This window comes from Hyperolius riggenbachi, chromosome 12 (genome assembly GCF_040937935.1).
Source record: "Hyperolius riggenbachi isolate aHypRig1 chromosome 12, aHypRig1.pri, whole genome shotgun sequence".
NCBI classification, from domain to species: domain Eukaryota; kingdom Metazoa; phylum Chordata; class Amphibia; order Anura; family Hyperoliidae; genus Hyperolius; species Hyperolius riggenbachi.
In genome coordinates this window covers 64,364,612-64,436,700 of record NC_090657.1, presented here as the reverse complement: position 1 = coordinate 64,436,700, position 72,089 = coordinate 64,364,612, and the positions used below count along the sequence as shown (strand labels likewise).

The window sequence follows — 72,089 nt, the reverse complement described above, 5'->3', positions numbered from 1 at the left end:
CCAGATCTCCGCAATCGCCATGGCTGGATTTGAGGCATGGCCACAAATGCCTAGCGCACCAGGTAGCAAGGGGCATGCAGCGGGCTGGTACACTTAAGTCAGTTAAACTGCCAAACATGTAAACCGCAGCAGTCACAAACCTAGTTCACAACCGCCCTGCTACCACAGGGGCGAGCAGTGGAACACTGGTCGTGTGCTCCCCCTATCCTGTGCTATGCTTTCCCCAAGCACAGCAGCATAGAATGGGGAAGCACAAGATGAGAGCACAGGACCAGGGAACAAACTGGACAGGGGGTGAGCACACAGGATGGGCCAGTTGGGGGGCAGGGTTGGCGACAGTGTGTCTTAGGTGGTAAAATGTTCAAATCTGGCAATCGCAGTAGCATGCGACTAGCTCAGTCAGCCAGCTTACGGAGGGGCACCGCTGCTGAACAGAGCGGTGTGGAATGACTGCAACATACCAGAAGGACTTCAGGGGGCTTAAAGAAGCCACAGGTAAGTAAAGGTGCGCTTAGCGGATTGTTCAGAAACAGCCTTATCAGTCCGCCGACAGCGCATTCACACGCGCTACTGTCGGCTGAACGTCCGCCCAGTGGGAGGGTCTGACGTACCCGTCGTTGGGGATGTAGTGCGTGTGTATGCACCTTCAAACTAGGCAACTTTCTTTCACTTTAGGTACCCTTTAAATATAGGATCAGATTACACATATGCTGGCATGTCTGTTGCAGTGATGGAACACAAAGACAATCGTCTTGCTTAATAAATAGCATTGGGGCATGGTGACATAGGCGAGTGGGTACCAAGTAGGCTTGACCATTATTATAGAAATTTCTGATGGTGGTTGCAGCTGCTTAAAGAGGAACTTCAGCCTAAACAAACACACTGTCATTAAGTTACATTAATTATGTTAATTAAAATAGATAATAGGTAATATAATCTCTTACCCACCCTGTTTTAAAAGAATAAACATACATATATCCAGGCACATCGCCTCTAGTTAGGACATTAAATAAATTATTAGGGAAAGGGAGGTGCTGAAGGGGGTGTGGCTAGAAACAGCAAAAATCAATTAACCCTTCGCACACTCACATGCAAATGTTCAAACAAATGCATTCACAGATTTACTCATCCAGTCACAACGGTTATCCCTACAGCTAAATTAAAAGCCAGGGTTTTAGTTCACAGAAGAATGCATTCTTATGCTTAGTCACCTATACTGCGTAGAAGTACCCAGGTAAACATAGGTGTCCTAACTCTGGCCCTGTAACATGCATAGTGCAGACATGCAAACACATTCATTGCATCAAACCTATCAATGGATTAGGAGCACACATCCTAACTTCCTCTCCTGGGAAAGACAGTGCATCTTACCAATCGCACAAGGGAGCTAATGTTATGTGTCCATGTGCACCATGCGCATACACCAGCATAAGCTGTCTGCATGCTGACAAACATACAGGGGAAGGGGGGAGTGCACCGAATTGGACCCTAGCCACAGGGGTCAATGATAAGAATAAACATACATATATCCAGGCACATCGCCTCTAGTTAGGACATTAAATAAATTATTAGGGAAAGGGAGGTGCTGAAGGGGGTGTGGCTAGAAACAGCAAAAATCAATTAACCCTTCGCACACTCACATGCAAATGTTCAAACAAATGCATTCACAGATTTACTCATCCAGGCACAACGGTTATCCCTACAGCTAAATTAAAAGCCAGGGTTGATAGGTTTGATGCAATGAATGTGTTTGCATGTCTGCACTATGCATGTTACAGGGCCAGAGTTAGGACACCTATGTTTACCTGGGTACTTCTACGCAGTATAGGTGACTAAGCATAAGAATGCATTCTTCTGTGAACTAAAACCCTGGCTTTTAATTTAGCTGTAGGGATAACCGTTGTGCCTGGATGAGTAAATCTGTGAATGCATTTGTTTGAACATTTGCATGTGAGTGTGCAAAGGGTTAATTGATTTTTGCTGTTTTAAAAGAACAGACAAATGTTTGTGAGTTCATGGAGGCAGCCATCTTTTTGGTTGAAAAAAGGTGACAGGAGTATGAGGCACAGTTCCAACTGTCCTGTGTCCTGATAACCCGTCCCAACTGCACGCGCTAGGCAACGAGAACATCATCAGAAATCCCATCATGCTTTGCACAGCATCAGGGGGAAAATGCCTAAGCAGTTTTCTTTGATGGGGTGGAGCTTAGCTAAAAATGCAGCTAAAAATTATGCTTTGGTAAGAAAAACAAAGTTCTGATGCTGTGAAACTGTTAAAGAAACACCAAGCCTTTTCAGTGCTGCTGAGTAGATTTTTAGTCTGGAGGTTCACTTTAAGCCCCACCTCTGACAGATAAACAGAGATTTGAGAGGTAAGTCACCCTCTCACTCTCTCCTCCATCAATCAGCCCTCTCTGTACTCCCTGCTCTGTGCTCTTCCTATCCTCTCTCTGTGTCTCCCCTGACCCTCAATAGTTTTCAGTCTTTCCCCCCGACTCTTAATAAATCTACTCTCCCCACCTAGCACCCTCCATGGTAACACTCCCTCCTCTCTCTTTTCTCTCCAGCCCAGGAGTGTCTTAGTAAATGATACCTCCTAGATAGTCACACAAGCCCGTATCTTTCATCGACTAGGTGGTAAGTACCCTGAAATAGCGGTAGGAGTAAATAACTGAACAGTTTAGAGCACAGGTGTCAAACTCAAGGTATGAGGGCTGAATGCGGCCCTCCTTAACATTTTATGTGGCCCTTGACAACTTCAAACATGCATAATTTTAAGCAGTAATGCAGACCTCAAACCAACAAAGGTTGATTCGGGTAATACCTTTAAAGAGACACTGAAGCAAAAAAAAAAATTATGATATTATGATTTGTATGTGTAGTACAGCTAAGAAATAAAACATTAAGATCAGATACATCAGTCTAATTGTTTCCAGTACAGAAAGAGTTGAGAAACTCCAGTTGTTATCTATGCAAACAAGCCATTAAGCTCTCCGACTAAGTTAGTCGTGGAGAGGGCTGTTATCTGACTTTTATTATCTCAACTGTAAGTGAACTGTTTACTTTTACTCTGCTAGAGGAGAGGTCATTACTTCACAGACTGCTCTGAAAGACTCATTTTGAATGATGAGTGTTGTGTAATCTGCACATATTATAGAATGTTGCAATGTTAGAAAAAACCATATACCTGAAAATAAAAGTATGAGAATATTTTCTTTGCTGCTAATCTTCTAGTAATTATTCATAGTACACAACCAATTCACTATATCATATATTTTTTTTCCGCTTCAGTGTCTCTTTAATGACTAACTGTACATGTTAACCCATTCAGGTTCCGTGGTTTTCACGAGAGAAATGTTCACCTCCCATTCATTAGCCTATAACTTTATCACTACTTATCACAATGAACTGATCTATATCTTGTTTTTTCCGCCACCAATTAGGCTTTCTTTGGGGGGTACATTTTGCTAAGAGCCACTTTACTGTAAACGCATTTTAACAGGAAGAATAAGAAAAAAAATGGAAAAATTCATTATTTCTCAGTTTTCAGCCATTACAGTTTTCAAATAATACATGCCTCCATAATTAAAACTCACGTGTTGTATTTGCCCATATGTCCCGGTTATTACACCGTTAAAATTATGTCCCTATCACAATGTATGGCGACAATATTTTATTTGGAAATAAAGGTGCATTTTTTCCATTTTGCATCTATCACTATTAACAAGTTTAAAATAAAAAAAATATAGAAATTTCATCTTTACATTGATATTTAAAAAGTTTAGACCCTTAGGTAAATATTTACATGTTTTGTTTTTTTTATTGTATTGGTTTTTTTTTTTTTATACTAAACATTTTATTTGGGTAGATTTGGGAGGGTGGGGGGTAAACAATAGATTTATAATGTAAATGTGTGTTCATTTTAATTTATTTTTATTTTCAGTTGTAGTATTACTTTTCGGCCACAAGATGGCGGCCATGAGTTTGTTTACATGTTGTCACTCTAAGCGTAACACACGCTTAGAGTGGCGCATCGGGGAGGGAACGGCCAGAAAAGGCGCAGCTTCCGAGAGAAGCTGTCGCTTTTTCAGCGGGGGAGAGGAATCAGTGATCGGGCACCATAGCCTGATACATTGATTCCCTGGCTAACGAATCCGCGGCCGGGAGTGCGCGTGCACGCGCACGATTGGCCACGGGGGCGCGTGGTAGCGCACATGGTTCCTGGACGTAGTTTCTACGTCCAGGAACCAAAATAGGTTAATCTGCAAACTTTAGAACCGGTTCTGATCCAGTTCTGTATGATGCCTGAAGGAGAAACTTAACATTTCAAAAGCTTGCAATTAAAGCGGACCTGAACTCAGGATTCCTCTCTGCTCTAAAACATAAGCAGCAGCATAATAACCACCTTTAAAGAAAAACATTTTTGTTCCATCTGATATAAATCCTGCAATAAATATGCAGTGGGTCTGCTCTGTCCAGATTCCTGTGCTTACACAGCCGAGAGATCAAATTACAGTTGTGATTAGTCACAGATGAGAGGGAATTAGACATGCTAAACTCTCTAAATACATACAGGGTGGATTACTGGTTTCCTTCTGCCCTGTGCAAGAGTTCAGGTCCACTTCAACCATGTAGTTTGTCATTAAAGGTACCTGAATCAAGTTTTTTTGTTTGTTTATTTTTGTTGTCTGCATTTCTGCTCCCCGATTTAGGCCTCTTTCACAGTAGGATGATGCATTTTTTTACGCAAATTACAATGCAACGCCCCCAAAAAGTCGCAACGCAATTTAATGCCCAGTTATCGTTGCATACAGTAGAGCATACAGGCAATGAAAAGGTATGCTTTCAAGTCATTACTGGGCATGTGCAAACAGTCTAACGCAGCTAATACCGTGTATAATGCACAGCATGCAGTACTTTCACTTAATGCAGCGTTAGTCACCAACGCAACGTGTGCACTGTGAACAGGGCATTGATTTTTCATTGCAGTGAATTATTCTGCGTTAAATGTTGTTGTAACTTGCGACTTTAACGTCGCACTGTGAAAGAGGCCTAACACTGGACCCTACTTCACTTGTAAGCAGGAGAAGACAGCACACCAGTAACAGTGCTTCTAGATGAAACATTGTCCGCTTGACTTGTGTTGCAGTAATAACCCACAGATGCCCTCCTGGGTTCCAAACACATTTTAATATTTATCTGCCCTATTGCTACGTTGAGCCTCCTCTGTTCTTCCTAGCAGCTGCATGCTCTGTGCGGCCTGGTGCACACCAAAAACCGCTAGCAGATCCGCAAAATGCTAGCAGATTTTGAAACGCTTTTTCTTCTTTTTCTGTAGCGTTTCACCTAGCATTTTGCGGTTTTGGGAAGCGTTTTTGGTGTAGTAGATTTCATGTATTGTTACAGTAAAGCTGTTACTGAACAGCTACTGTAACAAAAAACGCCTGGCAAACCGCTCTGAAGTGCCGTTTTTCAGAGCGGTTTGCATTTTTCCTATACTTAACATTGAGGCAGAAACGCATCCGCAATCCAAAATCTGCAGCAGCCTGGGAGTATGCGTTTCTGCAAAACGCCTCCCGCTCTGGTGTGCACCAGCCCATTGAAATACATTACCCAAGCGGATCCGCACCCGCAAGCGGATCGCAAACCGCAGCCGAAACGCTCTGGTGTGCACTAGGCCTGCTTCCATACTTCCAGCTTCTGATCACGTGACATACATTCTGAACCAGAGGTATGCAGCATGGAGCATGTGGCTGTCAGAAACTGGAAGCAGTACTGGGGCAGGTAAATATCAAACTGCTCCACTGCCCTACTCTGCAGAAGGGGTAGGAGCGCCCCCACCCGTCACTGTAGTTACACTACTTAGTATAAGGACAATAAATGTTAAATCTTAAAGTGTACCTGAGACGACGAACCTTAAGTGTTATTCATACCTGGGGCTTCCTCCAGTCCAATCCGCACAGATCGCTCCCACGCCACTGTCCTCAGTCTTCGTTAACTGGTCCTGTATGTTCTGCTAGTCTGAGCAAGCGCAGTGCGCTCCCTCCGTCTCTCTTCAGCAGGAGCGCACTGTGATTGCGCAGACTGGCTGCGACTAGCCAAAGTTACGGGACCCGTTAACGAAGACTGAGGACGTCAGCGTGGGAGCGATCCGTGCAGATGGGGCCGGAGGAAGCCCCAGGTATGTATAAAACGCTTAAGATTCGTCGTCTCTGCTTTACTTAAACAATTTGCTCCGCACCTTACAATGAGTTTTAGATTTTGTCCGCGTCTGTTACATGTGCTGCAATCTAGTGTATCGGGGTCTGTCCTGGTTTACAAGAGCTTATATGACGGATTTCCATGGGACTTGACTTCCTGTGAGTGTTGCATTCACAGCAGCCTCTACTTGTACACTGAGAAGGTCTCAATCACTGCTTGTGACGCTAAAAATACTTTTGAACACCGGGAGTTTATTTCTATCAAGAATTCAATTATTGTTTCTATGCTTAGGTTATTATTACACTCATTTTATATAATTATAGTGCCATCTAGTGTCTGTAAACGGTTGATTCATTGTCATTAGCACTTTGCTATGATTACAGCGTAGATTTATCCCAACCAGTTGCAATGGAAATTTGAACAGAACTGGTGCAGAAATAGAGCAGCTCATGTCTGTATAAAGGATTACGATTGGTCGCTCTTATCTACACGCACACTATTTGAAAGCTAAACATTTAATTTTTGCACATAAAATGGTCACACTTAAACAGAGATACTTTGCCCAGTGGAAGAACTATGCTCTGAAAGTTTGGCAGCAGAGGTATTGCTAGTTTCCCAGGATATCCTGAGTACCTTGGAAAACCAAAAACATTGCAGATGTGTGATTCACGTGCCGTGGTTCAAATCCCAGCCAGGGCACTATATGCATGGAGTTTGTATATTCTCCATATGTCTGTGTTGGTTTCATCTGGGCACTCTGGTTTCCTCCCCATCCCAAAAACATACAAGTTGATTGGATTTCCCCTAAAAATGGCCTTAGACTACGATATATACACTACATGGCGTACAAGAGGATTCACGGCTGGGAGAGTTGGGAGCAGGACACAGCCGGTATATGGCTTATCCTGCTGCTGCACAAGTTCCCGGTGATGTTAATTACTATTCCCCCTCCAGGTCGGCGTGGATGGTAGGGAATGATGTAATTCGGTTTCCAGCTATTGCTGGAGGCCGAATTGCAGTGTTTTAAAAGTAACTTCAGCTCCGTCTTCTGACTGCGCCAAAGTTACTCACTGTGTGCGGCTATAGCTGTAATTCCTATTACGGCCTATGGTGGCGCCAGCTGTGCCCAAGTCTCCTGCGCTGGATTGCCAGTGTTCGCACTACATGAGGGACAGCTAAGTGACAGGACAAAATACTCTGTACAGCGCTGCGGAAGACGTCAGCACTATATAAATAATAATAAGAAACCGTGAATCTTAACTGCATGCTGTAGACATTATATTTATACTGTATTAAAGTACAATTGTAGTCAACAAGACATGGAGGCTGACGTATTTTTTTTTTTTAAATAATGCACATTGCTTGGCTGTCCTGCTGATCCTCTACCTCGAATACTTTTATCCATAGACCTTAAACAAGCATGCAGCAGATCAGATGCATCTAATTGATATCTGACTGGGTTAGCTGCATGTTTGTTTCAGGTGTGATTCAGACACTATTGCATCCAAATAAATCAGCAGGACAGCCAGGAAACTAGTATTGTTTAACCATTTTAGCCGCATGAATGTGTGCCTCACGTCCATGGCTGCTGCTGCTGCTACACGTGCGATCGTGTGGGTGGGGGAAGTCCGCGTTCGTGATGGTCCCGGAGATGGGGACAGAAGTCCCCTGAGCCAATCCGTTCTTGTACAGCGAGACTGATCACTGTTTTTATTCCGTGCTCCCTCCCGCCTCTAATCATTACATAAATGAATAGGAACTTTGTTTCCCTCTAGGTCCTCGAGATCGCCGGTATCAATGAGACACCTTCGTCACTTCCCAAGTAACACAGCCATGCATTACTTCCTATTTGCGTACTTATAGTACGCTAATAGAAAATAATGCGCGAGGGCATCTTGTGGCCAAATAGTAAAATTACACCTACATACATTAGGGACTACGGTTTTTTTTTTTATGTACGTCCAGAGGGTATATTAATATTCAATTATGTGCTTGCAGTTAGTGATGGATCTAAAATTGAAAAAAATGCACCTTTTCCAAATACAATATTGTCACCATAAATTGTACTAGGGATATAATTTAAATGTTACAATAACTGGGACAAACGGGCAAATACAATGTGTGGCTTTTATCCACGGTAGAGAGTTTTATTTTAAAACTATAATGGACGAAAACTGAGAAATAATGCATTTTTTTTTCAAATTTTTTCCTATAAAATTGCATTTAGGATTCAATAATTATTCGCAAAAAAGTACCACCCAAAGAAAGTCTAGTTGGAGAAAAACAAGGTATAGATCATTTTGCTGTGAGAAGTAGTGATAAAATTAATGGGGGAATGAAAGTGAGAAGCACTGAAATGTGGAACTTCCTGTCGTCCATAAGGTGAAAACAACCTGCGGGCTGAAGTGGTTTAAAGGAAATAAATATGGCAGCCTCCATACTCCTCTCACTTCAGGTGTGCTTTTATGAGCCACAATTCCTTTACCATGTTTACATTACTGAGTCATATATATCATGGTCTCACATCTGGATGTAGACTTATAAAAATATAAAGTGGAACATGATGGGCAAATTCCTGTGATGTGCAGGTAATGGCAATAAATGGGCAGAGATCAATGCCATCCAAATATAATCATGCATAAGCAGTCAGAGCATCTTTCTTACATGTCCCAATCCCGTGCCGGCTCCATGCTTCCCATCCCAGCCGCTGCTACTCTTAACTTGGACCTGAACTCTTGCACAGGACAGAAAGAAACCATAGAAAAATGCACCCTGTATGTATTTAGAGAGCTTAGCCTGTCTAATTGCCCCTGATCCGTGACTAAGCACAACTGTAATTTGATCTCCCAGTTGTGACAGCTCAGGAATCTCCTCTGCAAAGCAGCTATATTTGTAAACACAGAATGCTAACCGTATGTCTGCTTCCATGAAAGCGGGAAGTAGATATATTGCAGTATTTGTATCAGCTGTAACAAAGAAATGTTTTTTTCTTTAAAGGTCATTATGCTGTTGCCTTTCTTTTAGAGCAGAGAGGTTCTGAGTTTTGGTCTACTTTAAAGGGAACTTGATGTAAGAGGAATACAGAGGCTGCCATCTTCATTCCCTTATAAAGAATGCCAGTTGCCAAACTTCTGTGCTGATGCTATGCCTCTAATCATTTAATTATCACCCTAATTGAGAGGGATATGGAGGCTGACATATTTACAGTATTTCTGTTAAACCATGTAACTTGCCTGGCTGTCCCACTGATCCTCTGTCTCTGCAAATCTTCCAGGCAATTGATTTTGTTTAACAGGAAATAAATATGGCAGCCACTATATACTCTTCACCTCAGTTTCTCTTTAAAGGACCACTATCGCGAAAATCATAAAATTTGAAAAAAAAAATAACATTTCTTATTTGTATGCGTTTACAAGTATTTTAGAGTAATACATTACTTTTCTCCTATGTTGCTGTCACTTACAGTAGGTGGTAGAAATCTGACAGAACCGACAGGTTTTGGGCTAGCCCATCTCTTCATGGGGGATTCTCGGCAAGGCTTTTATTCTTTATAAAGACATTCCATGAAAATGATTTATACAACGATGCTGTTTAGCCTCCCTGCTCGCTGCACACTTTTTTTGATAGTTTTGATAGTTGAACTACCATTCACTAAGTGCTTTTGAAAATAAGCAAAACCCTGAGAAACCCCCCCCCCCTTGAGGAGATAGACTAGTCCAAAACCTGTTGGTAATGTCAGATTTCTACTACCTACTGTGATACTGTGGGCCAGATTTATCAAGAGTGTCTGAGACAAAATATTGGTAGGTTTTTAGAAATCCATGCAGAACTGTCTCAGGCATCTTAAAGAAAACCTGAACTGAAAATTAAAAGTCAAAATAAGCATACACATGTCATACTTACCTTCCATGTAGTCTACTCCTCAGTGTCTTTCTCCTATCCCGCATCCTGTTTGTTCACTGTGATCAAGGGAATTTTCCGTCCTCCATTTTGAAAATGGCCATTACCCGTAACAGCTTTCTGGTCAGCACACAGTTAAACTGTAACATCGCCCACTTGAGCCATAGGGAAATATGGACATTACCGTATTTTTCGGAATATAAGACGCACTTTTTCTTCCCCAAAAATAGGAAGAAAAAGTGCCTGCGTCTTATATTCCAAAGGCAGGGAATCCCCGACTTCAGAACCGCCTGCCGATGCCAACCGCCGATCCGCCGCATTGTCGGGGACTCCCTGCCTTGTCCCCCTGTGTGGTCTGCCGGTCCGCTCCCCCGGTAACAATTACTGCAGAGCAACTCACCTTTCTATGGATTCCAGCGCTGTGTGGTCTGCTGTGTGGTCCTCTGCTTCCAGCATGTCAGCTACACCTGTAAATGAAAAGTTAGCGCAGAGACGCTCACCTACACGGCGGCAGCCGCGGCGGTGGCAGCCCGATCTGCAGACATCTCGTCCCGGGAGGCTTCCCCTAGTGACGGCTCCTGCTAATGACTCATTGAATCATGGGGGAATGACTCATTGAATCATTAACAGGAGCCGTCACTAGGGGGAGCCGCGCAGCTTCCCCTAGAGACGGCTCCTGTGAATGATTCAATGAGTCATTCCCCATGGCTCAATGAGTCATTAGCAGGAGCTGTCACTAGGGGAAGCCTCCTGGGACCGAGATGTCTGCAGATCGTGCCGCCGCCGCTGAGTAGGTGAGTGTCTCTGTGCTAACTTTTCATTTACAGGTGTAGCTGACATGCTGATAGCAGAGGACCACACAGCAGACTACACAGCGCTGGAATCCATAGAAAGGTGAGTTGCTCTGCAGTTATTGTTACTGGGGGAGAGCTCGACATGGGGAAGGGGGGGAGGGCAGAGGACAGGATGGGGACTGGGGGGGGGGGGCACACACATGGACATGCACAGGAGGGGGTACACACAGGAGGACAGGAGGGGGACACAGGGACTGGAGGACCACACGGGGGGTGAAGGGGACACAGGGACTGGAGGACCACACAGGGGAGGTGAAGGGGACTCAGAAACACACACAAGGGGGGCAGGAGGGGACACAGGCACACACAGGGGGACAGGAGTGGACACAAGGGGCCTGGAGGACCACAGAGGGGGGCTGGAGGAGACACACAGGACATGAGGGGACACATGGGGCAAGAGGATCACACAAGGTGGCAGGAAGGGATGCCACACACAGGGGGACAGAAAGGGACACATAGTGGACACAAGAGGACAATGGGGAGAACATGTACTGTACAATACGCTCCTGGAATATGGACGCACCAGGTTTAGTATATACTGTATACATTTTTTTCCCAGATTTTTGCCCTCTAAACCTAAGTGCGTCTTATATTCCAGAGCGTCTTATATTCCGAAAAATACGGTACCTGGTACATCTGTTTTCCTCTCAGATATAACTGACAGCAACTGATATATTTCAGATCTGACAAAATATTGTCAGAACTGGAAGGGATAATTGTCAGAAGAAAATGGTGAGCTTCTGAGAGGAACTGATGGCAAGGTAACTATGTAATGTTCATTTGAAGTTACCTCATGTGTTTATTTTAAATATTTTTACTCAGTACAGGTTCTCTTTAAGAAATCATTACATAGTGCAGATTCCTTCTAAAACTGTTGTAGAATAGGAGGAGCTAGGAAGGTCTCTCAGACAGTGCAGTGTGTGTGGGGATTTGCTGTTGCTGAGGTAACCAATACATCTGCTGTATTGATAGCAGCAGGCTCTGAGGAGGAATTCAGCAGGGGGAGGAGCACATCACAAATCATGTCTAGCCTGCACTCTGCAATCATGTCTAACCTGCTCAAGCACTTCTTAATCTGCGCCAGTTTCGGGATAGATTTGCACTTTTCTTAACTGTAGCAGCTCTAGAAATTCATGCTAAATTGCCACTATTACCTAGGATTTAAGAAGGTTCTTATCATGCAGAACTGTTCTCCCTGCTGGTTAGCAGATTAAGAAGAAAATGCGCTGATAAATCTCTCCTGTGACCTAAGTGATAGCAACATAGGAGAAAAGTAATTTCTGGCTCATTTTACTCAGGAAGAAACAGACTTCTTCTTTGCATGTGTTTACAAGTATTTTGAATGTTACGATTTTCGCAATAGAGGTCCTTTAAGTCGCTGGCCCAGTAGAAGCATTGCAGGTGAGATGCTTTGACTCTGGTCTGACTCCAGTGACTACAAGCTTGTTGCAGGTGTGTGACTCAAAAATAAAGCTCTAATCTCATCATGACATCCAGGCAACTGGCATTGTTTTTAAGGAAATGAAGATGGCAGCCTCCATATCCCTCTCGCTTCAGATTCCCCTCCTTGCTCCCAAGTAATGAATCCAGCCGCTTGGGTGAGGGGAGCGTGCTGCAGCAGCAGGGCCATCCCTATTGAGCTCCCTTCTACCTTACTTAACTACCTAAAGACCGCCTAATGCCAATGGGCGTGATCAAGGCGGCAGCCCCAGGACTGCCTAACGCCAATTTTATAGCCGTCTTTTATAGTCGTACAGCGCTGCAATCCATGGCAGCACTGTACTGGGGACAGCAGTGTGACACAGCTGTCCCCCTGGAAGACATGACAATTATCGGCTGTCATAGGCTGAAGCCTATGACAGCCGATCACGCTGATTGGCTGTCAGGGGAGGGAGGGGGGAATAAAAAAAAAATGGGGAGGTGGGAATAAATTTTTTTTTAAAAAAAACAGGGACATAAATAAATAAACATTGGGGAAGCGATCAGACCCCACTAACAGAGAGCTCTGTTGGTGGGGAGAATCACTTGTGTGCTGAGTTGTGCAGCCCTGCAGCGAGGAATTGAAGCTGCAGTGGCCCATTTTGTAAAAAATGGCCTGGACTTTAGGGGGTTTAAGCCCATGGTCCTCAAGTGGTTAAAGGGATAGCAGTAGAATATTGTACAGTGTTAGTCATCAGTAAAAGCAAGAAGTCTTGAATCAGGATGATACCATTTATTAACCAACTTAAAAGTATATATAAAAGAGTAAGCTTTCAGCCTTTGGGCCTTCCTCATATTGAATCCTGTATGTTTACTCTGACACTATTTTGGATGTTTTGTTTCAATGAAGGCAGCCTAAAGATGTGTATTTGTTTCCTAAAAAAATCCATGTATCTCCTTTGATGTTGCATGTATAAAGCTGTATTGTAAGCATACAGGATTCAGTCTGACAAAGGCCCTAGGGCTGAAAGCGTACTCTTTTATATATACTTTTAAGTTACCGTAGCCAATGAATGGTATCATCCTGATTCAAATCTTCTAGCTTAAAGAGGATACATCCCAGGAGACTGGAAGAGTGGACTTCAATCTGTGCTTGAAAATAGGCTTGATATTAAACTCAACTGAAAACAGGCCACACCATAAGGCCCAACTGTCCTGATTTTGGCGAGACCATACCGGATTCTGCCCCTTTGTCACGTTTTCCGCCATCTCCTTACGAAATCCCGTTGTATAAAACTTCTGCTGCAGCTGCTGTTCATTTACATACAGAGTTAGTGAGGGCTGGTGCACACCTAGGGCTTGCTTCACTAAACCATGATAAGTGATATCACGGTCACGCTATCGGTTTGCACGTGTTGTAACGCGCGTAATGTTTTTCGTGCAGAGTCGCGAATTTTCGTGCGAAAATGTGTTATAATGCGCGCAAAACGCTAGTGCGACCGTCATATCAGTTAGTGAATCAAGCCCCTACAGCGCTTCTGAGCGCTTATTAAAACGCTTTGAAAGCGCTTGGATAATTTATTTGAATGGGATGGATCATACCAGAGCGATGTGATTTTTCCCTAAACGCATACGCAGCTCCTGCAAAATTTCCGAGGCGATTTAGCCTCAATGTTAAGTATTGGTAAGTGGAAAATCACTCCCCCCAAAAAAAGCGCTAAAACAGAGTGATTTTACAAGCTTCTTTTTTTTTTTTTTTTCCTTTTTACAAAAGCTGTACACTTGCAGCTCTACTGTATAAAAAAAAAAAATGCTACACCAAAATGCTTAAAAAAAATCGGTAGGCATAACTAGGAAATTGCTAGGCACATGGCTAGAATCGCTTAGAAAAATCACTTCTAGAAACGCTGAGCGTTTGTGATTATGCTAGCGCTTTTAGGTGTGCACAGGCCCTGAGGGTCGGTCCACACTAGACCCGGTTGCAGAACGCAAGTTGCGGTCCGGGCTCCCGTTTTCAGAAACCAGAATGCAAACGGATCTGTGCTGCCCTTTTGCAGCACACGTTTTTGATCCGTTTGCATTTTTTTTTTTTACGGATGGCTGAGGGGGCAGCAGCCAGGCCGGGGGGGAAGCTCACTCACTTATTTTACTTTTGCTGCACATAGCTGGAGGGGCAGTGGGGATGTGCGGACCCAGGCGAGGGAGGGGGGTGGGGCGACCCCCTCCCCGCCGCTGTGCCCACTGCCCCCTGTCCTGGCTGCTACCCACTCAGGCTACCTGGAGGAACACCTATAGGGGGAGGGAGCAGGCAGTAGGCAGTGCGGATTTCCCTCCATTTTGTGTGCAAAGTTCTCTGTGTAGAGGGAGATCAGTTTTCGCATTGCCTGTCACTACCCCTCCGTGTATCAGGGATCGATCTGGGTCTGTGAGGTCCCGATAAGTCGGGACCCTTCATTCAGTTTTTGTATCCAGATCCCAAGGATCCGTTTTAGAAGTGAATGAAGACTGTTGCTATTTTTAACATTGGTATCCGTGTCCCCGTTTTTGATCTGGGCCCAGAAACGGGGACACGGATACGTTTTTAAAACACGTGTGAACCAGCCCTCACTCTGCGGGCAGCAGGAGAGAGCCGAGTCTGCAGCCACTTTCACCGCTGTCTGTGTCCCTGGGCTCTATACAATAGAGCTGTGCTTTCAAGCAGCCAATCCAGAGGCTGGATTGCTCTCCAGCTGCACACACTGTTAAGCTACATACAATTGTCCCCCGTTGCATGCGCACACGCGAACAGGGAGCGACAGCTGTCCACACGTCTCGCCAGAGAGGCAGAGACGCGGCGGAAGCTGTTTGTGAATGGAGCATCCCCCGGCCGGATGCTCTATTTACTCGCGTAGGTCTCCGGACGCTAGCCCACGTACTCACGTGGGACTAGCGACAGTTCAGGCGAAGTTGTGGCGACAGCTGTAGCCGGCGATTGAACATGTCAATCGCCTGGCGACAGCTCCGACGGGCGACGGTTTGGGGCGCGTGCGTCATACACACGGGCGACCTGTTGCCGCAACACGCGCGTGCCATGTTGGTTGCGGCGACGCCCGTACTCCGTGTGTATGGGCCTTTACAATTCAGTAAAATATTGCAGTATGCAAGCCAGAGAGGGTTTAATGATATTCACTTCCCCAGACAGCTGTTAATTTACATATATGGTGGGTGCAGTAACATTACAATATAAATGTTGGCATCTGTAGAATCAATTTGTAAAGTATTTTTAAACAGTTCTGTTGGTGGGCTCTGATTGCTGCTGCAACGTTTTTTTTGTATTCATTTATACATTTTTTTTTTTTTAATAAAACGTGTTCTTTTGTTTTATATTTTTAATTCCCCCCCCCCCCCAAGATCCAATCAGGGTGATCCCTCTCATAGCCTATGAGAGGGATCACTTTGTGTGCCTCCCCTGGGCAGAGCCGGATTAAGGCTAAATGGGGCCCTAAGCAAAGTAACTGATTTGGGCCCCCCCATCATGTCATAATAGAATCAGAAGATGCAGCTGCACAGCAACATGCCACACACACCGGGGCAGCCGAGCTACTGGTTGCAGAGTGAGAGATGAATGGCTGGGACATTTGCACTCAGGGGCTGGGGCACCCCTGTGAAGAGGGCGCCAGATATCACAGCAGCAGCACTTTCTTCCTGCATCTCCAGCCTGGCAATAGCAGAAAGCTCTGGACACCGCCAAACCGGAAGCCGTTCCCCAGACAGAATTACATAACCACCCCCACCACCGAACAACCGATTTCCTCCCAAAATAGACAGCCACCATGCAGCCTTCATCCCAGTAAATACGATAGTCCAGCAGAGAAGGCAGCCGCAGCGGGGGAGAATGACAGCACCAGATGACTCACATTCACCTATTGCGATCCAAGCAATAGAGGTCCCTTCATCCGGAGCCCATCTGTCTCCTCTAGATTGCTGCCGCTCTGTTACTACTACTATTGCTACTTCCTACTTCCTGTCTGATCTGAGAATCAAGAAGTTCAGAGCGAGTGGCTGCACTGTAGAAGAGACAGATGGGTTTCAGATGACGGGATCTCTATCGCTTGGATCATGGATAGGTTAGTGAGCGTTTGCCATCTGCTGCTATCATTCTTGCTGCAGCTGTGGTTCTCTGTGGGAAGGGAGGGAGGAGTGGGCAGCGGCAGAGCGCACAGTAGCAGGAGGGGGACCTAGGAGGAGAGCCTGGCTCTGAAGACAATCAGCAGCGCACGGCATCATTTGACAAGACAAGACAAATAACATTTATATCGTGCTTTTCTCCTGGCGGACTCAAAGCGCCAGAGCTGCAACCACTAGGACTTGCCCTATAGGCAGTAGCAGTGTTAGAGAGACTTGCCTAAGGTCTCCTACTGAATAGGTGCTGGCTTACTGAACAGGCAGAGCCGAGATTCGAACCCTGGTCTCGTGTGTCAGAGGCAGAGCCCTTAAAGGGACTTCGAGCAGTGCCTGTGGGTATGCCTTTAAGAATACCCACAACTAATCAATTACATCCTCACACCTACCAGCATGATGTTTGTAATTATATCCCCCTGGGTTCCTTATATTTCATTGCATTGTGCTAAATCGAGCTGCCGACTTTGGAGAAAAGTCGTCCTGTGGCCGCGATTTCGATCGCGAAAATATCAAAAACTTAAAGTCATAGGGTGGCCGTTTATATATCATTGGAAAGAGGAGAAAGAGAGCTTTAAAATGATATTCATCTTTCCATAGTTAATGCACTGCTCAGAGTCCCCTAACCATTATACCATCCAGCCACCGCTGACAGGATGGCGAGGGCTGGTTTATGTGCTGATGGGGCCCCTTTGACTCTGAATGGGGCCCCAAGTGACTGCTTTTGTTGCCTGGTCGGTAATCCGGCCCTGCCCCTGGGGACAGCTCAGTGACAGAGCTGTAGTACAGCGCTGCAGTAGATCGCACCAAGTGATTATGGGCTGTTTTTTTTTTTTCTCAACCTGCCAGCTGCAAGAGCAGGCTCCGTAACTAAGGCAGGGATGGGCGCGCATCAGAACGCACGATCTCCGCCCAGCGCTCTTGATGCCTTTCGGCACTAGGCGATCCTGGGGCTGCCACCTTTATAATGCCTATTGGCGTTAGGCGGTCGGGAAGGTTAAAGTAAACCTGTAACATTAATGGGAGATGAATTCAGATCGTTACCTTGGTAGAAGGAAGCCTCTGGATCCACCATGTCCTTCGCCCGACCACTGCTGTATGCTGTGACCCTCCGGAAGTTCACACCCGTTCTACTATGCCCCTGCTGACGGCACCCTCTCCCCTCCCCATAAGACTGGAGATACTGCTCAGCAGGGAAGCCAGCAAGCATGTCTGTACAGTGATCATTAGTAAACCATCACCAACATCAATAACAAAGAATTGTTTAGAGCAACAAATGTCCACCACGTACACCTAGCTTATAATGGATCTACACTGTCCCCCCTCCGCCACACTCGCACCCCACGTGCACACTTGATAGCAAGGCTGCACCTAAAGTGACCCTGAATAGACCTAAAAAGCCCCCCATAGCCCGCAAGGTCCCTCTGGGTCCTTTCCGTTGGCAGCTTAGTTAGGACTTGGCACAACTGCTGGCTCGATCACACGACCATTGCCTCGACTGTTCTGAATGATCACAGCGTGGAGCGTGTGATTGAGCCAGATGCACGGACAAACTATGCATGTGCAGTTGCGCACGACTCCCGACCAAATCATGCAGCTAAGGCAGCCACCAATGGGAGATCGGAGAGGACCTCGCGGGCTACGGGTGGATGGAGGAAGCCCCAGGTAAGTTCAGTACTGCATTTTTTAGGTCTGTTCATGGTCAGGCTGCTATATTTCTTTCCTTCTAAACAATGCCAGTCGCCTGGCAGCACTGTTGGTCTTCTGGCGTAAGTAGTGTCTGAGTCAAAACCCTGGAACAAGCATATGGCTAATCCAGTAAAACCTGAGTCAGAGTACCTGATCTGCTGCATGCTTGTTCAGGGTCTATGGATAAAAGTATTAGAGACGCAGGATCAGGAGGACTGACAGGCACCTAGCATTGTTTACAAGGAAATACATATGGCAGCCTCTATATTCCTCTCACCTCAGGTGTCCTTTAATCGTATATAAAATCGGAATCACATGTAGTAGTTTAAAAGAATTAAAAAAAACTTGTTTTGGTGTTGAATAGGTGAAAACTATGACGATGAAAAAAATACCAAATTTTCACCTCATTTATGCCAAGAGCAAGAACGTAGCAAAGACAAACCGCTTTTATTAAACTATAGCTCCAATTCACAACCATAGAGGCATAGATTGTACTAATCCTACTGCAAAAGTTGTACATAGGTGTGTTATCTTTTGTTACCCTCTAGCACAAGTCCACCAATATTGCAGGATGCTTTAATTTATCGCTCTTTCACTTCCTCATGCAATTAAATGTTTTTTTATCACTTGGGCTGGTGAGGCATTTCTCAATTTGGCCTTGAAGTGCATGAAAAATACTTAGGTCTTGGTTTTTACTAGTTAAGAAATGCTGGACTACATCACAAGCTTGTCTGAGCTCCTTAACATCAACGTATTGACTTGAGTCTTCTGTTATGACCACGGTGGTGAAGTCTTCTTTCACATCTTTCAATTCTAGGTGTGTCTCTAGACCCCTTAGCTTACTATTCCCTCCACAAGATAAGTCAGCTTTTACTTTTTGGTTTGGAAATGGTTGACTGGCACATGTGGTTTCATACTGAGGATATTCATGTCCATCATCATTTTCCTCTTTTATTGTGACTTCCCTATAGGATTCCTGACCCGCAGTTAATAACGGAGATAACACAGCGTTGCTTTCTTCTGAAATTGGAGAGGACTTGATCTTCTGAAGCCTTGTTTCTGGTGGGGGTTTAATGGTGGCTGAACAGAGAATTCGGATAACTTCTTGTTTCTGAAAACTGGAGTTTATGGTATAAGGCGATACCCTCAGCCATGCTTTATTCATGGTGTAGCTAGCTTCTACAAGTGACATCTCGCCCATTTTTTGGAGTAAGGATGTCTCCATTCTCCCACCAGCGCTGGAGTCTTCTTTCAGTCTCTCGAGAAGAAGTTGCCTGTAGAATAAATTGAACTCATTAACCAGCTCTTGTCCAAACTGATGGTTCGAGGTAGGGATGTCTTTTGGGAATATACATAATGAGATGTTTCGAAGTTTCACCTTCAGACCAGCATTATGGGCAGTGAAGGCCAACAATATTTTCCTATCCTGTCTGCCTAATTTGGCATCCCAGTTGAAAAGCCATTCAGTAAGTAATGTGTCGCTCAAAAAGCCATTCTCGTTGGCTTTCAAGGAAACTGGTGAAAGGTAGTGAGTTCCTAGAGATTTTTGTGGAAGATTGTGCGTGACTAGCAGTTTTAGTTTTTCTGTACCGCTCATGTTGCAACAGAACCAGATGTAGACCGTATCTTTCAGTCCGGTGGTCATCCCTTGCCTTGACAAGACTCTGAAATGAAAAGTTGACCCCACTGCGCAAAAGATATCTTCCAAATGGTAATCTTTAGCGATTTGTGCAAGGAAGACTGATTTATTTACTGAAAGTCCTTGTGGAAATGTATGACGTTCTGAAGGCATGTGGACATTCCGTTCTCCATTGTTCAAATAATAACAACTGGACAATCTTTCATCCGCAATGCTGTTGGACTCAATTCTGAACATTGGTATTGCTTTGGGAAGTATTTTAACAAATTTGTTTTGGCTCATATCATCATGTTCTTTCTGTTCCGATGGAGAGTCCCCTCTGTAGAAAAGTCTATATCTCTCTTTCCACCTCCACAGCCATCCATTGGAGGCTTTAAACTGTGGGTAGCCAATCTCCCTGGCAATGGCTTCTGCCTGTCTCATGAGTATAGGTCCAGATATGGGCAGGTTGTTGGCCTTGGCGAAGAGAAGCCACTCCAGCAATGCCTCATCCACCTTGGCATGTTTAATAGGTCTGTTCCGTTTACGGCTTGGGTTCTCATTCTGGTTCCAACGTTCTAAAATCTCCTCCCTTCTTTTCATCACTCTGCTTATGGTAGACTGGGACAAGCCCATGTTTCTAGCCACAGAGGACTGTGAGGCTTTGGGTTGCTGTAGAAGCTCCAGAATTTTCACCTTTTCTGCCAAAGTAGAGTCCCGTCTCTTTTTGTAGGTTGGTACTGGACTGTAGGTATCCATCCCTAAAATAATAATCATAAAAGAGTTAAAGATACTGCATTATGATACAGTCCCATCATATTAAAATGTGAAATTTTAATGTGAAAAAAAAAAAAAACCTTGGAAAAGAACGTCAGAAAGGAAAATATTTCATTCAAAGTGACTTGATTATTTTTACTTATTATTATTGTGTCCCAATTATTATTATTTACAGTATGTGGTGCTATATCTCTCTTTTGTACCTCACAGAGTATTAGTATTTAATATATTGCTGACTTAATCTGAAGTGTTGTATAGAGTGTGTAGTATTGTCCCTCAGAGGGGCTCAGTCTAATCCCTACCATGGTCTTATGTCCATCATAGCCTAAGGCCAATTTTGGGAAAGCCAATTCATCTATCTGTATTTTTGCGGGATGTAGGAGGAAACTGGAGTGTCCAGAAGAAACTCATGCACTCATACATATCACACAGACAAAAACATACATACATACATACATACAGGGCTGTGGAGTCGGTCCAAAAATCCACCGACTCCGACTCCTCAGTTTAGGATTCCACCGACTCCGACTCCACGACTCCGACTCCTCTAATTTGCATATTACAATTTTGTTGATTAAAAGTATGTAACATGAAATTCGTCTCTTAACTGCCAACGCTTAGGAATTTTACAAGACAACTGAAGTGAGAAGGATATGTAGACTACTATATTTATTCCCTTTAGACTAAAACTAGTCCTTGGTAAGAGTACTTGTAAAAGGTACAAACCGGAACAAAGAACATCTATCAGGCCCTAGGCAATGTAAGTGTGGGTACATGTAAGAATGATGTGCAGGTACTCTGCAGGGGAATGAGGAGATTGTAAACAGACAACACCTCTGTGTTCAATGTGCACAGCATTCTCAGTGGATTCCCTGCAGCTATGTGGGGAGTGCATATGTAGAGTATAGTACTACTGTGTAACAAAGTAAACCTGAGACAGATGAAATTAAAGTTTTATACATACCTGGGGCTTCCTCCAGCTGCCTTCAGGATAATCAGTCACTCGTTGTCCTCCTCCACCACCTGGATCTTCTGCTATGAGTCCAGGTACTTGAGCCAGTCAGGCGTAGTGCGCATGCACACACTCCGCCGCCAGGAGCATACTACACCTGTGCTGCACTATTGCGCAGGTGCAGAATGTTCCTGGCTGTGGGAGCGGCATGCGGCCGGACAGCGCTGACTGGCTGAATTACCAGGACTCATAGCAGAAGATCCGGGTGGTGGAAGACAGTGAGGGACTGATTAGCCTGAAGGGGGCTGGAGGAAGCCCCAGGTATGTATAAAACTTTACTTTTCATCCGTCTCAGTTTCCCTTTAATTTGTAGTCACCAAACCAAATTTTAATAACATATCAAATTATTTGATTTCATCAGCAAAGGGAGTGCATACATTTGCATAAATCAGCATCAATGCAGAATTATTTCCATCTCACTGACCATCTCTATTAGTGACACGGCTACACATCAGGCTTTATACTTACAGCATAGATGTTATTTAGTGTATAAAAGAGATTCCTGTGTACACTTCATATATACAGTCACAATCAGATATGTATATCTGACTTTAAAAATACGGGGACTGCTTTATTGAAGCAGCACAAGTAACTAATTTTGATTGGTTTATTTCATTTTTGTAGACTAAGCACAGCTATTACTGTATATATACTGTATATATACATTATTTTTAATGACTTTTATCTGAGAAATAGAACATTTTATCATATTTTCTATTTTAATTACAGTTACAAATTCATTAGGAGTCGGAGTCGGTGCATTTTTCCCCGACTCCGACTCCAGGCACCCAAAATTGCCCGACTCCACGACTCCGACTCCACAGCCCTGCATACATACATACATACATACATACTTTGTGCATAGCACAATAGAAGCGCCCAAAGGCACAAGTACATAGGTACATGCATACAGTGTTTCCTTGAAAATAAGACTTATATACATTTTTGCTCCAAAAGATGTGCTAGGGCTTATTTTCAGGGGCTGTCTCCTATTTCTATCAGGAAGTGTCTCTCAGCAGAACATTTCCTGTTCCTTTGTACTGTGCTGTTCCTGGATTTGAAGGAATGCTACTGTACTGATCAGGACCAGCGATGCGTAATATGTTGGTGCTTTATAAATACAATAAAATAAATCAGGACTTGTCCCCATTCGGCACTGCACCACTGTGTCCCCGCTTGCTGGCCGCCTCTTCCTCCTGTACAGTATACTGATCAGGCAACTGCCCTGTCATGCATTCATGCAGCTGATAACCTTGCTGTGTGCTGGGATACCTGGACCGGTGTCTGATTAGCACTGCACCGCTGTGTCCTCGCTTGCTGGCCGCCTCTTCCTTCTCTTTAACTTCCGCTAGGGCTTATTTTTAGGGTAGGACTTATATTTCAAACATGCTCAAAACTCCAACCAGGTCTTATTTTCAGGGTAGGGCTTATTTTCTGGGAAACACAGTAGTGTAGGGATGGTCAGAGAGATGCAAATAATTTAATAAATTTAAATAATAATAAGTGGATACAGCGTTATGTAAATTTATGCAGCTTGAAAATGAACCAATCAAATTCTGCTGAGGTGAAATTTGATTGGCCCTTTTTTAAGCTGCAAAAATTTGCGTACAAAAGTTGCAGAATGCTGTATCAACTTCGAATGATTTGCCTCTGATTGATCTTTCCTAAACCATAGTGCATTTATGATGCAATAAGAACATGGACAAATACAAGCACAGTACAGCAAGGAAGAGAAACAACAATAGGGAGGTCTCCGCCCAGATGAGCTTACAATCCAGAGGAGGAAGGAAGTGCTAGAAAGTCTAAAAAAAAGAAGTAAAACCATAGAAGAGCAAGCATTGGGTGCAGAACGAGGCAGATGTGGAATTGTCTGGAGGGTGACTAACAGCTTATATGGTTGTCTGAAATCATACGATTTAAAGTGGAACTGTAGTCAAAATTTCCTCTGCTCCACTAGGTAAGCCACAACGTAAAGATGCATGCACACACACGACTTGCTTCCTGGGATTGGGACTTCACCACTCGATAGTTTGGAGGCCGAGTGCTCTACAGACCCACAGCAGGGCTATAGCCTTGCAACACGTTCTGTTACTATGTTTGTCTAAACCATCGATCAGTTAGGAGTTAGCAGATAATTGGTCTCATGCAATTACATTTGATCCTATCGCACTTATCACACACAGCTTATCAAATAATTCTATTAGTAAATCGTGTGCCCAACAGTCGCAAGAGCTCGATCAGGTGTGCAGTGATAATGGAGCTCGATCTCTCGACGAATGATGGACCCTTGGCCAGTGTTCCCTCAAGTGTATATGTCACCCCTGTGCCAGTGGTGAATGTTGAAGGCTCACCTGTCAATGGTGTGACTCCTGCCCTCCGTGTCACTACATGCGCCAGTGTCATGTGGTACAGATGCTTGTTGTGATGCTAGACACAGGAGGAAGCCAGGAGTCACTCCAGCATACAGTCGATCCTTTAACGCTCACCACAAGCATGGGGGGGAGTTGGAGAGAAGCCAGTAGGTGGTGGCGCTAGGACCATTTCCAAGAGATGCTGAAATTTATTAGAGATTTGTCTGTAGTATGTGGGCTGGCAATAGATCCCTCTCTGACAACTGAGGCGTCAGAAAAGTGTTTTTAGGCATATTACTGGACAATTCCTATGGCATTTGCTTAGCTGGCTGCAACACCACAAGAAATCACGATTATATTAATATTTTTTTTAACCCTCATTCTATATACTTTTTTTTTCTTAAATGATTACACCCCCCCCCCCCCCCCCCCATATTGCCCATTCAGACATCTAAGTCTGAGGCTTCATCCCAATCGTTTGCTGATACCTCCTTTTACATGAAAAATCTATTCCTTTTCAAAAACGGATTATCAGGGGGCTCTGTATGGCTGATATTGCGGTGAAACCCCACCTACAGTGTGATGTCAGGACCATGGTCCTGGCAGTTTCCTGTCTGTGAACCCCGTTGAAACTGCCAAAAAAGCAAGAGCGGCTACTTCCAGTGCCATCACCTGCCAGCAGTAAAAATGTCACCATGTGATGAAATGTAAGAATGTAAATGAGGGAGAGGAAAGATTTTACAATGGGCAAACACTGACTAAATCCTTTATACATAATAATTGTAAAATTGAAGCACTTTTTTTTATTACATTATTTTCACTGGAGCACCTCTTTAAGTGCCTTAAATGGACCCCCGACATACCGCCTAATCCTAACAACCCCCCCATAACTGCCCCGCCTAATGTCTACGGTGCAGTGTGACTGTCCTGCGGCAGCAGAGCCTGGGGCAGGACGATTGCACTGCACTATTCAACCGTGCACATTACCCTGCGGCAGAGTGCACCGACGGTAATAGGCATAGCGCTTCCCCCCACTCCGTAACAGGCTAAACAGTAAAGGCCCATACACACAGGGTACGGCCGTCGCCGCAACCACGTGGCACGCGCGTGTTGCGGCGCCAGGTCGCCCATGTGTATGACGCGCGCGCCCCACACCGTCGCCCGTCGGAGCTGTCGCCAGGCGATTGACATGTTCAATCGCCGGCTACAGCTGTCGCCGCAACTTCGCCGGAACTGTCGCTAGTCCCGCTTGAGTGCGCGGGCTAGTGACAGGTGACCTACGCGAGTGAATGGAGCATCCGGCCGGGGGATGCTCCATTCACAAACAGCTTCCGCTGCGTCTCTGCCTTTCTGGCGAGACGTGTGGACAGCTGTCGCCGGCAGGGAGCTGTCGCTCCTTCGCATGTGTGCATGCAACGGGGGACAATTGTCCCCCGTGAGTATGTAGCTTAACAGTCACTAAAGTTAAGTCACTCTGCGCCTGCGCCCCGCGTCACTACTACAATCAGAAATCTCCACTTACTGCATCGCCATAGACTTGAATTGCTGCATGATCCGTGCATTAAGCACTTATCATGCGGCAACTCAGTACAGTTTGCGGCATCCTTGCGTCAATTTCCCTACTTCTGTCCCACAGCGTCGCCAGTGTGGGAAAGTCCCCATAGATTTACATTGTCCTTGCAACGAGCTGTGGAGGAGTAGGTGTGAAAGCAGCCATAGGGTACATTTACACATTGCTGGTAGCAGAGATGCATTTCTATGCAATATTGGACAAAAAGGTCTCTTTCAGTTATGAGTTGTAACCACATTATAAATCAGTGGACCACTTGGGGTTCATTTATTAAATGCAACTCTAATAAACTTAACCCCTTAAAAAACAATTGAATAAGGCACAAACTGTACTGACCAGCTAGATCTATCAAATCCTGGCTGATGTTATTGCTTAACTCCAAGGGGTTGGGATCCATCGATCCTATAAATAATGTAGCACTGATCTTTGCACTACGATACTCTACAGCCTCTCCATAAAATAATAATACTGGCACATTTTCACTCCTGTGCTTACCTGGCACACATTGAACACAATATCTGGTGCAGACAGACACACAGGAACCGCTCACACCTACCTGTCTGGTCTGAGGACATGATGCTGTGCCCTCCAAAAGGAAAATCCCTCTCTGAGGCTCTTTTCAACATCCTCTTCCAGAGCTGCTTAATCTGGAGTTGAATGAACCTTCCCAAGACTGTATCCGGAAGAGATTCCTGTGCAAAGGGTTATGGGAGAATTAAATGATGGTTTGAGTGCTGTGGTCGCTTTTCAGGCGGTCACTGGCGAATCAGAGAGAGAAAACTGGAAACCCCCTTAAATTACCCCCTCTAACTCCTCCCTTTGCTTCATTCCGCTGTGCCTTACATACTGGAAACCTGATTATATATATATTTATATCTGAGGGAAATTATAAAAAGCACGGAGTATTTCCAGCGGGGACAGAGTGCCACACTTATAAATGTGTCATGAAGAAAGATCAGTTTTTCTCCATAGAAATAATAGCCAATAAAAAGACATACACACAGCTTATGTATAAAATAGACAGCAGTAGCGTGTGGGTCAACACTGTGTGCTGGATATCAGGGCAGACACCGATTAGCCTAGTATCCCAAAATCTGAAGCTGAGGGTTTTCGTGCTGAGTTATTTGGATGACACGGCCCAAAGCACAGATGTCAGCAGTATCCATGGCAATGAGAACGTATAGAGATTTGGGGGAATAAGTGAGGTCAGGACTCTTTCTGGCCATGTTGTATGCCCTATCACCCCACCCCCATACCGTTAGGACACTGCGCTAGTGCCTTAACACCATTATCAATATCATGCTATTTGAAGGGAACCTGAGGTGAGAGTGATATGATGGCTGCCATATTTATTTCCTTTTAAACAATACTAGTTGCCTGGCAGTCCCCCTGATCCTGTGTCTAATACTTTTAGCCATAGACCCTGAAAAGGCATATGCAGATCAGGTACTTGGACTCAGGTTTTACTGGATTAGCTATATGCTTGTTCCAGGGTTTTGAATCAGACACTATATTGTGCAGGAAGATCAACAGGACTGCCAGGCAACTAGCATTGTTTACAAGGAAATAAATATCGCAGCCTCACCTCAGGTTCCCTTTACAGCACTCCGCAGTGAGAGGGAAATGGAGGATGACATATTTATTCCCTATTAAACAATGCAGATTGACTGGCTGTCCAACTGATCTTCCGCATCTAATGCTTTTAGCCATAGACAATGAACAAGTATGCAGATTGGGTGCTCTGACTGAAGCCTGACTGGATTAGCTGCATGCTTGTTTCGGCTGTCAATATTCTTGGACTGGTGGGGGGAGGTTGGCTGTAGAAAGTGCTAACAAATGAATCCGGCTGGATAAGTATTATAGTACACCCTATGATCTGTTTAGTGCAAGAAAATACACCATAGTGACATATCATTCTTTCCATCATGTAACCTGCAGCTTTGTATGACAATTCAATAAGTGATTGTGTTCTTGGTATGGTTCTATAGTGCCCCTTTTAGCAAGTGGTGCCCTAGGCAGCTACCTAGTGTTCTATGCCTTAAAGGACAACTGTAATGAGAGGGATATGGATGCTGCCATATTTTTTTTTCCGTTTAAGTAATGCTAGTTTCCTGGCTGATCCTCTGCCCCTAATACTTTTAGCCAATTGACACTGAACAAGCATGCAGTAGATCAGGTGTTTCTGACATTATTGTCAGATCTGGCAAGATTAGCTGCATGCTTGTTTTTGGGCCAAATAGATCAGCAGGTCTTCCAGGTAACTAGTATTGTTTAATGGGAAATAAATATGACGGTCTCTATATACCTTTCACTACAGTTGTCCTTTAAAATGGTCCTGGGAGGGCGATCTCATCTCTTTGGGGTAGGTTAGAGCTAGGCTAAGTTGACATATCCTTGGTGCTGAAGGAGGAGAGAGTCATATCCTATGTGCAGGAGGAGGAGAGAGGTCATATCCTTGGTGCTGAAGGAGGAGAGAGTCATATCCTATGTGCAGGAGGAGGAGAGAGGTCATATCCTAGGTGCTGGAGGAGGAAAGAGGTCATACCCTTGGTGCTGGAGGGAGAGGACATACCCTCAGTGCAGGAAGAGGAAGACAAGACAAGACACATAACATTTATATCGCGCTTTTCTCCTGGCGGACTCAAAGCGCCAGAGCTGCAGCCACTAGGACGCGCTCTATAGGCAGTAGCAGTGTTAGGGAGACTTGCCTAAGGTCTCCTACTGAATAGGTGCTGGCTTACTGAACAGGCAGAGCCGAGATTCGAACCCTGGTCTCCTGCGTCAGAGGCAGAGCCCTTAACCATCACACCATCCAGCCACCACTAGTTCTCATACCCTCGAGGCTGGAAGAGGAGAGAGGTTATAAGCTCGATACTGAGAGAGGAGAGAGGTCATATCCTCAGTGCAGGAGGAGGAGAGTGCTCATACCCTCCGGGCTGGAAGAGGAGAGAGTTTATGCTTTCAGCTCTGGAAAGGCAGGTCATTTTGGTGCGCTTATACCCTCTGTGCTGGAAGAGGAGAGAGGTCATATCCTCAGCGATGGAGGAAGAGACTGCTCCTCCCCTCAGTGCTGGAGGAGGATTATAGAGATCATACCTTTGGTTCTTGAGCAGGAGGGAGTTTATACTCTTGGTGTTTCATGATGGGCAGTGATCAGCTGATTTAGCTCTGATCAGTGATTGGTTAAAGTAGTGCATGTTATGAGTGTAAATAAGAAATTCATTGTATTTGACACCATTATGGATCTGGATAGGCTTCAGAAAGGAGCTATCGCCATTGTTCCAAACCATCACTATGTAATATCCATTTCCCAAATAAAAGAGCATAAATTTCAGTGATGGTGTCGGCTTCTTCTTATCTACAATTTAATTCCTTGAAATTGACTATAGATCGGAACTTTTTATTTGCATATTTCAACCACATCCAGTTATAGTCTCAATCGTTTAGTTTGCTTTAAACACACAAAATCATTCTAATCACTACACAGCTCTCTCATTAGGTCAACTCTTTTACTCATTATATTAGGTCTTGTCCTGTTTCCCTGTATTTGTCCATGTTGGGTTTGAATATGTTTCAACCTTCGACACCACAGGTGTCGAACTCCAGGCCTCTAGGGCCAGATCCATGCCAGTGTTTAGGATGGACTGAGAAAGAGAGGAATGTTTTCTACCTGATGGACCACACCTTTTCTGATTCAGACCCATTGATTCATTTGAGCTGTGTAAAAAATGTGTGAGGACCCCAGCCCTCGAAGGACCGGTTTGACATCCCTGCTTTATACAATGGTTAAGGTTGATTATTCAACACAATGGAGCAGTCAAGGTAAGGTGATTAGAGCAATCAACTTACCTTGACTGAACTTTCATTAGTTTGTTTTATCCTCCATTGACCGGTCGAATTCCATGTCGTTCGTTTAACTATTTACCTCTTCTTTGTAGTTTTTAGAGCCTATAGGCTTACACACCAACCAACAATCTGCCCAACTATCTTCCAAACTTGTCTGTTGGAAGATAAGTTGTGTGTGTGTGTGTGTGTGTGTGTGTGTGTGTGTGTGTGTGTGTGTGTGTGTGTGTGTGTGTGTGTGTGTGTGTGTGTGTGTGTGTGTGTGTGTGTGTGTGTGTGTGTGTGTGTGTGTGTGTGTGTGTGTGTGTGTGTGTGTGTGTGTGTGTGTGTGTGTGTGTGTGTGTGTGTGTGTGTGTGTGTGTGTGTGTGTGTGTGTGTGTGTGTGTGTGTGTATGTCTGGCAAACAACCAAATGACCAACTGATAACAGGTTGTTTGCTGGATCCAACCGGTGGATTATTCTGGCCAACTATCATGCAGGTTGGAATGTGTGTACAAGTCTTTTGAACAACTTAGTTGTTTTTAAATGCGGACATGTTGTGCAGTTTGGCATTTAGCTTGCATGCATAGTATTTAAAGAGGATCTGTAATCTAAAAAAAATCCCTCTGGGGGATACTTACCTCGAGAGGGGGAAGCCTCTGGATCCTAACGAGGCTTCCCACAGCCTCCTCCATCCCTCCGTTAGCCTGCTCAGGTCCCCCGAAGTGCCACCGCACTTCACTGAGGTAAATATTTACCTACCGCGATCCTGCGCAGGTGCACTAGCCGCTCTTCCTTCGGGTTAAGCGGAAATAGCCGAACCTGATCGATTCGCTCTACTGCGCAGGCACGAATCCTTTTGCGCCTGCGCAGTAGAGCGGATACGATCAGGCTTGTCTATTTCTGCCTAGCCGGAACGAAGAGCTGCTACTGCTCCTGCACTGGATCCCGGAGAGGTAAATATATCATCCCTTGTCAAGCTTGTCGAGGGAGGATTCGGGGGAGCCAGCGCTGGATTCCCTGAAGCTACAGGGATGGGGGGAGCCTCATTGGGACCCTGAGGCTTCCCCGTCCCGAGGTAAGTATCCCTCAGTTTTTTTTTGTTTTTTTTTAGTACAGATTCTCTTTAAGTGAGTTGGTTGTTTAGTTGGTTGGTGTGTGTGTGTGTGTACTTATCAGGTAATCAACTTGTTGTGCAGTTGGTCCCGTTGTGCAGTTGGTCATGTTGTGCAGTTGGTTATGTCTGCATTGATTTTACACAGTATACATTTACTTTACCCAATAATTTATTCATAATAATCCCTTTAGCAGTCAAGTAATTTTTTAACAGTTAAAATTTTATTATTTTTTCTTGTGAAACAGACAAGGTAGAATCCAATGGGTAAAATACATAAATCATGAATAGAAAGTCATAATGATACAATCATGCATAATACATCCAATACCAGTAATTACAGTAGCAGTCCAGTGTATTTATCAAGTTACAGTATGCATTGTTACATGTAGTTTAAGAACCATGAAAGGATTTGACACCCCCCCCCCCCCCCCCCACACACACACACACACACACCTAATTTATAATTGGGATGAAATTTTCATTAGTAGGGTCCAGAATTCTAGTCTCCCATACTCCCCATATTTTATTGTATTTTTTAGGGCAACGTCTGTTGAGGTAAGTAGTTTTATACAGTGGAAGGATCAAATTAATGGCTTTAGCCCAGGTGCCTACGGTTGGTTTTGAGGATTTTTTCCAAAATTTCTGTATTTATTTTCTCGCTTGAAAGCAAAAAATTTTAATTAGTGTTTGTTTGTTTTTGCGGATACTATCCTCGCCAAATCTCCCTAGCAGTAGTAAACCCGGGTCAAAAGGAAAGGAAGTCTGCAGTAGGGTGTTTATTGTTGCTTGATGAAGCGCGCATGCGCGAAACCGGTCGGTGGGCGGAGCTAGTAAGGCTCTGCCGACACATCCTTTCCAGTCAGAGCGGCAAGCCTGGAATCTGGCAGCTATCGGCTTCATTGGCGCGGCATTGGCATCCTGGCCGTATAGTGGACATTCTGCCGTTTACATCAACAGTGACACGAACTGCTGGATATTACTGACGATAACGGCTCCTGCTTAGTGGAGGATCTACCCCATAAGGTCATACAGGAACCATTACGTGGAACACATAGCATGCTAACCACAGACTGCATGAAAGCACTTCAGGGCAGGTAATTCTTCTCATTATGCCTGCACAATGAGATCATCTGAACGCTGTTACAGGCTGTGCTTATCTCTGCAGGTTTTCTCGGGACTGTCTGTTATCTGCCCTGCTCTTCACTTGCTTGCTGCTTGTTGCTTTCCATTTCATGCTTGAGAAACATGCTGTTGCCTAGTCTGCGAGTGGGACTCTTTATGGCCTAAAGGAAAAGCATGTTATCCTCTTAATGTTGCATGCAATACTTTGGAGAAGCTTGGAAACATTATAGCAAAAGTAACATCCATATGCAGTGTATATATACAGAGAATTTGACTTTTTTGACTGCAAGGCAATTCTCCCTATTACGTGAGTGGCAAGTTAATGCAAATTTGGTCTTTGATGCATGGACTTTTGTTTGAACTGCTCTCATGCTAATCCACAATACGATTAACTGATTCTTCAGTGAATGGTTCCAGCAATCATGTGGGGTGTACTTCCCAGCATTGTGATGCCATGATTTTCGCTACTGTGTCGTCATATATTAAGTGAGCCTCCGCTCCTTCAGCTGTTTTAAAGTTTTAATAGTGTGACTGGGGGGTTTGGTTGTCACCTTATGATCCGAGCATGTATTTATAATTTTGTACTAATAAACTTGATCCTTTTTGCACCAATTTTCATTCTTTGGCAAAGTCATTGGTCAGGTATTTTTTGTGCCTCAATTTTTATTATACTGTTTATTGTTGTATGTACATCTTTCCAAAATGAAGTGATTTGCGGGCATGTCCAAAATATGTGTGTAAAATTGCCCAGTTCTGTGCTGCACCTCCAATATCTATCCGAATTACTATTACTGATTCTATGTAATCTTTCTGGAGTTAAATATATTCTATGCAAGAATTTAGTTTGAATTAGTTGATCAGAGGCAGAGATAACCAATGTGGGGAAATCTTCGAGTACAATATCCCAATCGTCTCTATCTAAAGAAGGGATATCACTTACCCATTTCTGATAGCATTTGTCAAGTCTGGTATTGTTTAAACTTAAAAGTTCGCTGTAAATAGTGGACATAGGTTTAATAAGATCTTTAGTCAAGAGCAATTGTTTGATGTCATCTGTTTTAAGCATAGGAGGATGTGAGCCAAATTGAGATCTGTGGGCATGGCGAAGCTGTAGATAGCGAAAGAGGTGCTTATTTGGGAGGTTAAACTGGGCCTTAAAGAGAATCTGTACTCTAATATTATTACAATAAAAAGCATACCATTCTATTCATTATTTTCTCCTGTGCCCCTCTGTGCAGTTTCTGCCACTCTCTGCTGCAATCCTGGCTTGTAATTAACAGTTTTAGGCAGTGTTTACAAACAAACTAACCAGCTTCTAATAGACTCAGCTAAGCATAGTGTGTGAGTCATCTCAGAGTGTGCAGGGGGCCTGCAGAGGGTGTGTATCGCTTCTACCAATCACAAGCAGCCCTGCACATTCCACACAATCAAGCTTTAGCCTGACAAACAGGACAGAGGAAAGATACATTGATTTATTACAGAGACAGTGCAGTTAGGAAAGACTGCAGTAAGCCAGAGCAGATTAGAACAGGCATAGGAACTTATAGGATAGAAGAACTAAGGCTGAAACATTTGTTACAGAGTCTCTTTAAGGTCATTAACCTCCCCAGCGTTCAATTTCCCCAGGATTTCTGTGCAAACAGTGATAAAACTTATTTTTAAAACTTTTTTTTTCCTGTAACTTGCCAAAATGTGTCAAGCAAGGGTCTAGTATACAGTGCAGGAGAGTATTGATGTGTATGCATGTTTATACTGTTTACAGCATGTTTTTTTGAACGGACATTTCTGTCCATACCGCTGGGGAGGTTAAACGTGCAGCATGTGTTATCTTCCTGTATATGCGAAATCAGGTAATATTAGACTCCTACCTTCTAGGTTTTTTTGACATTATTGTCAGATCTGACAAGATTATCTGCATGCTTGTCTCTGGTGTTATTCATACACTACTGCAGCCAAATAGATCAGCAGGGCTGCCAGGCAACTGGTATTGTTTAAAAGAAAATAAATATGGCAGCCTCCATATCCGTCTTGTTACAGTTGTCCTTTAAAGGCTCTGCCTCTGATACAGGAGTCCTTGGTTCGAATCTTGGCTCTTCCTGTTCAGTAAGCCAGCACCTATTCAGTAGGAGACCTTGGGCAAGACTCCGCAACACTGCTACTGCTTATAGAGCACATCCTAGTGTCTGCAGCTCTTGCGCTTTGAGTCCAACAAGAGAAAATTGTGATGTTATTTGTCTTGTTTGTTGTTTTTGTTTTATTAAAATCGGATTAAGCTGATCACATTGAGAGCATTTTTCTGTCTAGTCTCTTGACGTTCAATCTTCTTGGAGCCAGTGGTGAGGACTTTACAAAGTTTACCCGACGATTTGTTGAGATAGATGTCCTTGGATTGCCCAGCAGTTGTCCCGCTCTCATTGTTGTCTTTCTACTCACAAGTGCAAACTGCTGATTGGTCAGTATTGATGCTATTAAGCCGGGTCTACACGGAGCGATCCGGCGGCTCGATTAGCTGCCGGATAGACTCTGCCATATCCCCGTGCATACCCGCCGCGTCCCCGCTCGTCCGCGCGTGCGTTGGATTCGATCCCCCCTCGTCCCCGCCGGCGCCGCTCATCTTCCGCTCGATTCCCCGCTATTGTTCGCTCGCTGGGAATCGGCCGCGGCGAGATCGGACCTGACGGATCTTATCAATCGAGCCGCATCAGCGGTTCAATTCAAAAGACACATCGTGCCGTGTAGACCAAGAGTTCGCAACAACTTAATGTGAGCTGCTGTGATATTGGGTGAGAAATTCCTCCCATACTTTAAAAACAAAAGGGTTCATATGCAATAGTTTTTTTTCTCCAGTGTTTTCTCCTAGGTGATATTTTTTTATCTCCTATTTAGAAAACTTGTAAATACTGTGCAATTAAAAAGGTACCAAAAAGTAGGTGGAAAACAGAAAATTGTATACTCACCTAACGGTAATTTTCCTTTCCATGTGCATCCATGGCAGCATACATATGGGTTAAGGCCCACCCCTACCAATTAACAGGACCTTATCTATAAAAGAAAGTGACCCCTAGCAAGCAACATTCTCATTGACTAGCTGAACCGGAGAACAGCAAAAAGTCAACAAAAGGAAAGGGAGGGAAATCCCTATGCTGCCATGGATGCACATGGAAAGGAAAATTACCGTTAGGTGAGTATACAATTTTCCGCTTTCCATATGCCTCCATGGCAGCACACATATGGGATCTAACTAACAGAAAAAAGTAAGGGTGGGACAAGACTTGCTGACCAAAAATAATTTCAATTAAAGCTTTAACAGATTCAGAAATAACTTTCTTTCTAAATTAAACTGAAGCGGAGGCTGCTGGATTGACTCTGAAATGGGCAATGAAAGTATGGACAGAGGACCAGTTGGCAGCCTGGTGAATCTTTGCCCAGATAGTGAAGGTGGCACAGGGGACAGCTGAGAAGAGTGCACTGTGATGCCACCCAGAGGGACAAGGTCAAAAAACTCTGATAATAGGCTAGCCTTAATAAAAGGCTTTGTTGATTCATTTGAGCCATGAAGAGATCTTTTGAGTTTGATGTTAGCTGGCTCTTTCTCAGACCTGATGGAATTATGAAGAGCTGTTCTGATTTCCTGAAGCTCCCTTGTTACATTCACATAGGCTCTAAGTGTTCTTGCAACATCTAGAACATGCAGATCAGAGGAATTTGTATCCATAAAAGATGGCACTGTCCGATCCTGATTAAAGGGAAGCCCGGAAGTGAAGTGCTGTAGTGGTCTCAAAACTACTGAGTAGAATGTCAAGAATGAGCCCCTAGATCCTGGAGCTCGGAAACTCTTCTGTCCGAAGAGATAGCGACTAGAGGCATAGTTCTTAAGTTTAAGTCTCATTTCCTGCAGTCTTCCAATGGGTCAAAAAGAGGTTTTGCTAGGTAACTGAGAACCTGCGCAGTTCCCACTTTGGAAAAAGGTTGCAATTAGGATGCTTGTTTTTGGTGGCAGCCTTCATAAATTTCACTATTAGAGGGTGAGAGACCCAGCAGTGATCCGTCAAAGCAGAGATAGCAGAAACCTGCACTTTGAGAGTGCGAGCCAATTGTTTTTCTAGGCCAATCTGGAGGAAGCTAAGAATAGGTTGTGCTGGTGGAGCCATTGGATCAAAATTATTTACCAGAGCAATTGTGAAAAAATATTTTCCAGTTTGTGGTAGTTTTCCCTGTTTTTAGCAGTGTGTTTATTAATGATTCTGAGTTTACCAGGTCTGTAAGCTTCCTCCCACAATCCTTAAACCATTAAATTAAGGGATTGAGGAGACAGATGATAAATTGAGTCCTGGGACAGGGGGTTTGGTCTGACTGGAAGAGGAATAGGAGGTTCCAACTTCAGACTCCAAATTAGAGGGACTCATGGCTGGCATGACCAAAATGGACCCACCTCCAGGAATACCACTTGTTCTAGGAGGAGTCTCCTCAGAATTTTGAAGATAAGTGGAGTTGGAGGAAAAAAACAGAGACCATTCAGAAATTTCAGGTGTTGCCAGAGCACCCTGAGCCCTTGAATGTGGGGGCGAATCTCCTCGAGCTGGCATTTAGTTGATGTAGGTTGCCATCAGGTCCACCTACCCAATGGTCACAGATCACTCTGGATATATTTTATTGAGTGGCCACAAGCTATTGCCTCAGTCCCCTTGATTGAGAAAATCTGCCACAGAGTTCTGAGGCCCTATGAGATAAACTGCCATGATGCTGCAGAGATGGCTCTCTGCACTGGAGATAATATTGCTGACCTCTAACATGAGGAACAGACTCCTTGTGTCCCTCTGCTACCTGATATCAAAGACTGACGTCTCATCCCAGTAATGGCTGAAGGTCTGAAGCACCATATAAGCCACCCTGTGTTTGAGTATATTTGCAGTGATCGATCAGCATTGTTTTGACTATTTTACCTAGGCTAATATGACCTGTAGACATGTCAAACCATGCTTGCATCTTTACTAGTTATGGGTGAACGATTGGTTAATAGTTGTTGAGCTTGTGTTTAGCCACCACCGCAGACAGTCTCATCGTGGGAGTGAGAAGGATGGTCTGAGAGTAACTCTGGTGGTTTCATTGATGGAGAAACCCTAGTTGGAATGGGCAGATGTGCCAGTGAACCCATTTGACCATCTGGATTGTAGATGACGAAGTGCCCAGGAGGTGTATACAACACCTTGATTAATGAATATAGTATGATAATCAGCACTCGCGAACTTTTGGCAGCAATTTTCTCATCTGGTTACTGCATTGGATATAGATTGGAATCTTGCTCCCGGAAAGATTAGGTCCTCAGAAGGAGTGAGGTGGCTTTCCTCCTTGTTTGTTAACCAGCCAAAGACAGACAGTGTTTGAAGAAGAATCTGTTGCTAACATGGTAGAGCCTTGGGATCTGAGGCTAGCAACAAAAGATTGTCTAAATAGTGATAAAGTCCTAACTTTTCTTTCTCAACTGAACCACCAGACACACTAGTACCAAAAAAGGTTGTCATGGCTGTGATAATGTCGAGGAGGATGGTTACTGGAGAAGAACGTTACCAACTGCATGGTGGAAAGAAGTTTGAAATAATGAATGTATCTGCCAAGTCTATTGAATATATTCAGTTCTGTAAAGGAATGGCTGGTCCATTCATTTGTTGTAACTCCATCTTGAATGTTTTCAGAAAGATGAAGATTTAGGAATTTCAGATCCAGTACTGAACGCAGATCACCTGACTTCTTTACAATGAAGAGAGGAGAGTAGACTTCCTGAAAGCGCTCCTCTTCTGGAACCAACATAACAGTCGTTTTTTGCAATGAGTCATGAATGTAAAAGAGCAGGTCTCTGTAAAGACAAAGTGACTGAGTGGTGGAGTGAACTTGCACAGCCAAGAAAAACCGTACCACTCTGTATCTGTGGCCCACTCGTCCTTTGTTTTTGTCCAGATAATATGGAACTGCTGAAGTCTTGCAGCTACTATCTGGACTTCAGAATTGTCAATAGGACTCTGCGCTGACTGCTTTGTAAGCTTATGGAGATTAGCATGTGAAGTTTGCCAATTCCTATGGTCTGGTCTTTCCTTCCGCAGCAGGGGAGGAGTGGCCCAGGGGGACGGGGGGCAATTGCCCCCCGGGCCGCCCGAAACTTAAGTAATTAGGGCCGGCCGCTGCTATACGCAGCGGCCGCAGACATACCACAGGTGACAGGTTCGCAGTGGGGATCGCAACCTCGCGCGATATTTCCCGGCAAGTTGAAGTATCCAATCAAAGAAGGGGCTGAGGCGGCCGGCCGTGGTGTGCCCTTGTGCGTGGCTGCGCCTGCGGTGGATGTGAGCGGCACAAGGACACAAATAGCTTAGGTCTTCTCCGGCCAGGTGGGTTGACCCTGCTTGACTCTGCCCCCCGCCTGGAGCCATTGCCGCCCGCAACGTGCTGCTGTGCCTGCGGTGTCATCAGAGTGAGCTGTCTCACTCTTCAGCTTTCTGTGCTGGGGGGCTGGGGGCCTGGAGCTGTGGCTACGAGTGGCTGGCTGGAGGAGTCGGACACAGTCCTCCCCTGTGCTGCTGTGCCTGAGGTGTCGTCGGAGTGAGCTGTCTCACTCTTCAGCTTTCTGTGCTGGGGGAGCTGGGGGCCTGGAGCTGCGGCTACGAGTGGCTGGCTGGCTGTCCTGGCTGGAGGAGTCGGACACTCTGGGGGCTGGGAGTCGGAAATGCCACCTATAGCTGCTTGCTGCTGTGGAGGAGGAGGAGGAGGTGTACGACTGAGGAGACAGGAGGATAGAGGCGGTCGGGTCCAGGTTGCCAGAGGAGAAGGTGGTTTTTATAAATTTTGTTTCTGTACTTCTTCTCCCTTCTTGTCACTGAGTTACTCACACTTTGTTGCCTGCCTGCTACTGCTGTCAAATTCAATTCTCTGCCCAGGCCAGTGCCCTCTGAGTTTTTTTGTGTGTGATAATCATCCCCATTCTGACCCTGGCCTGAGGGGGAACGTTATTTCTTCTTGTGGTGTGATTGGCTGCAGGGGAGGGGGGAGGCAGGCAGTTAGGCACTGTCAAACAGGTAGTTGGAGTGGGGGGGGGGGGTAGGTGTCAGACAAGTAGTTTGTATGGTGGGTGGGCAGGAGTGGGGTTAGGCATCACCAGGTAGGTAGGTTTGTGTGTGTGTGTGGGGGGGGGGTTGTTTAAAGGAGTTATCAGGCATTTTTAATGAAATAAGTGCTACTTACCCGGGGCTTCCTCCAGCCCCACGCTCCCAGCATGTCCCTCGCCGCAGTTCTGCAGTCAGCCATTCGCTGCCGCTGGCTCCCAGTCCCCGGCGATGGCACCAGTCCGATCTGGATGTCGGCCTGTACTGCACCTGTGCGAGCAGCACTGTCAATCACCGCCACGTGGACCGGAGTGTACTGCGCAGGCGCAGTAGTTCTGCGTCTGCACAGTACGCTCTGGTCCATGTGGCGGTGATTGACAGCGCCGCTTGCACAGGCGCAGTCGGCCTGACGTCATCGCCGGGGGCTGGGAGGCAGCGGCAGCGAACAGCTGACTGCAGAGCTGCGGCAAGGGACATGCTGGGAGCTTGGGGCTGGACGAGCCCTGGGTAAGTAGCACTTATTTTCATAAAAAAAAAAAAAAAAGCCTGATAACTCCTTTAAGGTTAGGCATCAGACACAGACAGGTAGATTGTGCAGAGAAATGGGGTTAGGCATCAGGTACATTGTGTGTGTGTGTGTGTGTGTGTGTGTGTGTGTGTGTGTGTGTGTGTGTGTGTGTGTGTCTGGGGCTGTTAGTCATCACAATTTGAAGATTTGCACACAAGAAAGATATGGCTTTGGGCTGGGGATGCCGTGAAACGGGCCTCTAGTTTGTGTTGTCCCCCCAGGCCAAAAGGTCCCAGTCCTCCCCTGTTCCGCAGTGTCTTCTCTCCTGTGGTATAATACCAGCCTTGGTGACTGTTGGTTGCCAGATCCAACTTGTTACTAAAAATATTTCTTCCTCTAAGCTGCCAGGATAGAATCAGAATCCTTGTCCACTTCCGTGGCAACTGAAGATAGAGCCAGGGCTGGTTTACATGCCCCTCCAGTAGTGGTATACACCATTGTTAAATCTATATCAAGTTAATAGTCTAGGACATCTTAAAAAGTAATCAAGACTTTTAACCTTACATGGCATGCAAGACACATGACTGACATGTCCACCATGGAAGCGAACGCTAGGACTGGAGAATTTTCTTGAAGAAAAAGGATGATGTTTGGAAAGTCTGCTTTTTCAGGAAGGACTTTCTCCTTACCTTTTCCCATTCATCTTTATTTGATCTCTTTCAAGACAGGAAAGGAAAATGATAATTATTTCAGACGTTTCTTAGCCTGGAGAAGGGTTTCCTCTTCCCAGTGAATGGCTTCACAGATGGTTTGGATAAAGGAGACATAGAAACCAGATATATGTATGCTCACTCTCATTGGATTCCTGCTAAACCATAGATGATTGAGGATGTTCAGTATCTTCATTGATTTGCTGGGAGGATGCTTGGGGACCAAAGAGCCTACATAGGAGTCCATTGATTCCTGGACAGCCTGCTTTATTATCTTGGATGTGTGCATCTGGTGGAACTCTGGCTCCTTTCTCATCTGGTGGAAACAGATCTACTTTACTGATTTCCTTGGCATGGTTCTGTCGCCACAAGCCCACCAATCTGGGGGGCTATGGTGCCTTTAACTGGGACCTGATCCTCCAGTTCCCAGGCAGATTATTTACCTGCTCCTTGAGCAGGATCCTGAGTGATGATATAAAGATCTAAAGCAGGATCTCAAATCATGACAAAGAACTAATGTCCTAGAACTGTGGTGGGAAATTGCCCTCCTTTGTTCTCTTCTTCCTGGGCTTGTATATAAAAAGTACAGCCCATTTATGGAAGGTGTGCTCTCTTTTTTTTTTTTGTAGAAAAGCGGGTTCACTTACCTGTATGACTCTTACCTATTGACCTTAGAATTATCTGTTTCTGGCACAGTGTGATCCAGAATGCAGTCCAACGGACCGCAAGAGATGAAATAAGTAAGATAAGAGGTACATGAAACGTAGCAGAAAAATAAGAAATCAGATAATACTTACATGCAAGGAATGCTATGTCATTTATATTGCACATAGTACACAATACTGTTCATATAACTGTTTATAATGAGAATGGCAGATGATAAAATATAGTACATAGAGCTACCAAGATACTTGGAATAACTTACCTCCTCCTGCAGCTTAAGAAGCATTACATCAGAGGGACAGCAAATAACAGTGCCTTTACCTTTAAGCTAGACATAGAGGGAGGTAGTGTTGCAGCCAGCACAGTCCTGTGTGTATCCAGCCTTGTGAGAGGAGGGGAGGAGAGCTCAGCTGTGAGGAGATCTTTGCTGTGAGGAGATCTTTGCTGTGTCCAGAGCAGGGATTGGAGAGCAGTTACTGCAAACACTTCCTGGTCTGATGGCTGTGCGTTCCAAGCTGGAATGCACTCTAAGCCATGTGCTTCAGAGCCTTTCACTGTAAGACAGGGGAAGCAGGGAGACGCTGCAGGACCTGGAGAGGCTGAAGTATGCCTCACATAATGGAGCCTGAGCAGTCAGCAGACAGAGCAAGAGATACAGGTGAGAGGGATCACACTGAACACTCAGCAGCACCAAACACCCAGCAGGAGAAGCTGAACTATGCACCACTAACCTGTGCAACTGCAGACAGCAGACAGGAAGAAAAAAAAGGTGAGAAGGATCACACTGTGCTCTGCAATCGTATTTAAGTCATGCAGAGCAGCCATAAAGGGGGGAAAAGATCATTTAGATCAAGCTCCTACCACGACTGCAGATATAAGGTCCCTGAATAATTTGACATTTAGTCATGACAACAGGGCTGCGACCAGGAGAGGCTGAACCTGGCCGGAACGTCGCAGGAATGTCGGCGAGGTAAGAGTAAAATAAATAGCGATGAAACACTAAAGAACCTGTTCGGAGGTGAGGACAAAAATGAGAATGCTGCTCGCTAGGGGTCACTTTCTTTTATAGCTAAGGTCCTGTTAATTGGTAGGGGTGGGCCTTAACCCATATGTATGCTGCCATGGAGGCATATGGAAAAGTACTTTCAAACCTATTTTAATATTTTTTTTTTTTTTTTTGCTCACTGTTGATATAGAAAGGCATTTTACTGCCAAGTTTGAAAATATAACTTAGGAGAAAACTCAGGAGAAAAAGTTAATTGCATATGGGCCCAGGGCCCATATGCAATTTAAGTTTCCTCCTGGGAGATGATGTTTCATCTTTTATTTAGAATAACTTTTCTGCACTTTGCAACTGAAAAAAGTACCAAAAAATAGGTGAAAAAGTACCATTAACCATTTCAGCCCACGGGTATTTTTCACCTTATGGACTAGAGGAATTTTCCCCTTTCAGCGCTCCTCCCTTTCATTCCCCAATAACTTTATCACTACTTATCACAAAGAAATGATCTATACCTTATTTTTTCTGCCACCAGGCTATCTTTGGGTGGTACATTATGTTAAGAATTATTTTATTCTAAATGTATTTTGACGACAATAATATGAAAAAAAAATGGAAGAAAATCATTATTTCTCAGTTTTCGGCCATTATAGCTTTACAATAATACATGCTACCGTAATTAAAATCCACACATTGTATTTGCCCATTTGTCCTGGTTATTGCAACGTGAAAATTATATCCCTAGTATAATGTATAGTGACAGTATTTTATTTGGAAATAAAGGTACATTTTTTCAGTTTTACATCCATTGTTAATTTTTAGCCCATAAATGTATAATAATATTATAATAATTTTTATTCCCTAATGTCTGTAGATGTAATTTTACTATTTGGCCACAAGATGTCCCCACTGAGCAAAACACTATGTAGTGTACAACTATGCTACATAGGAAACAATGTGTTGCTGCATTGTTACTAGGGAAGTGACGCAGGTTTCAATGGAAGCCTGCATCACGGGTGGGCTGCGGGAAGATTAATGAATGGGAACAAAGTTCCCATACATAAATCTAACGATCAGGCGGCGGATTTCGTCAGCTGGAGGCAGTGCGGCGGCTCTATTTAAGAATAAACACTGTTTTTGAACAAAAACTGTGTTTATTCTCAGTGGACATGCTCCATTAGCACAGGGGACCCTGCAGCCAATCCCCCCTGCACTCGGAAACAGCGCTGATTGCCCGCACAGCCCTCCAAGCTGCAGGGATGTGACTAGCGCGTCCCTGCGGCACTAGCAGCTGCCGTTGTGGACGTGAAGCTCACGTCCGCGTGACATAAATGGTTAAAATTATTTAGAGTATTTTCTTGCTTGCTAGTGGTTTAAAAGGCATAGTATTGACAATGTTGAAAACATCACCTATAGGAAAACTGAGGAGAAAAAGTTAATTGCATATGGGCTTAGGTCCCATATGCAATTAGCTTTTTCTCCTGATTTTTTTCCTAGAGATATTTTTTCAGCTTCTTTTTAAAATAACATTTCAGCACGTTGCAATTGAAAAAGTACAAAAAAGTAGATTAACCACTTGAGGACCGCAGTGTTAAAACCCCCTAAAGACCAGGCCTTTTTATTGTTAATTGGCCACTGTAGCTTTAAAGCCCCATCTACACGATACAATTCTTTGTGCGATTCGATTACGATTCTATTTACGATCCGATTAAATTTGACATGTGCGATCGGGATTCGATTCAATTCAATTCGATTGGCCATTGTTTTGCAATGACAAATCGAATTGAATCGAATCCCGATCGGACATGTCGGATTTAATCGGATCGTTAATAGAATTGTAATCGAATTGCACAAATAATCGTATCGTGTAGATTGGGCTTTAGGCCAAGCTGCAGGGCCGCACGGCATAGCACACAAGTGATTCCCCCCTTTTCTCCCCGCCAATAGAGCTCTCTGTTGGTGGGGTCTGATCGCTCCCCCTGTGTTTATTTTTTTAAATAAATATTTATGTTGGTGTTTTTTTGTTTTTTTTTACTAAACATAGTTTTTGTTTTTTTGCCCAAAAAAATGCCTTTTAAACCCCAAACAAGCAAGAGAATTCACAAAATAATTTTGATAGTATTTTTTCTATTACTATTGTTACTTTTACCGATTGCGAAATGCTGAAAAGTTATTTCAAAGAGTAGATAAAAAATGATCACCTAGGAGAAAATGTAGGAGAAAAAGTTAATTGCATATGGGCCAAAGTAAACTGAATAAGATCCAAGGGGCCATATGCAATTCACTTTTTCACCTGAGTTTTCTCCTAGGTGATATTTTCACACCTTGGTCCATATGCAATTAAAGTGACTGTTTACCGGTTAAAAAAAGAAAAAGTCAGATACTCACCTAAGGAGAGGGAAGGCTCGGTCCTAATGAGCCTTCCCTCTCCTCTCCCGGTGCCCGGTCCCGCGCAGGATGCCCCGTGGCAGTATTCGACCAGTTCGGTCAAATACTGCCACTTCTGCATGCCGAAGGGACCTTTCGGGAGCACTCAGGCTCCCGATGACGCGGCCGCTCCATACTACGCATGCGCGAGCGCCCTCTATGACGCGCTTGCGCGTACGTAGTGTGGAGCGGCCCGTCTTCGGAAGCCCGAGTGCTCCCGAAGTTCCTGCGGCGGCCGACGCGAACGGGGGAGCCAGCGCAGCACCGAGGGCACCGGGAGAGGAGAGGGAAGGCTCATTAGGACCGAACCTTCCCTCTCCTTAGGTGAGTATCTGACTTTTTCTTTTTTTAACCGGTACCCATTGGCTTTAACTTTTTCTCCTAAGATGTCTCCTAGGAGATCATTTTCATTTTCTTTTTACAATAACTTTTCAGCATTTTACAGGTGAAAAAAGTACCTACAAGTTGGTGAAAAATTATTATCAAAATCATTCTGAGTAATTTCCTGCTTGCTGGCGGTTTAAGATAAGGTGTGGAGATATCTCCTAGGAGAAAACTCAGGAGAAAAACTGAATTGCATATGGGCCCTCGTCATAAAATGCCTTTTAAACAACCATCAAGCAAGAAAATACTAAAAATTATTTTGATAGTACTTTTTCACCAACTTTTGAGCACTTTTTCAATTGTAAAAGGCTGAAATTTTATTTTAACCTCCCTGGCGTTCTGATTATTTCCAGATTTAAGGTCTAAAAGCTATACAATTTTTTCACAAGCTTTTAGACCCTCAAAACAAGAAGAAAAACATACCTCAGAGAGGTCTGCAGCAGATCCTGCATGAAACTCACTCAGACACGGGATTACCACCCTGTTCTACGGCTTTCCGTCCTGAGCCTGACTCGGGATTAAGGAGGTTAAAGAGAAGATGAAACTTTTCGTTTAGGAGATAACTCAGGAGAAAAAGGTAATGGTGTATGGGCCCAGGAGCGATATTCTTTTTCTTTTGTTTCTGCCAAAGACCAATTGGTGGTGTTGGTCTAAGCAGGTAAAATGGGAGCCGCTATAGGTGGCAATGTTAAAAGTCGTGATTAGCAGCTATAAACGGTAATTTGGGCGCCAGGTGGGTGCTATTCAGCCATTTATAGCCTCTATTTACCGTTCATAACCGCGTGTGGTGCTTATTAACATTGCATGGCAGTGAAAATATCTGGGGTTAGGAGTCGAGGGTCTTCAGTTTTAGGATGGTATGAGTGTGTTTTTTTGGGGTCCTTAGCGATTAACGTCAGGCACCACGGAGGGTTAAGGTTAAGCACTTGGGGCAGTGTGTGTGTGTGTGTGTGTGGGGGGGGGGGGGTTAAGGTTAGTTAGGCATCAGTAGGTTCCTCTGTGAGAGTAGGTTTAAGTTAGGTCAAAGTAAAGTATGGTAAAGATTACCAATATTTTACTATTGGAATTAAGTAGTAGAATATTGGTAATTTTACAGATATTCTATGAGCTGCGATCTCCGGCACCCTTTTCACCGGGAGCCTTTTTTACATGTACGTGTTGCTGGCACCCAGTGACAAAAAAGGTGTATATTTGATGTTCACATGATTCATTTAGCTGGTGATGATCCAGTGAGTTTCCCCACTGACCTATGGTTGTTTTTTTTGTTGTTGCTTTGTTTTACATATACCAGCCTCTTGGGCTTATATGATGGGTGGAGGGCGTGGCAGAGCTCTAAGGTAAGAGCACAAGTGAGCACACAGACATAGCAGGTACATGATTTAATCAAAGTTCCATGTTCACAATAGGGAAACCTATGAGGCACCCATGTGTATGAGCCTGGTTACATGTGGCATCCATGTGTATGAGTCTGGTTACATGGGGTACCCATGTGTATGAGCCTGGTTACATGAGGCACCTGTGTGTATGAGCCTGGTTACATGTGGCATCCATGTGTATGAGCCTGGTTACATGAGGCACCCATGTGTATGAGCCTGGTTACATGAGGCACCCATGTGTATGAGCCTGGTTACATGAGGCACCCATGTGTATGAGCCTGGTTACATGGGGCACCCACGTGTATGAGCCTGGTTACATGAGGCACCCATGTGTATGAGCCTGGTTACATGAGGCACCCATGTGTATGAGCCTGGTTACATGAGGCACCCATGTGTATGAGCCTGGTTACATGAGGCACCCATGTGTATGAGCCTGGTTACCTGGGGCACCCATGTGTATGAGCCTGGTTACATGAGGCACCCATGTGTATGAGCCTGGTTACATGGGGCACCCACGTGTATGAGCCTGGTTACATGAGGCACCCATGTGTATGAGCCTGGTTACATGAGGCACCCATGTGTATGAGCCTGGTTACATGAGGCACCCATGTGTATGAGCCTGGTTACCTGGGGCACCCATGTGTATGAGCCTGGTTACATGAGGCACCCATGTGTATGAGCCTGGTTACATGGGGCACCCGTGTGTATGAGCCTGGTTACTTGGGGCACCCATGTGTATGAGCCTGGTTACATGAGGCACCCGTGTGTATGAGCCTGGTTACATGTGGCACCCGTGTGTATGAGCCTGGTTACATGAGGCACCCGTGTGTATGAGCCTGGTTACATGAGGCACCCGTGTGTATGAGCCTGGTTACATGAGGCACCCGTGTGTATGAGCCTGGTTACATGAGGCACCCGTGTGTATGAGCCTGGTTACATGAGGCACCCGTGTGTATGAGCCTGGTTATATGAGGCACCCGTGTGTATGAGCCTGGTTACCTGGGGCACCCATGTGTATGAGCCTGGTTACATGAGGCACCCATGTGTATGAGCCTGGTTACATGGGGCACCCGTGTGTATGAGCCTGGTTACATGAGGCACCCATGTGTATGAGCCTGGTTACCTGGGGCACCCATGTGTATGAGCCTGGTTACATGAGGCACCCATGTGTATGAGCCTGGTTACATGAGGCACCCATGTGTATGAGCCTGTTTACATGGGGCACCCGTGTGTATGAGCCTGGTTACATGTGGCATCCATGTGTATGAGTCTGGTTACATGGGGTACCCATGTGTATGAGCCTGGTTACATGAGGCACCTGTGTGTATGAGCCTGGTTACATGTGGCATCCATGTGTATGAGCCTGGTTACATGAGGCACCCATGTGTATGAGCCTGGTTACATGAGGCACCCATGTGTATGAGCCTGGTTACATGAGGCACCCATGTGTATGAGCCTGGTTACATGGGGCACCCACGTGTATGAGCCTGGTTACATGAGGCACCCATGTGTATGAGCCTGGTTACATGAGGCACCCATGTGTATGAGCCTGGTTACATGAGGCACCCATGTGTATGAGCCTGGTTACATGAGGCACCCATGTGTATGAGCCTGGTTACCTGGGGCACCCATGTGTATGAGCCTGGTTACATGAGGCACCCATGTGTATGAGCCTGGTTACATGGGGCACCCACGTGTATGAGCCTGGTTACATGAGGCACCCATGTGTATGAGCCTGGTTACATGAGGCACCCATGTGTATGAGCCTGGTTACATGAGGCACCCATGTGTATGAGCCTGGTTACCTGGGGCACCCATGTGTATGAGCCTGGTTACATGAGGCACCCATGTGTATGAGCCTGGTTACATGGGGCACCCGTGTGTATGAGCCTGGTTACTTGGGGCACCCATGTGTATGAGCCTGGTTACATGAGGCACCCGTGTGTATGAGCCTGGTTACATGTGGCACCCGTGTGTATGAGCCTGGTTACATGAGGCACCCGTGTGTATGAGCCTGGTTACATGAGGCACCCGTGTGTATGAGCCTGGTTACATGAGGCACCCGTGTGTATGAGCCTGGTTACATGAGGCACCCGTGTGTATGAGCCTGGTTACATGAGGCACCCGTGTGTATGAGCCTGGTTATATGAGGCACCCGTGTGTATGAGCCTGGTTACCTGGGGCACCCATGTGTATGAGCCTGGTTACATGAGGCACCCATGTGTATGAGCCTGGTTACATGGGGCACCCGTGTGTATGAGCCTGGTTACATGAGGCACCCATGTGTATGAGCCTGGTTACCTGGGGCACCCATGTGTATGAGCCTGGTTACATGAGGCACCCATGTGTATGAGCCTGGTTACATGAGGCACCCATGTGTATGAGCCTGGTTACATGAGGCACCCATGTGTATGAGCCTGGTTACCTGGGGCACCCATGTGTATGAGCCTGGTTACATGAGGCACCCATGTGTATGAGCCTGTTTACATGGGGCACCCGTGTGTATGAGCCTGGTTACCTGGGGCACCCATGTGTATGAGCCTGGTTACATGAGGCACCCATGTGTATGAGCCTGGTTACATGGGGCACCCGTGTGTATGAGCCTGGTTACCTGGGGCACCCATGTGTATGAGCCTGGTTACATGAGGCACCCGTGTGTATGAGCCTGGTTACATGTGGCACCCGTGTGTATGAGCCTGGTTACATGAGGCACCCGTGTGTATGAGCCTGGTTACATGAGGCACCCGTGTGTATGAGCCTGGTTACATGAGGCACCCGTGTGTATGAGCCTGGTTACATGAGGCACCCGTGTGTATGAGCCTGGTTATATGAGGCACCCGTGTGTATGAGCCTGGTTACATGTGGCAAAAGCTACAGTTTTACCTTTTATCCTTGCTATGAAGGCAAAGCCACAGATGCAATATGCACACGCCCCAAGTTCACATTAACAGAACCCATAGCTCCTAACTGTCCCTTTTTCGGAGGGACAGTCCCTCTTTGGGAATCCAATCCCTCTGTCCCTCCTTACTTCTCAAATGTCCCTCTTTTAGGACTGATGTACAGATCTGTGTAACTATATGTAGCTTTCTACTGAACAATGTATTTAATTGACTCTAAACTTAATTCCCATCCTTTAAATTGATATATTTCTTAATTTCAAATGTTAATATGAAGAAAAGCTAGTGATAATAGAAAAGACCAGTGTGGTTTGAATTGTAATATTACATCTTTTGCTTACGTATTTTTAGTGGTATGCGTGGCTATTGGTTTGTAGTGGGGGAGTGGTTAGAGGTGTGGCAGGGGCGTGTCTTAAAGCATCCCTCTTTCTCATCTTAGAAAGTTGGGAGGTATGCAGAACCTGTGATTACTGCAGTCCCTCCCTCCTCTGATGTCACACAATCAAGCAAGAGCACTGCCTAGTGGCTGTTGATGTGCCCTCACTGGTTTATATCATGGATGAAGTGCTTGGTAGAAAATATAAATAAGCAACCAAAGATATATCACGCTCATTACATTGACTAGGGTACTGGGATCACAATAAGGGAATGTGACAACAGGTTCAGCTCCATGATAGGGCTGTGCCATGCCCCCCATACTTACCTTACCCTCCCATGTCACACAAACCAATGAGAGCTCCAGTAATGGCTGCTGGCGCCCTCTCACTGGATTGTATGATGGGCGGGGACTGGGCAGAGACCTCTTTTCAAATCATAAGTGAGTATCTCAGCTACAGGCACATGATTCTGTTCAAAGGCCCCAATTAACAATACCGGAACCCATATAACAGAAAATGGGACCCCACTGCTGGTGTGCACCAGACATCTGAACCATTGTGAGGCAATCAATTAAAGATATACTGGTACAAATGAATGACTAAGGAGGCAGAAATAAATTCAAGAAACTTTATTATAAATTTAATTATTTACACACAATAGAAATGGGAGTTGCCATAAAACAATTTCACACATCACATATTTATCAATAAGCTGTACAATGCGAAAAATATACAGCAAAAGCCACCTATCAAAATAGTATTACATTCATGGTGTCAGTATTATTCTCAAACATGATGACAAAAACTGCAGAGAAGCAGAACCTAGATACCTCCCATAGCCATGAAATATCATATATAATGCATTACTTGACTTTACCCACCGTGGTTCCTGTCAGGCCTTCATGGCTACCGTAGCGGCTCGGGGCCCACAAAGTCCCCACCATACTTCACCCCAACAGGCAGTCCCTTTCGTTACCCAGATCCTACCACAAGTAGGTAGCCAGCGTAATGCATTAATATAAATAAATCATATCTCAGGCACATAGGTGGAAGTCTCAGGCGAGGAGGCAAACAAATATAACTGAGGTAATGCTTAGCTTGATATAAAGTGACAGGTGGAGAGAGATACGTGTCCTGGTGACCTCTGATGTATAGAGGCCTGTGATAGGTGGAGAGAGATATGTGTCCTGATGGTCTCTGTGATGTATAGAGGCCTGTGATAAGTGGCGAGAGATGTGTGGCCTGTGATGTATAGAGGCCTGGCATTCATACACCTGGAATATGTCCATATCAAAAGGGAACCTACTTTGCACCCAAGTCTGCTTGTTTGGGCGGATGCTGTAATGTGGCCAAAACTTCAGTTCTGAGTTGATGCCACATCATGCCTCCCACCCCTGAACCACAAGCCCAGGTACATGTTGTAAGTGTAGCAGCAGTTTCAGCTCTGTATTGGAGCCACACCATGACCCCCACCCTCCCCGGTATCACACAAATCAGTAAGAGTGCCAGGTATGGGATGCCTATGTGCTCTGATTGGTTTGTGTGATGGGTGGGGGTGTGGTAATGTTCCAGGTTTAGAGGTAAAACCAAAGCTACAGATACAGCATGCACACAAGGATGACTAAACTCCCTGGGATCCCTGGCACATCCTTCCCCTGATCCTCCTTCCATTAACCTAATGCCCTCCTTAAATGTGACATTACCCTCAGGTCTGAGTTGGAGTATTGCCATGTCTCCCACCTCCCTGACATCATACAAACCAATGGGAATTCTAGGAGGAGATACTAAGATAATCTCACTGGTTTGTTAGGCAAGTGAGCTGTGTGGTACAACTTCAATCCAGAGCTGATCTGAATGCCAGAATATTAACTTGTACCTGAGATGTGTCCACATCAAAGGCCAACATTAAAGGGACCTGAGCAGAGGGGACTTCGGCTGAAGTGAATTTCCACCACTGCTCAGGGTCCTTTTAACAATCAGGGAACCTATGATGCACCCACTTCTACAGGCCTGTCTTGACTCCACACCATGAGTCCCACCCCCGAATCCCACAAACCAGCAAGAGTGCAGCTAACTGGCTGCTGTGTGTCCTTGCAGGTTTCTGTGATGTGTGGGACGCAGGATAGAAATCTAAGCTCATAGATGAAGTCAGAGCCACAGGTCCAACATGCATGAGGCTTTGATCAAATCCCTGGGGTTCCCACTTAGGGAATCTATGAAGCAGTCTTACCAACAAGCCTACACATATACTGTAAGTGTGACTACAGGTTCCTCTCTGAGGTGGGGCTCTGCCATGCCCCCCCATGCCCACCCATACCCTCCCATGTCACACAGACCAATGAGAGCTCTGAGAATTGCTGCTGATGTGCTCTCATGGGTTTGTGTGACAGGTGGGAGGCCTGGCAGAGCTCTGTGCTCGGAGCTGAAGTGAAAGTCACAAATTCAGCAGATGCAAAGCTTTGATCAAAACCCCAGGTTTACTGTAATGGACCTATGGACCAACCCTACAAGCCCAGGTGCATGTTGTAAATGTAGCAACATTTTAACCTCTTATTTGGATCCTCACCATGACCGCCACCCTCCCCGGTATCACACTAATCAGTAAGAGTGCAGCCAATGGCATCTTTACATGCTCTTATTGGTTTGTGTGATGGGTGGGGGGTGTGGTGATGTTCCAGGTTCAGGGCTGAAATCAAAGCTGCAGATACAACATGTACACAGGGGTCCTTCCCAGACATAGTTTCTTCCTTAAGTATGGCATCAAGTTCAGGTCTAAGTTGTAGTAATGCCATTTCTCCCACCTCCCTGACATCATACAAACCAATGGGAATTCTAGCAGTAGCTACTAAGATGTTCTCACTGGTTTACATGACAAGTGGGTTGTGTGGTACAACTCCCAGCCAGAGCTGATCTGAAGGCCAGAAAATAACTTGTACCTGAGATATATCCACATCAAAGGCCAAGATTTACAGCTGAGGAACCTCTGAAGCACCCACTTCTACATATAATAGGGGAGACTGGAACAACGGGTGCCGGGTAATACAGATAGTAGAATATCGGTAATTTCACTGGTATTCTACTAGCCCTGATTCCTGATAGGAGAATATCGGTTATTATACAGATATTCTACTTTCACCCTCTGTAACCCAATTCCCACACCAACTCCCCCCTATGTGCTGCTTACACTAAGCTCCCCTCTCCTACTTCTAACACCAACCTCCCCCATATGTGACTACCCCCTCCCCGCCCCCACACACACCAACGCCACCTAGATAAAGCCTGGACTTTAGCTGCAGTGGAGACAGATTCCGGTGCACTACTGCTCCCAGCAGAGTGGCTATAAAGCTACTCAAAACCATACCCTTACTGGCTGATAATGTACTTCCTCCCTCTGCTTGCCAGGGAGTGCCCTGCCTGGCTACCTACAAATGGGGGCACTCTAACACTAGCCTCTCCTCTTAAAAGGTGTGGCACTCTCTGCCTACCTATACTTTGGTGTCTTCTCTGACAATCTCTGCTGGGGGAGGGGGCACTTTCTGTCTACCCATAATGGGGGACACACTCTGGCTACCTGTAGGGGGTCAATCAAACACTGGGATCAAACAATCCCTATTAGCCCTTACATTTATAATGGGTACTGTAGTACCTAAAACATGACCTTTAATAAGTTGTATGTTAAAAATGGGCCATTAAACCATTACCATATAACACATAACATTTGGGGGGAACTCCACATATAAATATACAGTATATATGTAATAAATCGATACCATGACCAATTCATCTCATGAAGAAGATAGGGTAAAGGCTCAGCCCAAATACAGCTGACAGTACGTTATTAGCCACACCCAAATACAAGAAATACACAGTAGTAAATCACAAGGTCATAGAAGGAAGATGTCACTAGCTGAAAGCTACAGATATCTTAACTTGTCATATACAGGGTAGGAAAAGACCTCAAGTCAGTGCAAACCAAGTAGTGAAAGCAGGCAATATAGCCTTATTACTGCTGCACTGCTTGATAACCCAAATCATGACAAATAGGACTAACCCCCCACTGACTAACAAACACCCATGAAATCAACATGTTTCGCTTATTAATACAATTAAGCTTGGTCAGGAAAAATAATAAAAGGTGCAGTGCATAACAAAGTGACATGAAGTTATGCACTGCACCTTTTATTATTTTTCCTGACCAAGCTTAATTGTATTAATAAGCGAAACATGTGGATTTCATGGGTGTTTGTTAGTCAGTGGGGGGGTTAGTCCTATTTGTCATGATTTCGGTTATCAAGCAGTGCAGCAGTAATTAGGCTATATTGCCTGCTTTCACTACTTGGTTTGCGCTGGCTTGAGGTATTTTCCTACCCTGTATATGACAAGTTAAGATATCTGTAGCTTTCAGCTAGTGACATCTTCCTTCTATGACCTTGTGATTTACTACTGTGTATTTCTTGTATTTGGGTGTGGATAATAACGTACTGTCAGCTGTATTTGGGCTGAGCCTTTACCCTATCTTCTTCATGAGATGAATTGGTCATAGCATCAATTTATTATATATATGTGGAGTTCCCCCCAAATGTTACGTGTTATATGGTGATGGTTTAATGGCCTGTTTTCAACATACAACCTATTAAAGGTTATGTTTCAGGTACTATAGTACCCATTATAAATGTAGGGGCTAATAGGGATCGTTTCGCTACTTGGTTTGCACTGACTTGAGGTCTTTTCCTACCATGTATATCACAAGTTAAGATATCTGTAGCTTTCAGCTAGTGACATCTTCCTTCTATCACCTTGTGATTTACCACTGTGTATTTCTTGTATTTGGGTGTGGCTAATATCATACTGTCAGCTGTATTTGGGCTGAGCCTTTACCCTATTTTCTTCAAGAGATGAATTGGTCATAGTATTGATTTATTACATATATACAGTATATATGTGAAGTTTGCTTCCAAATGTTATGTGTTATATGGCGATGGTTTATTGGCCCGTTTTTAACATACAACTTATTAAAGGTTATGTTTTAGGTACTATAGTACCCATTATACATTAAGGGGCTAATAGGGATTGTTTGATCCCAGTGTTTGATTGTATCATACCCTGCCTTATCTTTAGCGATTCAAGTTGAGTGTTTTCCCCAGAAGCTTTTTCCAGCCGGGTGGCATGAAAAAGTAGCCGGGTGGGGCGAAATGAGAGAATGCAGGGCAGGTGCTTCTCTGCACAAGGTGAGGAGGTGGTGAGCTGATGACAGCCGGGTGCTCACCAAAACTAGCCGGGTGGAGCACCCAGCTAAAAGAGCCTGGGGAGAGCACTGAAGTGTTTGTTACCTGTATAGGGTCTCTGGCTACCTACTCTAGGGGTTACGCTCTGGCTGTCTACACTCGGGGGTCACTGGTTACCTACACTAGGGGTTACGCTCTGGCTGTCTACACTCGGGGGTCACTGGCTACCTACACTAGGGGTGACGCTCTGGCTACCTACACTAGGGGTTATACTCAGGCTGTCTACACTCCGGGGTCACTGGCTACCTACACTAGGGGTTACGCTCTGGCTGTCTACACTCGGGGGTCACTGGTTACCTGCACTAGGGGTGACGCTCTGGCTACCTACTCTCAGGGGTCACTCTCTGGCTGCCTAAACTATGTGGGGGGCTCTCGGGCTGACTGTACTTAGTGGTGTGATTCTTTTCACTGAAAGAGTTGTACTGCTTTTAGAAACTAAATCTGAGATGACTCATACCGCTAAGGAGGTTATTAGATGTGGCATCAACTTTATATCTAAGTTGGAGAAGTGCCATGCTTCCCACCTCCCCGGCATCATACAAACCCATGGGGATTCTGCGAGTAAGTACCCAGATATTCTCATAAGTTTGTGTGACAAGTGGGTTGTGTGGCACAGCTCCAAGCTGGAATTGAACTGAAGGCCAAATAATCAATATGTACCTCAGATATGTCCACATTCCGGGTGCATGAAAGATGGCTGTAGATGGCTGGGGCTGCAAGCTAGGATGCTTGTGGATGACTGGAGGGGCTTGCTAACATGGCTGTTAAAGGCCGGAGCTGGAGGCTTAGAGGCTAGTTGACGTCAGGAGCTGCGATTGATGTTTTCAGGTGGCTGGAGCTGTAATTGATGACATTGGATGAAGGAGGCATTCATTGCAGGAGGTTATAGGTCCTGTAGGTGAGACGAAGGAGATAGTCACTGCTAATGATGGGCACTGCAGGAGAAATGATGAAGGACAAACACTGCAGGAGATGACAGGCACTGCAGGAACTGTATTGAAGGACAATCGCTGCAGATGATGGGCACTGCAGGAACTGTATTGAAGGACGATCGCTGCAGATGATGGGCACTGCAGGAACTGTATTGAAGGACGATCGCTGCAGATGATGGGCACTGCAGGAACTGTATTGAAGGACGATCGCTGCAGATGGGCACTGCAGGAACTGTATTGAAGGTCGATCGCTGCAGATGGGCACTGCAGGAACTGTATTGATGGACGGTCGCTGCAGATGATGGGCACTGCAGGAACTGTATTGAAGGTCGATCACTGCAGGAGATGACAGATACTGCAGGAGTTGAGTTGAAGTAGACAGTCAGTGCAGGAAATGACAGGCACTGCAGGAGATGATAGGAGCTTCTGAAGATGACACTGTAGATGATGGTAAGAGCTGTAGATGGTGACAAGCTGCTTGAGATGACAAGATAGGAGGAGATGGGAAGAGCTTGAATGTGTCAGAGGATGCAGGAGGTGACAGTCACTGCAGATGGTCACAGTCTGTAGAGAAGATGGTAGGAGCTGGGGGGGGGGGGGGGGGGGGGGGGCAGGGGAGGAGGAGGTGCAGTATATGACAGTTACTGCAAGATGCAACAGGTTTGGTTCCTGGACCTCTCACAACGGTCACAGGTGTAACCTCTTCCTGGATGCATCCCCTTCTTTTCGCTGTCGGACCTGTACTTCTCCATGATGGCCGGTCCGTGATAGGCCATCCTCTGTCTCCTCCATGCCCAGTGAAACTGAAACCTCATGACCTAATAAAAGATATAAATTCATATTAGTAATGCTGGAAGGAAATATAAAGCAGAGAGGATAAAGAATATTTCAGATTGTGTTTTATAAGAAATGATACAATACTGTGACTGAATGGAGACAACTAGAGCCTGACGAAAAATCGGAGGTCTGATCTCCATGTGTGTTTACATGACACAGTGACCCCCTTTTGCAGTGTACCCCAGATTATATGCAGCAGGTGGGCTGGTGCTGCTGAGGATGGAGATCCTTGCTAACGGGCTTGCTGGTAAATACTAGCCTGCATGGGGTACCGGGGTTAGTAATGCTGGGGATCGGGGCATGCTGTCCTCATGTATTATATGATGTGTAATAACAGTGTGGTTGGTGTGGCATGTGAGCAGTGACATGGCCGGTGCTGCACATGGAGTGGTTCCCTGTGTATTTCAGTGGAGCTGTGCATTGATGCAGGAGGTGCCAGGCATGGCTCCAGCAATACAGAAGATAACTCGCTGTGTCTATGTACTGTGCTGCTCACCTGCTACTCAGCTTATCACAGCCACACTATGCTAAGGGATCCATTGTGCAATCCTTCTGCTTAGTAAATGAGGCTCATAATGTTTCTGCTGTGATGGTTGTAACTTATAACATCCTACTTACATATCACTTTTCCATCACATTTTAGGATAATGTTTAGGGCTTGGGCTGTACTTACATGACGACATTCCTCTGGACTGACCCAGGCACTGTAGTTCAGGCGTCGGTACAGGGACCACACAACATCATCAAACTCCTTCCTGTTCACAAAGAATTCTGCACCGAATAGGAAGACGCACGTGTAGGTATCCACATCCTCCTCCATCTCATTTGCGAGATACCTGCAGACATTATGGCAGAATAAGTATTTGCTATAGAGACATACACATATGCATTGCTGAATTGTAATATGTAGCTATAAATGGAATTGTGCTCAGTTAAAAGTGTACCTGGAAGAAAAAGAAAATATACTTACCTCAGTCCAAAGAAGACTCTATATAGTCTAGAGGCCTCCCCCATCCTCCACGCCCCACTGATCCAGTGCTGGGACCCTCTGCACTGATTGTACAAGGACTTGTTGAATAGATCGGTTTCTGAGCGTGGCCGCACTGTGGAGATGCACGGATGGCCCACATCTGCCCACTAGCATGGAGCCACTCATGCATGACTCTGTCCTCCATACACCAGCAGCTCTGTGCTACGGTGCAGGCACTGGCCATCTGTGCACCTACGCAGTGTGGCCACGCTTGTACATGGACAGGAGCACAGCCATGCAGAGGAAGAGGGTCCCGGTGAGATAGAGATAGAGATGGGCAGCAGAAGGATAGGCGAAGCCTCTGAATCACCCAGAGGCTTCCCTCTCCTGATGTAAATGTACCTTTTGTGAGTTCTTTTCATAGGTTTACCTTCACCAAGTGATAATCTGCCTGGATATTGGCATATAAAACTCTTCTATGCCCTGATATTGGCATCTTACAGTCCCCTATGCCCTGACAGTGGCATCTGACAGTCTCCTATAGCCTGACATTGCCATCTAACAGTCTCCTATGCCCTGACATTGGCATCTCACAGTCTCCTATGCCCTTACATTGGCATCTAACAGTCTCTCATGCCCTGACATTGACATCTAATACTCTCCCATGCCCTGACATTGGCTTCTAACAGTCTCCTATGCCCTGACATTGGCATCTAACAGTCTCCTATGCCCTGACATTGCCCTATGCCCTGGGGAAATCATGGTTCTGTGAAACCCCAGTCTATGTGGAATGATGTTTGTACTTATAATGGGGAAGATCTACAAGTGAAATTCCACTGTAGTGATTGCAGCAAACATTACAATTCCCTAATATTGGCTATCACTGCTACAGGTGAAGACGTCCCCCCTGCTCAGTAGGGTGTAATGGGGCTGCCTGACCCACCACATGCTGGGCACCCATTCTGTCCCTTCCAGCTTCCGGCCTGTGTGGAGATCACATGGTCAGTGCAGAACTCACTGAAGCCGGGTCAGCACAGGAGACCACAGTAATCTCTGGCCGCTCATACAGAGCCAGCTTCAGTGACTTCCATCCTGAGCAGATCTCCACAGGCAGGCAGCCAGAACAGGCAGCACAGTCATAGCTATCTGTAGAGGCGGCTGCCTTTTATATGTACTACACTGAAGGCCATTACTGGGAAGGTCCATGCTTGTTGTAATGATAGTGGCAATGAGATCACAGTGATTGTGGGGTCAGGAGCCAATGAAAACGGCCCCTGACCGGCTTACACCGACAGCAGGGCGAGTGAGCTTCAGCGACGGGGAGAGCGGCACCATCGGCGGTAGCGGTGGGTCTGTGTGGTGCGGTAATTGAAATCTACGCCCTGGCAAGAATAAGCAGCCATAAATACAGCGTAAATTTAAATTACAGTGCAGTAAGTAAATATTTATTTTCACACAAATGTAGTAGTTTGTGACACACACCATTTTTATTTAAAATAATGATTTTCCAGATACAGAGTTCTTTATAAGCGGTAGTTCAGTTTGCCAATAGCCGATAATTTCTTTTTTTAGCAGTTACCTCTGGTTTTCTTCTCTTAAAATGAAGAAGAGCGTTAACCTGTGCTATGATAGGAGGTGTGGCTAAGGCACTGGGGATTGTGGGTGTGTCATGTGACAATGTGAAATGCAGCATGGAGGGTATGGAAGGGGTTAGGACTAGTCTGTCCAGTTCATGTCTGTGGGATGAGATGACTTGGGGTCTGGGGTCAGCATCTAAAAACAAAGATCTGAAGCTGGGATGGTGAAGATGGTCTGTGTGGATGGGAGGTCACATGACACTTCAGAGTTTAGGACCCGATCATGTAGGTGAGTATGATGGGTAGCTTTTCAGGTAAGCAGTACATAAACCTCTTAGGTGGTAGAAAATAAAAATAGTTATTGCAGTGGTGCTCTAATAGTCATTCTGTTCTCTTGCCTGATATATTACAGCCAGTTATCTGGAAATATGAATGAGGAGAGGAACTCCAATACTTACAAAGCAGCAAAGAAATTCTGGACGGTAAATTCCTCGATGGAAAGGCCAGCTCTGTAGAAATAGATGAGGACCGGCGCCAGCAGGTACTGAAATGACAATTACAGAGCACATTAGCATTTATTAATAGGAAATCTATTCTGTATTCTCAGTGTGTTTGTGTGAGAAAACAGCATAATAATCCCATTCATTATTTGCTGATATTTACCTTGTCTGAGACTCTGCGGCATCCGTCCAGCTCAAAGAGATGCTTGATCTGTGGAATGTCTGTTGAATAGAATAAAACAGTCAGATATTGGAACTATAATCGTTATATAATTCACTGTACTATAGAGAAGTCTGTTATCCATGGTCAGGGCCCTGAACTCATTGGGCCTGATTCACAAAGCGGTGATAACTCAGTTATCACGCCTAAAATTCTTTAGGCGTGATAACCTTTGCACCACCTACCGTGTTTCCCCGAAAATAAGACAGTGTCTTATATTAATTTCTGCTCCAGAAAGTGTGCTAGGGCTTATTTTCAGGGGATGTCTTATATTGGCACTGCAGATGTGTCCCCTGCTGGCCACCTCTTATTGCTGCTCACTGTACTGATACAGTGCTGATCAGGCACCTGTCATGTTATCCCTGCACACAGTTTATAAACCTGCTGTGTGCAAAGATGACATGTCAGGTGCCTGATCGGCACTGCAGGAAGTGTCCCCATGCTATCCGCCTTTTATTGTTGCTTATTGTACTGTTACAGTGCCGATCAGGCACCTGTCATGTCATCCCTGCACACAGTTGAGAAATCTGCTGTGAGCAAGGATGACATGTCAGGTGCCTGATCGGCACTGTGCGATTTGCCCCCATGTTGGCCGCCTCTTCCTGCTGCTTATTGTAATGTTACAGTGCCGATCAGGCACCTGTCATGTCATCCCTGCACACAGGTGATAAACTTCCTGTGTGCAAGGATAACCTGACAAGTGCCTGATCGACACTACATGACTTGTCCCCATGCTGGCCGCCTGTGTAAGAAGCTGTAGCACGCCGCAGAACAGTTCAAGCTCCGGTATTCAAGCCTTGTAATTGGATGAAGCAGCCTGGGAGGCGGGATCATGGCTCCGTTATTGGGCCAATCATTGCACTCGCTGTGTAGCAGCGAGTGCAGTGATTGGCCCAAAAACGGAGCATGATCCCGCCTCCCAGACTGCTTCATCCAATTACAAGGCTTGAATATCGGAGCTTGAAAGAATAATGGCACAGAGCGGACTGAAGGAGAGTTAATCAGCCCGCATTGAATAGCGAGTGTCCCGGACCCGGAGACCTCGCAGAGACAACAGGATGGCCAGCAGGACAGCAAGTTAAAATACATTTAACAACATGTCATGTGGGTTGCGGCTGGGCATGTAATGTAGGCTGGGGCTAGGTCTTATTTTTGGAGGGTGCCTTATATTTAGAGAATGAGTGAAAGGTCAGCTAGGTCTTATAATGAGAGGATGTTTTACTTTAGGGGAAAGACGGTAGTTATCACCGATTTGTGCTGCTCTTCGCGCGAAGCTCCCGCGCAAGTTTCTTCTTATCATGCCTAAACTGAGTTTAGGCGTGATAAAGGGCTTTTTACTCGCGTGCAAACACTTTGCACCGCTTTGTGACTCAGGCCCATTGTCTCGGCACAGGGTTGTTATAATATAAACTGGTGCTAAGACTGTATACTATGCAGCTTTATCACCTCAGAAGTTTCCTCCTCCAGTCTTATTTCCATTCCTGTGCCCTCAGCTGTGCCCCCACCCCAGTTATCCTCCCCCTTATCCCAGGGTCCATTATAGCAAATATTATAACCTTCCCCTATACTGTCCAAACTATAAAAACACAATTCAGAATAAGCCTATAAAATAGGAACTAATTCAAAGACAGCATCACCACCAGTGCAAAGTTACCGCGATCAGAAGTGGAGCAGTTACACCTGGCATCCAATCACAATCCTTGTTTCATTAACAGATGAAACTGAATTGGTTGCTGTGACCAACTGCTCCATTTTTGCTCCAGTTTTCTTTGCACTGTCTTCATAAATCAGCCTAACAGGTTCTGATAATGGTGAAGAGGGTAAATATCTGACCAAGAAGCTTGTAGAAGGCTCTCCTCATGGCACGTGTAATGTTGGCCGGCTTCTGAGGGTGGGATGAGAGGCGTCCTGTCTCCGCTGTCTGTCCGTCTGGGTCAGTCACCATCTGCACACTCCTGTAGGTAGAAATGACACACCATTATATATCTGGCAATGCATGCTGGGAAAGATATTCTGCAAATCTGTAAACTAGTTAATGAGGAGGATGGCAGCGTCCAAAGAAAGATATACCGATCAGGGGGAGTTACGATGTTCAGATAGGGGAGATTTACTAAAGGTTGGGGAACACTGGACAGAACAAGTGATCCAGCAAACCCAGACTGGATTTATTAAAAAACCGTCTACTGACGTACTAAAAGTTATCAAACTCTACCCAGTAGCTCCACCCAGTTGCGCAATATAGCAGCAGCCTTTCTCTATTGCAATGGAAAGGGGGCGGGTACCAGGCTCTAGCCATTCCTATTGCATCCAGACTTCCCTCTACTGAGGTAAGTATCTAACTTTTACCTTTTTCTCCATACAGTTTCGCTTTAACCTTGCAGAAAAGCTGTGATCTGCAGCAATGTGGGGCTTTCGTGAAAACCTCTCCCTCCATTGGCCCTGAATGCAGACATGAATTTCTTACTGAGAAAGTAGCTGGTACATGTGCTATGCTGCTAAGTGCTCATAGAGCAATGTTATGCTGGTGTGGGGCACATGGTGAGTGTGGGCACTAAGGCGTTTCCCATGCAGGTAGTGGAGGGGTCTATCGCATTAGCTGCACAAAGGAGGCATTTCTGTTTATGGGGAAGAGGTTGGAGAGCGCTGTGTGATATATACTGACGGAAACCCTTAATGTAACAGAAAGGGACTTGGACTTTATAAGAACATAGCAAACCACCATATATACATTTGTGACATATATTGTGTATAGATATTTCTATTCCATCCAGACTAATGTTGTAATAGAAGTGTCACAATATTGTCTATTTCCATCTACACATATAGAAGTCACAGCGGTACATGCTTGTATTTATATGATAAGGTGGCATAAGTGAAGGTGTTGTCCTCATAGCGCACCTCCATATAACTGCAGCCCTGTTTGGTTATAAGAAGTACATTTATGAACAAATGCTTCATATACATGGAAACATATGGTAATGTGTGTAATTCTACTTACTGTGCCCTAGGTGGAGGAACTGCAGAGGCCCGTTGAGGCACTGGAGGAACTGCAGAGGCCCGTGGAGGCACTGGAGGAACTGCAGAGGCTCGTGGAGGCACTGGAGGAACTGCAGAGGCTCGTGGAGGCACTGGAGGCAGTGCAGAGGCTCGTGGAGGCACTGGAGGCAGTGCAGAGGCTCGTGGAGGCACTGGAGGCAGTGCAGAGGCTCGTGGAGGCACTGGAGGCAGTGCAGAGGCTCGTGGAGGCACTGGAGGCACAGGACAGGCTGGTGGAGGCACTGCAGAGGGACTGGTGGTCTTGTCTCTGTAATAGAAGATACAAAATAGTAACTTAGAGTTCAAATATTTTCTTATTAGATGAACAGTATCACAGCAAGCATTTTCTTATATTATTTTTTAACTACTAGTTTAGGGAAAGACAAATGTTGGTGGCGCATCTGGAATCCCCTTTATGTACAGCCATATAATCCAACTACTAGAGCAGGGGTTCTCAAACTGGGTGCCGCGGCACCCTGGTGCGCCTCGGGCACCGTTCAGGGGTGCCTCGGCATGCATCTCCATCCTTCATGCAATACCATCAGGTAATGCAACCGCACATTGATATACAATGTGGCTGCATTACCTGCCAGTTACCCTTTTAGTCCTCGCAACCATGGTTGAAGTTGAACATAAAGGGAATTGTGGTGCCTAATAAGCATCACTAGCTACTTGGAGCGGGTCGTCGCCTGATGAGGGTAATAACGGCATTTCGGTACTTTTTGGCGAGGGGTGCCTTGAAAAAAATTCACAGCCATCAAGGGTGCCCTCACCCAAAAAAGTTTGGTAACCACTGTACTAGAGAGTTGTTTCAGGCTATTTGGCCTTTATCAGTGTAAGGTACAGATGTGGATCTAAAGCAGGGGCGGGCAAACTATGGCACGCGGCCTGGATCCAGCCCGATAGGCCATTTCATCCAGCCCACCGATGCAGTGGCGGGATAGCTTGTCCCCACAGGAGGTGAACTGACTTGTGGCGTCTAATAGGTGCCTCTGTCAGTTCACCGTCAGCAACCTGCAGCTCTCCTCCTGCCTGCGGAATTGTGGTTTCTGGCAGGCAGAGCAGGGCTAGGGGAAAATGGTGTCCGAAGCCCTGCACTGGAAACTATTTTTGTCTCCAGTGCAGGGCTTCTGGCTCCATATTCCTGTAGCCCTAGTCTGCCTGTCAGGACGGGAGATTTGCAGCAGCTGGCTGCACAGAAGATCATCGGGGGAGCTGTGCCCTGGAGGCCGGGAGAGGAGTCTTCTTCCAGGTGAGTAAATGGGTCGTTTTTTGTTTCCAGGTGCACACATTGCGTGTATTTTCTGGTGAAAGCTGCGCACATTCCGTGTATTTTCTGGTGAAAGCTGCTCACATTCCGTGTATTTTCTGGTGAAAGCTGCTCGCATTGCATGTGACCCCTGATCTAGAGAACGGCATAAGAGAGTCTTACACAGGATAAACAGTTATGTGTAGATTTAGAACCACTGAGATGTTTTGCACAAGGCACAAAGAAAACCAAATGCCCCTTTAGTTAAAACACATTTGTACCTCTCCATAATATAAGCCCACAGATTACATATGTGCCAGTAGTGACTGAGCCATGACCTACACCTATTAGCATGAGTCTGCTTTGTGTGGCACTTCATGTTGGATTATTTATCTGATGTGTCTTTATCCTTTTTATAGGCAACACAGTATCTGGAAGCATTTTGGGAACCCCAGAAAGGAAAAAACGGAACAGCTGTACTCTGAGGTAAAAGTGATCTGTGTGTAAACCATGACCTCTGTACGGATAATACATGTGGTGATCTGGTGTCTGTGAACCTGTCAGCCGTATTGCTGCCTCAGTGAGGAGTGGAAAACACAGGAAATGGTCACACTTGTCGCGTGTCTGTAATTTCCTGCTAATCTATAGTTACATTCCTCTTCTTCCAACAATGAATAGAACCAGCCATGCTATTCTGTTGTTACACTCCTGTGTGGTGAGCTCTATAATGGGGAAACGATACAAAGGGCCCATCCACACTTGCACGATTAGCGGGCGTTTACTACTAATCGCCGAACCGTTAGAGCTTTGTAATGCGATAGCGCAACATTAACTATATGGCAGTGACTTCACTGCCGCGATTGCCGCCGATCGCAGGCGATTCACAATTAGCAGCAATTGCTGAATGCTGTGCATGTAGAGTTTTCCCGCTATTGAAGAGCGATTGCAATTAGCATGATTGCAAAAAACCGGGAACTTTGTGATTTTACAGTGATTTTACCGCAATAATCGCGGTAAAATCACCTGTGGAAAAGGCTAGCGCCAATCGCTCACATTTTGCATTTACAAGTGTGAATGGGCTCAAAGGGAAAACTGAAATGGAGAACACTATAATGTGAGCAATATAAAGATATCGGTAGAAGGGAGACACATGGGATGGGCGTTATTATGGAGGGCTTGTAATGGAGGAACATGGAATAAGGGGCATTATATTGGGGGATATAGAATGGTTCTTAAACAAGGAACTGCCAAACTCTGCATACGGTATAATACATAAGTACCGAAATGTCACTTTTCAGTATTTGGGAGCTCATCATTTAGTGAAGAGGGGGATCCTTTTCCCATCCGCAGCTCTGCTTACAGAAGAGGAGCTGTCACTCATTAAATGGAGGCATTTCTGAGCATCTCTTTATAGAATTCCTGTGTCCCTGCGTCCCATGTCCCTGTGTCAGTGCTTTTGTGCTACTGCGCATGTCCAGCACTGACAGCCGTTAGGACAGGGCGCTGGACGGGCCAGGGGGTGAGCCTGGCGAGCGGACGTGTGTGTGTGTGTGTGTGTGTGTGTGTGTGTGTGTGTGTGTGTGTGTGTGTGTGTGTGTGTGTGTGTGTGTGTGTGTGTGTGTGCGCGCGGCGCTGTAATGCTGCGGCGGTGACAGACCTAGAGCTCGTTTTTAAACAGGCTTAGGTCAGCTAGTTATTTATAAGAAACTATATTGAGGATTTTATTCTGCTTCAGTTACATTAATGACTGAATGATACACCCACAACTTTATGCTGCCCCCTGGAGGCTTCACTCATCTCTCGCTGTCTCTTCCTGTGCCCATCTTGGTGATCGGAATACCAGGAAATATGGTGAAATACGGTCACTGGATGGAGTGTGTCACTGTAGGCTGTTGCCTTGACTAAATTGAACTGACTGGAGGTCAAAATATTCACTTCAGGCAAAAGAAATCAGGATAGAAATCAACTGGTGACTTTCCTGATTCAATGCTTGTAGCGTGTGACAAATAACTGCCATCCTCACGGCAATCAGCCTCCTGCCAGACCTCTAGCTCCGCCCCCTGCACCGGAGCAACCCAATCTACATAGGTCCATTCTGAAACCAAATCTGAATGTGTGTGGGGTCACCAGATCTCATAAACCACAAAAAAATAAAAGGCCCAATATAATTTGTGTCATAAAATGCTCATAAATGTCACTTTTCAGTATTTGGCAGCTGATCAGTGAAGAGGGGGATCCTTTTCCCATCCACAGCTCTGCTTGCAGAAGAGAAGCTGTCACACATTAAATTGCAGCATTTCTGTCGGTCACCCCAGGAAAAGGATTCCTGGCTGCCAGGAGGGGCGGGAGAAGCCATCAGGAGCAGACGGAGCCGCCAGAAGCACCCCAACCGCCAGCAGGGAGACTCTGAGCTGTAGGCCCCATGCCGGGCCTACCGCTTTCACCTCGTTTATCCTGCCCCCCATAATGTCAGCCATCCCACCCCGGAGGTTAATAAACTATATTGAGGATTGTATTCTGCTTTAGTTACAACATGAATGACAGAATGATACACCCACAACTCTCTGCTGCCCTCTGGTGGCTCCACTTACCTCTCGCAGTCTCTTCCTGAGCCCATCTTGCTGATCAGATTACGAAGAAACATGGTGAAATACGGACACTGGATGGAGTGTGTCACTGTAGGCTGCTGCTTTGGCTAAATAAAACTGACTGGAAGTCAAAATATTCACTTCAGGCAAAAGAAATCAGGAGAGAAATCAACTGGTGACTTTCCTGATCCAATGCTTGTAGCGTGTGACGAATAACTGCCGTCCTAACGGCAATCAGCCTCCTGCCAGACCTCCAGACCCCCTGCACCTGAGCAGCCCAACTGCCAACTGGCTGCAGCTTCCCCCTGCACCTGAGCAGCCCAACTGCCAACTGGCTGCAGCAATATGGCTGCCATTTTACTGATTTTAATACCAAGTTCAGGCAGTTTGCTAAAAAAAAATACACATTTTCAAGAATGTTATTCTGAAAAGTAAAATACATCAAACAGTTGCAGCTGTTCCCCGTTATAAAACAAGTGGCTATACCTTTTTTAAGCCTAAATGCACAGCAAATATACTATATATACAGTATATGCCTGAAGGGAACAGCTACTCTTTTGTTATGATGGAGTCACTGGTATCAGGAAAGGCCATGAAAATGCAAAGTGTCTGTCCTTTTTAGCACCCCAGGCGGAGCAATATCTGTTGTTCCCCCTTTCCCCTATGTACCACTCACATGCATACTTTATGCTTCTTATACAGGGCTATATTTTATATAATATAAGATGATGATACAACAGGAGTTCCTGCTCCAGAACAAGTTCCTTCCTCTGGAAGACAGACGAGGGGTCTGTAAGACAACAGGGAGGCTCCATAGGACCCAGAGCCTCCCCTCTCCATAGGTATCTTTTTTTATTAATTTTTTTTTCACTTTAGTATTGCTTTAACCTCCCTGGCTAATTTCTGTCTGGAATTATGAGTCAAAAGTGATACAATTTTTTAAAGAATTTTAGGCATAACTCAACAAAATATGCCAGAATAAAAGCCTGCTAGACATTCTGCATATAAATAAAATACTACAACACAAATTTGTTGAATTAATTAATTTTACCAATAACCTTAACAAATTGTTAAACTGTACAAATAAGGCAGGCAGAGAGTAGTGAAAATCCAAGCAGACGTCGGTGCAGATAGCAGTATATACAGTATATACATATATATATACACACACACACACACACACACACACACACACACACACACACACACACACACACACACACTCTCACACCACACACACACACCACACACACACACCACACACACACACACACACACCTGTATTATCAAGTAGACACCGAGCAACAGCGTGGGACCACACACAGCCCGCAATGCACCAGCCCAAATAAACAAGCCCCAGGGGCCGGAACAACATGCACCAACCAGGTAAATAAAAAAGGCAGTGGGCACAAACAAGGCAAAAGAAAAACAAAACAGGACAAGGGGAATACACACACACCAGGAAAGAAAACATGTTTTGGGTTCTGTGTTTTCCCTGGTGTGTGTGTATTCTCCTTGTCCTGGGTTTTTGTTTGTTTTGTTTTTGCTTTGTTTGCAAGTTGCCCGACAACCCGCTTGTTGCTCTCGCGTTGGTTTGAGCACTTCCGGCAGAACGCTTCGCACTGCACGAGGTATGTAATGTCCCATACACTTTCACTGGCATAGCATTGGCCTGCTGATTGGCCAATGCAACGCACCAGGGTGAAAGGGGACTTACACTGCTGCTGTGCAATGTAATTGTTATTTGTCTGGACTATGTTAGGTGGGCGTGGTTTGGACTCTCAGGCTGTCTACAAATACAGAGCAGAGTTTGGCAGTCCCGCCAGAAAAAGAGAACCCTTTTCTGTTATTTGATTGCTGGAAAAAGAATCATGTTAAGGACCCTTTTACACTTAATCAGTTGTTCTCAATTAAAACGGAAAGAATTTCTGATTTTCAAAGTAATGCCCATGCTTTCCTATGGGACCTTTCACACTTAATGCGTTTTAACTGAAATCTTTGTCACAATGCACTGCAATGGAAAAAATGCGTACTAACGCGTACCAACTGATTACGTGTAAACGAGGTCTAAGGCATTTCGGTCACATTTTTGGATGACATGCAATGATTGATCTCAGGTCTGGAGAATGAATGAGGAGAGAATTGTTGCTGGAATTGTTTAGCAGACTTTGAGGGATGCCTCTGCTTGGCTCTGCATTCTCCTATTGTTCAGAGAGCATGGGATGAGGCACCTATAGAACAAGATCTCATGTGACAGCTGTGGAAGTCTATGCTGCAGAAAGTAACTGGCTGAGTAGCACCTCACCAGGAAGTGATTTGGAGTTAGATTTTATGAAGGTAAAACGTCTGAAAAAAGGGCTTAAACCCACTAGCAGCCTTTCCAAAGCACTGATGATTTGAAAAGCTCTTGCTAATGCAATGCTATGGGGGATTTTTATAAAATCACATCCCCTAGTGGGATCACACCCATAGCATTATGTTAGCAAGAGCTTTTCAAATCACAAGTGCTTATAAATGGCTTAGTAATGTACTGCTAGTGGGTTCCAGGCCTAAGACCTGTAACCCACTAGCAGTAAGTTACTAAGTTGTTACTAAGCATTTGTGATTTGGAAAGCTCTTGCTAATGTAATGATACAGGTGTGATCCCACTTAAGCGATGTGATTTTATTAAAATTCCCCATAGTATTGCATTAGCAAGAGCTTTTCAAATGGCAAGCGCTTAGAAAAGGCTGCTAGTGGGTTTGAGTCCTTAGATGGGACTGAAGATGGGATCTTGTATGTGGATACCAGTGCTAAAGAAAATCATGCAAGTCATTGCGAGGAACTGAGATTCCTGGTAAACCCCCCTAATGACCAGGGTAATTTTCACTAAAATGGCCACTGCAGCTTTAAGGCCAAGCTGCAGGGCCAAACAACACAGCACAGGAGTGATTCCCCTTCCCCTTTCCCCCCACCAACAGAGCTCTCTGTTGGTGGGGTCTGATCCCCCCAGTTGTTTCTTTTTTTTAAATAAATATGTATATGTGTGATTTTGTGTCCATTTTTAATGTTTTCTTTTTTTTTTCTTTTTAGCAAATCCCTCCCTCCCCCCAGCTGGCCAATCCTGGCGATCGGCTGTCATAGGCTTTTGCCTATGAGATCACTCTCTAGTCCCCCAGGGTGTGACACGGCTGTCCCCTGTGCAGCGCTGCTGCTGATCGCAGCGCTGCACCGTGTAACTAGACAGCGATCATGCAAATCTAACAGTCTCCCGAGTGGCAATAGCCGCTCGGAGACTGAAGAGGGGGCGGTGCTCCTAAGGTAACTATTTGTCTTTTTTTATTGTAATTTGTTTTTCTTTTTATTACAAAAACTAAATAAATTGGGGAGTGTGGGAGGTAATGAGTTAATTTATAGTGTAAAAGTATGTATTTGTATATGAAAAAATGTTGTGGATGTAGTTTTACTATTTGGCCACAAGATGGCCATAGTAACTTTTTGTGAATGTGTCCTGTAAGCGTCGGAAAGACGCTTACAGGATGGTTAATGAGGCTGTGAAACGTTTTTTTTTTCCACAATGATCGCGCTGCTTCTTATAGAAGCAGCCGATCATTGCAGGGGGGCTGAGATCAACAAACGTTTTTTCCCGTTCATTGGGCGAGCGGGCGGCGGCGTTCACGATCGCAGGAACGCACGAGCGAGCAGGAGCGTGGACAGCGGCGGTAGTGGCGGAAGGTGCGTATATCTATGCTCCTGGTGGGCAAAGGGTGTAAAAAGGAGCGTAGATATATGCACCGGTGGTGGGCAAGTGGTTAAGGTTAGGCTGTACTTTTACACACACACAATGAGAAAATCCAACACAGATTTGTTGAAGCAGCCTCCGCGCAGCCTTCAGAATTAGTTACTGCTTCATATAAATTCAAAGCAGGATCTATTCCCACTCAGGCTGGCGAACCAGCTTGGGCGTTTAATTTAAGACAAAGTGTTATTGTTCTTTATTAATAAAAAAATATTATTTTTTTAGAAAAAAAATGTCAATGTCATTTACCAAAAAATTTAACTGCAACTCCATTGCAGAGCCACGCAATGGAGGCTTGCCAGTGAGATTCAGCAGATCAAATGGATGGAGCGTTCTGCGGTGGGGGCGTTGGGGGGGTTTCCGGAGCATCTAGGAGGATTTAGGCCTCTTTCACATTTCGACGTTAAAGTCGCACGTTAGAAAATGTTTCAACGCAGACTAACGCACAGCAATACTAAGTCTTTGCGACATTCACAGTGCACAGGTTGCGTTTGTGTGTAACATGTAGCGTTATTAGAAAGTGCTGCATGCTGTGCGTTTAGCAATGAATCTGCTGCGTTATTTGTGTTGCACATGCTCAGTAATGTTTTTTTTTTAATATAATGCATGCGCCGTTTTCGCTACATCACTGTGCGACAAAAACGGTGCCAAGAGATGCATAAAGAAAGACATTATTTGTAGTGTTAACCACTTAAGGACCACAGTCTTTTCGCCCCTTAAGGACCAGAGCCTTTTTCTCCATTCAGACCACTGCAGCTTTCACGGTTTATTGCTCGCTCATACAACCTACCACCTAAATGAATTTTGGCTCCTTTTCTTGTCACTAATAAAGCTTTCTTTTGGTGCTATTTGATTGCTCCTGCGATTTTTACTTTTTATTATATTCATCAAAAAAGACATGAATTTTGGCAAAAAATGATTTTTTTAACTTTCTGTGCTGACATTTTTCAAATAAAGTAAAATTTCTGTATACATGCAGCACGAAAAATGTGGACAAACATGTTTTTGATAAAAAAAAAACCCCATTCAGTGTATATTTATTGGATTGGGTAAAAGTTATAGCGTTTACAAACTATGGTGCCAAAAGTGAATTTTCCCATTTTCCAGCATCTCTGACTTTTCCGCCCACCTGTCATGTTTCATGAGGTGCTAAAATTCCAGGATAGTATAAATACCCCCCAAATTACCCCATTTTGGAAAGAAGACATCCCAAAGTATTCACTGAGAGGCATGGTGAGTTCATAGAAGATTGTATTTTTTGTCACAAGTTAGCGGAAAATGACACTTTGAGACAAAAAAAAATAAAAAATAAAAAATTCAATTTCTGCTAACTTGTGACAAAAAAAAATGAAATCTGCCACGGACTCACCATAGCCCTCTCTGAATACCTTGAAGTGTCTACTTTCCAAAATGGGGTCATTTGTGGGGTGTATTTACTGTCCTGGCATTTTGGGGGGTGCTAAATTGTAAGCACCCCTGTAAAGCCTAAAGGCGCTCATTGGACGTTGGGCCCCTTAGTGCACCTAGGCTGCAAAAAGGGGTCACACATGTGGTATTGCCGTACTCAGGAGAAGTAGTATAATGTGTTTTGGGGTGTATTTTTACACATACCCATGCTGGGTGGGAGAAATATCTCTGTAAATGACAATCTTTTGATTTTTTTTACACACAATTGTCCATTTACAGAGATCTTTCTCCCACTAAGCATGGGTATGTGTACAAATACACCCCAAAATACATTATACTACTTCTCCTGAGTACGGCGATACCACATGTGTGGCACTTTTTTGCACCCTAACTGCACTAAGAGGCCCAACGTCCAATGAGTACCTTTAGGCTTCTTGCACACCAAGACGTTGTGTTAGGTGGCACGTTAAGGTCGCATAACGTGCACCTAACACAACGTATGGTGCTGCAAAAGCCGACGGTAGAGTGAGCCGCGTTAGGCTGCTCGATGCCCATAATATCTCCCAGAGTGGCGCTGATTGGCCAGCGGGACCACGTGATGCGGAGCGAGACACTCCGCATCACGTGGTCCCGCCGGCCAATCAGCGCCCGCCAGTGCAGTGAAT

At 45.1% G+C, this 72,089-nt stretch overlaps 2 protein-coding genes across 2 annotated transcripts; both read right to left on the bottom strand.

Annotated features, from left to right (window-relative positions):
• Positions 1-18,648: 18,648 nt before the first annotated feature.
• LOC137541300 (tigger transposable element-derived protein 4-like) lies at positions 18,649-26,292 on the bottom strand. Its single transcript, XM_068262544.1, has 2 exons — positions 26,105-26,292; positions 18,649-20,599 (listed from the first exon to the last, which is right to left on the bottom strand). The coding sequence occupies exons 1-2, from the start codon at positions 26,172-26,174 to the stop codon at positions 18,813-18,815; spliced, it is 1,857 nt and encodes a 618-aa protein (XP_068118645.1). The 5' UTR covers positions 26,175-26,292; the 3' UTR covers positions 18,649-18,812.
• Positions 26,293-55,873: 29,581 nt separating this feature from the next.
• LOC137541301 (speedy protein 1-A-like) lies at positions 55,874-66,431 on the bottom strand. The gene is made up of 7 exons (XM_068262545.1): positions 66,243-66,431; positions 62,365-62,670; positions 61,200-61,321; positions 59,310-59,368; positions 59,105-59,190; positions 56,773-56,935; positions 55,874-56,080 (listed from the first exon to the last, which is right to left on the bottom strand). Exons 1-7 carry the CDS (start codon positions 66,293-66,295, stop codon positions 55,904-55,906), a joined length of 966 nt encoding a protein of 321 aa, XP_068118646.1. The 5' UTR covers positions 66,296-66,431; the 3' UTR covers positions 55,874-55,903.
• Between the last annotated feature and the right edge of the window lie 5,658 nt (positions 66,432-72,089).

Coding starts and splice junctions, on each gene's coding strand:
- LOC137541300 (XM_068262544.1), bottom strand. CDS start 26,174: ATGTTGAAAAGAGCCTCAGAGAGGGATTTTCCTTTTGGAGGGCACAGC. Junction 20,600..26,104: donor CATGTCCTCAGACCAGACAG/GTAGGTGTGAGC, acceptor TTATTATTTTAG/GGATGGATACCTACAGTCCA.
- LOC137541301 (XM_068262545.1), bottom strand. CDS start 66,295: ATGTTTCTTCGTAATCTGATCAGCAAGATGGGCTCAGGAAGAGACTGC. Junction 59,191..59,309: donor GCCGCAGAGTCTCAGACAAG/GTAAATATCAGC, acceptor TTGTCATTTCAG/TACCTGCTGGCGCCGGTCCT. Junction 56,081..56,772: donor GTCCAGAGGAATGTCGTCAT/GTAAGTACAGCC, acceptor ATCTTTTATTAG/GTCATGAGGTTTCAGTTTCA.